The sequence below is a fragment of the Homarus americanus genome, unplaced genomic scaffold, assembly GCF_018991925.1.
Source record: "Homarus americanus isolate GMGI-L3 unplaced genomic scaffold, GMGI_Hamer_2.0 scaffold59441, whole genome shotgun sequence".
Classification (NCBI taxonomy): Eukaryota; Metazoa; Arthropoda; class Malacostraca; order Decapoda; family Nephropidae; genus Homarus; species Homarus americanus.
The window spans coordinates 151873-210000 of NW_024755046.1; the positions used below are offsets into that span (position 1 = coordinate 151873).

General features: G+C 42.5%; 1 protein-coding gene across 3 annotated transcripts; it reads left to right on the forward strand.

Moving 5' to 3' along the window:
• The first annotated feature begins 30848 nt into the window (after nt 1–30848).
• LOC121856149 (protein FAM32A-like) lies at nt 30849–47778 on the forward strand. 3 transcript variants are annotated; one of them, XM_042351463.1, is made up of 3 exons: nt 30849–31034; nt 41508–41658; nt 46785–47611. In XM_042351463.1, the coding sequence occupies exons 1-3, from the start codon at nt 30961–30963 to the stop codon at nt 46926–46928; spliced, it is 369 nt and encodes a 122-aa protein (XP_042207397.1). In that variant the 5' UTR covers nt 30849–30960; the 3' UTR covers nt 46929–47611. The 3 variants fall into 3 exon arrangements, with proteins under 3 accessions (XP_042207397.1, XP_042207398.1, XP_042207399.1); XM_042351464.1 differs by having other exon boundaries at nt 30852–31034; nt 46799–47611; XM_042351465.1 differs by lacking the exon at nt 46785–47611 and adding an exon at nt 47621–47778 and having other exon boundaries at nt 30853–31034.
• The last annotated feature ends 10350 nt before the right edge of the window (nt 47779–58128 follow it).

Here is a 58128-nt window from a genome sequence, read left to right on the forward strand (position 1 = left end):
CCGAAAATTTAAACATGATACCCGAGGCACCGACTCTATTCAGAGATAGTGAAGAAAACAAATTAAGTGAGATAGTAGTGACTAGTAACGATGTTTGTAAGCAAATAGACAAATTAAAGCCTAATAAGTCACCTGGTCCCGATGAGATATTTGCCAGAGTATTAAAGGAATGTAAGGAAGAGCTTAGTATGCCCTTAGCAAAGTTGTTTAACATGTCATTAAAAACAGGTGTAGTACCAGAATCCTGGAGGATAGCGAATGTAATACCGATTTTCAAGAAGGATAGATCAATATCCCTTCAACTACCGCCCAATCAGTCTAACATCAATAGTAGGCAAATTACTGGAAGCAATCATTTCAAACTCTATTCGAAATCACCTGGAGAAGCACCGATTGATCAATGATTCCCAGCATGGCTTCACAAGCGGACGTTCTTACCTAACTAATCTATTAACATTCTTTTCATCAGTTTTCGAATCGGTGGACGAGGGGCACAATTATGATGTGGTATATCTCGACTTTAGCAAAGCCTTCGACAGAGTCCCCTACGAAAGACTAATTAGAAAGGTAGAAGCACATGGCATCAAAGGTGACATCCTTAAATGGATTAGGGCGTGGTTACAGGACAGGAAACAGCTAGTGAGCATTAACGGCACTAAGTCCCATTGGAGCAACGTCACAAGTGGAGTTCCCCAAGGCTCAGTACTTGGACCATTATTGTTTATTATATACATAAACGACATAGATATCGGCATAGACAGCAACATAAGTAAATTTGCTGATGATACTAAAATAGGACGTGTTATCAAATCTGACGAGGACTCGGCAAAACTACAGGAGGATCTAAAAAAATTTTTCGAATGGTCTGAAAAATGGCAGATGAAATTCAACATCGACAAATGTAAAGTACCTAGTATAGGAGATGTAAACAGGGAAACCAGATACCAGATGAACAACGACATGCCATAGAGAAATCCGACTGGCAGGAGAGATTTAGGAGTAATGATATGAGAACCTTAAGCCAAGTAAACAATGTGTTTTTGCCAAACAGTTTAATAAAGTACGGGGTTCATACAAAGGAGTGCGACATAAGACTAGCGAGGTCATCCTAAAACTGTATTCTTTATTTCAGAGACCACACCTGGATTACGAAGTTCAGTTCCTGGTCACCGTATTACAGAATGGATATAGAATCCTTGGAAAGAATTCAGAGGAGAATGACAAGACTAATCCCGGGCATTAGGAACCTTGAGTATAGAGACAGGTTAGAGCATCTTAATTTGCACTCCCTTGAGAGACGTAGAGCGAGGGGCGACCTGATAGAGGTGTATAAGTGGAAGGCAGGGCTAAACAAAGGGGACATTACAAAGGTACTCAAACTATCCAACCAGGAGCGAACTCGTAACAATGGTTTTAAATGAGACAAATTTAGATTTAGGCGTGAAATAGGTAAACACTGGTTTGTTAATAGAGAAGATGAATGGGCAAGCGCCAAATATCATCATTAACCTGAATACGCTTGAATTGCTTCACATAAAATACAATAGGGTTGGGGTGTAAACGGACGAGAATCAAAGCCTCCATTCTTATGTTCTTATGTTGTTCTTATGTGTGTCTAACGACAACACAGGCGAGTGGAGGGTTGTAGGGAGAGGAACGACCAAACCGGTGGTAAAAAAAGACAAGGAACCGACAACAGTTAAGTTTACAAACTTTTTTTTTAGTCCTTTGGTAGACGAATTGGACAGTAATGTAGTCAAGGACAAGGCTGACAAGGAAGGTACGAAAACATTAGTTGTTTGGAATTATCAAGCAAGGTATCTAGATAGAGCTTTCTGTGCTAAAAACAGAAATAGAATGAGTGTGTGTTTGCCAGAAGCTGGGGTGGGGGATATAGTTGACAGGGTGGACAATATCTTGTCTGGTAATGGGAACAAACACATTATCTGCCTCAGTGTAGGAGGCAATGATACTGGCCGGTGTAGGAGTGAGGAGCTCCTTGATAAGTTCAACAAGACAGCTATCAAACGCATTTGGATGCAGAGAGAGAGAGCCCGATCATATGTGGTGTCCGGCCTAGAAGGGGAGTTGGCCATGAATAGTTGTCAAAGGCAGTTGGTGTCAATGGCCGTCTTGACAGATATTGACAGGTATTATCCGTGTAATAACTTTAGTTCATCTTTACTAATTCTTTTCAAACTTTAAGATTATAGTAATATAAAAATACAGATCAAGTTCAATAAAGGTCAATATCGCATGGAGGTGAAGGTCAGAGGTCACCAATAAAGGTCACCCCACACTAGGAGGCATCCAGGTTTATTAATTGATCCTTGTGAAATTTGGACAGATGGAAGAGATAAAATTTTTCCAGCGAGTGTTTGAGCCCAACTGACCTTATTCCATCGACTACCTAAGAATAAGGTCAAAAGGTCATCAGAAGTTACCACGTTGCTTTATCAAAACAAATTACTTATGTTTGCCAAATTTCCCCACCTGGTTGAATTTAGCTTAGAGTGGAGACTATACTTCTATTTTCGGGGGTCATAATTGTGTAAAGGTCAAGGTCACTTGTCACTAAGACAGGTCATATTTCTAATTTTCATTACTATTATATTTAATCCTATCATTATGGACATTAATTCAGATGATCGACCTGGGTCTAAATTAGTCTAAACTGATCTTTTAAAATTTTTGGTCTTAAGTGAAGAAAGGTCACAGGCTACCAAGAAAGGTGGGTTGGGTTAGGTTGGGTTGGGTTGGGTTGGGTTGGGTTGGTTGGTTGCTGGGTTGGGTTGGGTTGGGTTGGGTTGTCGATTGCTGGATTGGGTTGCTGGGTTGCTGGGTTGGGTTGCTGGGTTGTTATTGGGTTGCTGTCATTGGCTGCTGACTGTTGGGTTGGGTTGGGTTGGTTGAAGGCTGATTGGGTTGGGATTGATTGGGTTGGGTTGGGATTGTTGCTGTTGGGTTGGGTTGTTGATTGGGTTAAAGCTTGGTTGGGCTGGGATTGGATTGCTGGGTTGGGTTGGGTTGGGTTGCTGGGATTGCTGTTGCTTGGGTTGGGCTGGGTTGACTTGGTTTGGGTTGGGTTGTTGGATTGGATTGGTTGGGTTGTTGGGTTGGATTGGGTTAGTTGGGTTGATTGGGTTGGGTTGGATTGATTGGGTTGGGTTAATGAATGAATGGGTTAAATAGTTGGGTTGATTGATCATTGGGTTGGGTTGGGTTGGGTTGGATTAGATTTTGTTGGGTTAGGTTAGGTTGGATTTGCAAGGAAAAGTAAACAGGTTCTCAGTGAAAGTAGGTGTATGTATGTCAAGGATGTATGAATGTTGCCTTAGTATTTCACAATAGATGAGAGAGAGAGAGAGAGAGAGAGAGAGAGAGAGAGAGAGAGAGAGAGAGAGAGAGAGTTGACGCAACACACGGGGCAAACTGTGACATTTTGTCAGTGTACTCAACTGAGACACTACATTCTGACATTCTTCACGGTCCTGCCACACCCCACCTTTTTTATCAGCTGGAGAAGAATTCGATATATTTCCTGAGTTTAACATAACGGAAAAAGACATAATATGGCAACTGAGGTAATATATTTCAGCACATTTCAGGGTCCTTTCATATCCAAGTATACACAGCGAGGCGACAATAATATGGCAACTGGAGAAAAAAAATCAATATATTTCCTGAGTTAACATACGAAAAAACAAAACAAACATATGGCAACTGCAGGGCTGAGAGTTCCTTGATCTCCTTAGCACTAACACTCAGTCCAGCCAGGCGTTGAGTGAGCGAGACCTTGAAACTAACCCGGCAATGAGATCCGCCTCTCTCACGGGGGAGTGTGTGTGTGTGTGTGTGTGTGTGTGTCACGGTAATTGGGTGCCTAGTGAGCCCAGGATAGACCAGCAGGGGATCTTGGAGCAGCAGTGGGCGCCAGAGGGACAGCGCATAGGCCCACTGGTATGTGGACACTGGACACGTCCTGGCACCTACCAACCACTGCCCTGCTACCTTGGGGATTAACCTTGGTAGGTATGAGGCTACGGGAGTAAACCCCAAACGAAAAATCTGTGGTGGAGCCCCGCATCAGGCATACATGCTTACATACCTCCAACAAAACCCCAGTGGCGGTATAGGCGGAAGAGGTGACCACCATGGGAACCCAAAGACTACACCGGCGGATGAAGGCAATGCATGATGGATAGGCTACTAAGGCGAAACCCAACAAACTGGGCTATCGGCAGTCCATTGAAACTCTCCCTCTCCCCAGTCGTTGCAACACCTGCCCTACTGGAGTAGGAAATGGGAAAGCCAAAATGTGTGGTTGCAGTCTGCGCTCCTGCCTCACCACATAAATCAATTTACGCGCCGCCATCATCCATCTCATCATATTTCTCATCATCATCAAATCCCCTATACCCTTAAAAGTCCTGTGGCGACAGACGAGTGGGGACAGGCAAAGATAACTGCTGAGAGTCTAGTCACAACTCTGCACATGGACGGGATAGATAAGATGGTCGTTTATGCACTGGGATCTAGGCAACAGTGTAATCCGGTCCTGTCTGTGCGACTGAGCAGCCCTTTCGAAGAGCCACTCCGCTCACCCCACATGGGGAGGGGGCTAGAAAAGGTGCCTTAAACATCGCCTGCCTAAAGAACCAACCTGACTGGACAACCGCACCCAGTAAGGTCATCCTTAAGCGGTCGAAAACACGATCATAATTACAGATCAAAACAAAAATATACTATATACAACCTATTATGGTCGCAGCATGGAATGTCAGGACCTTTCTGGATACTGGCACAAATGAGCATCCTGAAAGAAGAGCCGTCCTTGTGGCAAAAGAGCTAGCTAGGTAATAACATCGACATAGCAGCCATTAGTGAGTCCCGGCTTCCAGATGAGGGCCAGTTCACAGAACGGGGGTCTGGCTATACCTTCTTCTGGAAAGGTAAGCCTGCTGCGGAGAGAAACCGCATATATAGAGTTGGCTTTGCCATCCGCCAATGCATCTTACGTAGGCTAACTGAAATGCCTATTGGGATCAACGAGCGCCTCATGATGCTTCTAGTCCCACTGAATCACTCATGTCATACCTTTTTCATCAGTGCATACGCCCCAACACTGGATGCAGTGGATGACATCAAGGAGGCCTTTTACACTGACCTTGACAGAGTGCTAACCTCTATCCCCAGAGAAGAGAAGGTTGTGCTCCTAGGTGACTTTAATGCCAGATTTGGCAGAGATGCTGGCATTTGGCAGGAAACCATAGGGAGAAAGGGATTAGGCAAGCGTAATCCCAACGGCCTACTCCTCCTTAGCAAGTGTGCTGCACACAACCTCACTATCACCAATACCCCATTCGGAGATGCTGAACAGATCCGCATTGATAGAAGTAATGATATCAGCTCATGCAAGGTGGTAATCTCCGTCTCATTGCATGTAGAATTTTTTTCCTGAGGTTGTTGGGTGTCCTGCTGTTGTGTTGTTTCGCTACACTTCAACAACGAAGGTCTCTATGCGTTGATGATGTAGATGTAAATTCGACCTTTCTGAGCGAAGCCTCTGTTTAACGGACTACAATGGAGAGGATATTCCGTTATATCGAGGGTCCATTAGATGTCAAACATTCCATATAACGGATTATATCGACAGGGAATTCCGTTATAGGGATGTTTCACTATACTTCCTACAGTGAATTCCTTGTTACTGTAATATAAAGAGAGACAGACTGTAGGTTACGTATGGACTGGTCTCGATCCTGTAGACCTTCAATTTAGTTATTATTTTTATCACCTGTAGCTATTCTGGCGAATTAATATCACCTGGGTACAGAAGGAGAGGTTAGCTGTATCTTGCTCTTGTGAGACCACACCTGGATTACGCAGTTCAGTTCTGGTCACCGTATTACAGAATGGATATAGAATCCTTGGAAAGAATTCAGAGGAGAATGACAAGACTAATCCCGGGCATTAGGAACCTTGAGTATAGAGACAGGTTAAAGCATCTTAATTTGCACTCCCTCGAGAGACGTAGAGCGAGGGGCGACCTGATAGAGGTGTATAAGTGGAAGGCAGGGGCTAAACAAAGGGGACATTACAAAGGTACTCAAATTATCCAACCAGGAGCGAACTCGTAACAATGGTTTTAAGTTAGACAAATTTAGATTTAGGCGTGAAATAGGTAAACACTGGTTTGGAAACAGAGTAGTGGATGAATGGAACAAGTTACCAAATATCATCATTAACTCGAATACGCTGAATTGCTTCAAACATAGGTTGGATGCTCATATGAGCAATAGGGGTTGGGTGTAAACGGGACTGCCCAGTATGGGCCAATAGGCCCGCTGCAGTTTCCTCCATTCTTATGTTCTTATGTTCTTATGTTAACCATTTCGCAACTGCAGAAGTTAACGCTACAATAATGGAATCAACCTAACCTAACCTAACCTAAGGGATTCTATCATATGTATCAAACTAAAACACGAGAAAAGATAGAACCAATACAGTAATTATGCAATACCTGGAGATGAGGGGAGTGAGGAGATGAGGGCGATGAAGTGAGGAGGGCGATGAGGTGAGGAGAGCGGTGAAGTGAGTAGGAAGGGGACGGTGTAGCGAGGGGGTGTGGTGAAGTGAGGAGGTGTGGTGAAGTGAGGAGGGCAATGAAGTGAGTAGAAAGTAGACGGTGTAGTGAGGGGGTGTGGTGAAGTGAGGAGGTGCGGTGAAGTGAGGAGGTGTGGTGAAGTGAGGAGGGCGGTGAAGTGAGTAGGACAGGGACGGTGTAGTGAGGGGTGTGGTGAAGTGAGGAGGTGTGGTGAAGTGAGGAGGGCGGTGAAGTGAGGAGGTGTGGTGAAGTGAGGAGGGCGGTGAAGTGAGTAGGAAGGGGACGGTGTAGCGAGGGGGTGTGGTGAGGCGAGGAGATGAGGTGAGGAGGGGACTGGGAGATTAGGTTCTGGCAGAGCAAAGCAAGCCAAGGCCAGGAGACGAACATGGCGCTGGCATATCAGTGTCAAGTACCTGTGTCAAGAACCTGAGTCAAGTAACAGTGTCAAGTACCTGAGTCAAGAACCAGTGTCAAATACTAGTCAAGTGCGGTGATCCTGAACCCCCCACGATCGACATAGTGGAAGTGACCATTTACTTGTTAGATTATAGGAATATACCATAATGTACAATATATCGTGTACGAGTCCTCTATACCCCCTCCCCCCCCCGTTGAACTCGTAAAATAAAGCTGTAACAAACATTGGTGTTGTATATACCACACTTGTACTGAGGCTGTGATTGGTATGGTAAAGTTAAGTTAGGGAGTTAGGTTAGATTATGTTAGATTAGGTTAAATCAAGTTAAATTAAAGAGTTAAGTTTGATTAGGTTTGTTTAAATCACCAATCGTCTATAAGGGAATCGTCTAAGTGGCATTTAAACGTGGAGACAGGTGATGCTCTCATTAATAAAATACAGGTGACAGCCAGGTGAGTGAACTACCCGATACTTACTGAATACTTATATTGAGGTGACCCAGTAGTAACTGAGTTAGGAGACGGCCGGGACTACGGTGTTGCAGCCAGGTGAGGCCAGGCAGGGGCAGGTGTTGTTGAAGAAGGCGTTGCTGGAGACAGAGGGGACACAGAGGGAGGCGGCATGGTAGACTGAGAGGGGGGGGCGTTGTGGTAGACGCGGCCTTCAGGGAGTCTTTCCCCCTGGGACAGACGGGCGATTGGGTCATTGCCTTGTGTCAGCATTGTGCCGGCCACCACAGTTACAACACCTGGGATCAACTTCAGAGCCCACACTGTATATGTTCTGGGTACCAAGTTCTATATGCAGGAGTGAACACAAACACCTGTAGAGTTTTCGTAGGTTCTATTTACTGGACAAACAGAGATACACAAGCGAGGTGGCTCTCCTTACTCTGTCTGGGGGGTCAACTAGCCTTTCAGGCGACATGTGGCAAGTGATACATTAGCAGCTTCCATATGTCGCCAGGCACATTAATTAAGCATGGGACATGGTAAATACATTGCCACACGCTAATAGCTAGGCTGAATAAATAATGTATAAAATTGAGCACATACATACATACATAATATACATACAGCATACATAATATACATACACCTCCCTCCCCCCCTATACGCTCATAGCAAAGTCTTGAGCGGACCTTTTCTTTTGGATCCATTCTGAGCGTCGAGGGACTTGATCACTGGGGAGGGTATGGGACTCAACACTGGTGGCGGGGTCAGTAGAAGGCGTTGTTAAGGGGCGGAGGAAACGGCGGTTCCTCCACCACACACGACCACTGGGTAACCGCACCTGGTAGTCCCGTGACCTACCGAGACCCATGACTACGCCCACTTTGTCCCAACGTAGGGAGGTCGGGTCCTGAACACGGACTTGGGTACCAACACTCAACTTGGGAAGAGGACGGGCGTGGTCGTTGTAGCGGGCGACGACATCATGAACACGTTCGGCGGCTCGGCCACTTTGAGGATGAGGTGCTTCAGGGATTTGACAGCAGCCTCAGCATGGCCGTTGGACTGCGGGTAATGGGGCGATGACAACACATGCCGGACTCCCCATTGGTCAAGGAAAACAGCAAAGTCCCGGCTTGTGAACTGGGGCCCTCCGTCGGTTCGCAGGTGCACAGGAACGCCCACGTCACGGAAGTAGTGGTGGAACTTGCTGATGGTGGCGGCAGACGTCGTGTCATTACCGCACTTGATGACAACCGGCCAACCAGAGAGACGGTCGACGATAACAAGGAAGGACTTTCCTGACACAGAGAAAAAGTCGGCCGACACAGACTCAAAGGGGCGGGTGGGGTTGTCGTCACTCATAAAGGGTTCCTGCTGCTGGCTGGGTTGTAATACTTGGCAGGGCTCACACGCACGGACAACATTGGAGATGTCGGAGTCGATGCTGGGCCAGAACACTGTCTGTCGTGCACGTCGTTTGGTGGCCTCAGCTCCACGGTGACTGTCGTGAAGGCGAGCCAAGATGTGGGGACGTGAGGCAGCAGGGACAACTACACGTGCTCCGTACAGAACAAGGTCTCCGTCGCAGTAAAGTTCATCACTGAGTTTCCAATACGGGAGCAGGGTGTTGTGAAGGTCGTAGCGGTTGCTAGGGAATCCATTCGTCACATACTCGACGAGTCGGACGTAGGAAGGGTCATCTCAGGCCACTGTTCGAAGGTCCTCCATTGCCTTGTCGTCATCTGGTGACAGGTCCGAACGAAGGGATTGGATGGCGTGTAGGGTAACCACAGTCCTGATGGAAAGAGCAAGGTCGGCGTCGAGCACATGGTCTTCTGGAGTAGGGCGGCTGACAGGAGAGCGGGATAAGGCATCAGGGATGCAGAGCTCCCTACCGGCACGCCACACTGCTGTGTAGATGTACGCCGAGAGCTTCTCCTTCAGACGCTGGAGGCGAGGGTTCTCAACGGCGTCCAGCGTGTAGTGGTTGAGGATCGGGACAAGCAGGCGATGGTCGGTCACTCGGTGAAAGTGTTGCAGGCTTATGAGGTAAAACCTGCACTTGGACATCGCCCAAACCTCAGCCAACAGCTCCAACTCAATAGTGGCGTAGCGCGTCTCGGTGTCAGAGAGGAAACGCGAGCCACACTGGACGAGCTGGAACTGTCCTCCACCATGATCCTGCAATAGGGCGTATCCCACGCCGTACAAGCGTGAGGCATCTGTCTGCAGAACCGTCGGCAAGGCTGGGTCAAACGTGGCGAGGACAGGTGGACTAGACAGGGCCTGTTTCACTTGCTGGAAGGCCTTGTCGTGGTCGGGGGTCCACAGGAATGTCCTCTTGGGGCTCATCAGGGGGCGAAGTGGTTGGGCAGCTGCGGAGATGTCCGGCGAAAACTCTGCTAACTGGTTGATGAGACCGATGAAGGACCTCAAGTAGGTGACGATAGCAGGGGTGGGGAAATCCGTGATGGAGCGGACCTTCTCCGGGTCAGCTGCAATACCATTCCCTGAGAGGGTGTACCCACAAAAGTCCACTGAAGAGCTGGCCAGAACAAACTTGTCGGCATTTAGGGTGATGCCGTGCTTCCGGCACCTGTTGAGTACCTCGTAGATACGGCAGAGGTGATCCATGTCATCCTCATCGCACACGAGTATGTCGTCGACCACTTTCACACAGTTTGCCAGACCTTGTAGAGCCATATCACCTCGAAGGCAGAGAGCGTTCCTGTAGCGGCGAATCCCATGGGGCCACAGCAATAACTGTAATGTCCATGCGGGGTAATGAAAGTTCTAAGTGGTCGGTCTTCTTCGGCAAGCTCTATCTGCCAGTATCCACACAGGGCGTCCATCGTCTTGAAGAAGCGTGCCTTCGGGTTCACACTGCGTATAGCTGCAAAGGGCGTGGGAGAAGGGTGCACAGGACGAGACACCTGGCTGTTGAGCTTGGAGAGGTCAGTGGTGATCCGAACACCACCTTTGGGTTTTGCGACGACTACCATAAGGTGACACCATGGAGACAGGTCATCGCCGGCTGGTGCAATAATTTCTTGGGCGACCATGGAGTCCAGCTCGTTTTTGACCGCATCGCGGAAGGCCAGGAGGACCAGTCGAGGGGTATAGATAGCGAAGGGCTTTGAGTCGTCCCTCAAGTGGATCCTCATGGGGGGGCCTACCATCTTCTTGAGAGGCTTGGATTCCAGAGCAGACTTGGTCACCAGAACGTCGCTGAATTCCTTCAGGAAGTACTTCCGAGCATCCGAAGGAGAGGTGTCACTGGCAAGAGGTAGGGGTAGGGCGACAGCAGGGTAGTTGCTGCTCTTTTCGTGCACCCTGTTGGCATGTTTTACCTCGAGAATAGGTTTGGGGAAGCCCTGGGAGATGATGGCCAACTCTTGACAATGTCTGTAGGACAGCAAAGGAGTCGGGACACCGTTATGCACATCAATCTAGGCTTGACACGACCTGTTGCCAAAGGTGACCTGTGCTTGGAGTGAGCCTAGGGCTGGGGCCATCTGTGAACCATCTGCCGTGAAGCGGAGATCCTTGGGGGGCGGTCCTAGATCACTTGGAGAGAGCCCCAAGCATTGCAAATGCTGGGGACCGATGACTGTAGCATCAGCGCCGGTGTCGGGCAACATCTGAAGACAGGATGACACACTGCCGTAGGTCACGATGACGCTGATGTGCTGGGACGTGAGGGGGAGTACACCTTCCTAATATGGCTCGAGCGTTGTCCAGGGTCGTCATGCTTCTGATTGGAAGACTGTGGGCGGCCCTCACTGGTGGAAGGGCGCTGAAGCTTCCGCCGACGCTGTCCCTTGGGTTTGTTGGTAGGGCAACACTTGTCGTAGTGGCCCAGACCACCGCACACATTGCACTGGACGCGTTTAGCTGGGCACCGTACTGTGAGTGACCAGTGGCCCTTATGGTCACAACTGTTGCAGGTAGACTCAGCAGCTAGACACACCTGTGTTCCGTGCTGCTTACCACAGTTGTTACAAAAGGAGCCGGGCGTGGGCGTGGTGGGCGAAGGCATTGGAGTAGACTTCTTGTCCTTCTTGTACCGGGACACAGCGCGTACAGAGCTCGGATGGCAGAGGTGGCACACCTGGCAGCCTCATAGGAGCGACATATTGTCAACACATCCTTAAGAGAAGAGGAAGAGTCGAGGGAGGTGAGGCGTTGGACAAGCTCCTCGTCCTTAACACCCATCAGGATCAACCTGCTTCAACTGGGTCTCCTCGCACTGCTGGTGGTTACCTGGGCATATATCTACCTCTTCCGAGGCTCTCTTGAGTCGTACATAAAAGGCATCAAATGTCTCGCCCTCCATCTGTCTGCAACTAAACAATTCCCTCCTGTGTAGAGCTTCGTTCCGCTGCCCTTTGATGTGCTGTTGTAGAATATCCAGTACCTCCTCTACAGATAACGAAAAGGTCGGAGGTACCTGCAACGTATGTTCCAAGACACGCTGAGTTTCCAAGGACAGGCACTTATGCAGCTGAATAAGTTGCTTTGGCTGTGACAAGCTCTGGAGATCCACCATTGTAGCATAATCAGTCCGCCGTCGCCGCCACTCACGAAAAGTTTGGAAATTCACATCAGGCTTCAAGATGGGTGGTGTTTGAGCAGCCGCTTTAGGTGGGGCTGGGGGGCGTGAAGAAAGCGTTGATGAGGTATCTGAACCAGTCGATACCGAGGCAGTGTTAGAGCCAGAGGCTTGGTTGACAGTGAGGCGAAATATCAAAGCTTCAAACTATGCACTGTCTTCCAATCTCCATTGGTGGTCTCTCTCTGCCTCAGCTTGCCTTCTTTCTTCATTCTCCACATGTCTTCTAGCTTCGTCCTGACGCCTCTCATCCCTCAAAAACTTCATTAAAGCAATTATCTCTGAAGACAATGCTGAAGATCGAGGCGAAGGGCTGCGCGATGTGGTGGGAGCTGGAGCGTCCTGTTCAGCCTGGTCATCCATCTCTGCCGAGTTGTCATCCGACTGACTCATCCAGGCGTTGGCTCCACGACTGCGTAGGGCACGAGACATAATTACTTAATCTGTGTACTATGTCTTAAATCAGTGTTGACCGGTCAGCCCGTCGTATCAACAAGATCTGAGACAAAAAAAATTAATTAAATGCACGGATAAGTAGATTATATATATAAAATATATATAAAGGGATGACTGCGGTCAGTGTGTTCATATGTGTGTTTATGTGTGCGCGCCTTGGGCAGTGTCTCACTGGGAGGGAGAGGCAGTTACCCTCTAGGCACGGCCGGAGGAGGCTGCAATGAACTCCACTCCTCACAAATGCCCTGAAGATGCCTTCCACCTTGGGAATCCCTTAGAACAAGGTCACACAGTTATGGCACTACACACACAATGCACTATACACTCACAGGAACGTGCTGACACTGCTCAAAGTTGCAATAAATTCATGGAGGAGCGGCCATTAGCGGTTGACGACAGAACAGGGGTCCATAAGCCGGTCTTGCCACAAACTTTACACTTCACTTGTATAATGATCCAGTTAATTAACACGCTGCGCCATGTATATGTTCTGGGTACCAAGTTCTATATGCAGGAGTGAACATAAACACCTGTAGAGTTTTCGTAGGTTCTATTTACTGGACAAACAGAGATACACAAGCGAGGTGGCTCTCCTAACTCTGTCTGGGGGGTCAACTAGCATTTCATATATATATATATATATATATATATATATATATATATATATATAGCAAGAATATCCTCGATTTCGAGAAGCCAAGTTATTGGCCGCGACACTAAAAGCTTTAGTGTCCTGTGTACCAGCCGAAGCTGCCCTAGTCACACCCAGTAGGTCGAGGGTCTGATTCCTTGCTGGTGAGGTCGTTGATTATATGTTCAAAGTCCGCGTGTTATATGGACTAAAAATGAAGTATATATATGTACCTCGCGTTTCATACCAGCTGGATTCGGTAAAATGCTACTGACACCACATAAGAGGCACGGGCAGTTTCCCATTGAGGTTCACGGCGCCATCAGCTCGATGAACAGGCTTTGTGTGAAATATAACAGAGTCTAGAACTGCTTTTAGTGTCCTTGTGGCCTAGCCGGTAAGCGTTCCCTAGTCACACCCAGTAGGTCGAGGGTTCGATTCCTTGCTGGTGAGGTCGTTGATTATATGTTCAAAGTCCGCGTGTTATATGGACTAAAAATGAAGTATATATATGTACCTCGCGTTTCATACCAGCTGGATTCGGTAAAATGCTACTGACACCACATAAGAGGCACGGGCAGTTTCCCATTGAGGTTCACGGCGCCATCAGCTCGATGAACAGGCTTTGTGTGAAATATAACAGAGTCTAGAACTGCTTTTAGTGTCCTTGTGGCCTAGCCGGTAAGCGTTCCCTAGTCACACCCAGTAGGTCGAGGGTTCGATTCCTTGCTGGTGAGGTCGTTGATTATATGTTCAAAGTCCGCGTGTTATATGGACTAAAAATGAAGTATATATATGTACCTCGCGTTTCATACCAGCTGGATTCGGTAAAATGCTACTGACACCACATAAGAGGCACGGGCAGTTTCCCATTGAGGTTCACGGCGCCATCAGCTCGATGAACAGGCTTTGTGTGAAATATAACAGAGCCTAGAACTGCTTTTAGTGTCCTTGTGGCCTAGCCGGTAAGCGTTCCCTAGTCACACCCAGTAGGTCGAGGGTTCGATTCCTTGCTGGTGAGGTCGTTGATTATATGTTCAAAGTCCGCGTGTTATATGGACGACTAAAAATGAAATATATATATATATATATATATATATATATATATATATATATATATATATATATATATATATATATGCTGATAACCACAAGGAAAGAAGAAAACACGAAGTTCCCAAGCGCTTTCGTGTAATTCTGTACTCACCCTGAAGATGTGAATTTTGCTTGGGAACTTCGTTTCTTTTATCAGCATATAAAGATCACGCGCACTTACAGTGATTTATATATATATATATATATATATATATATATATATATATATATATATATATATATATATATATATATATATATATATATATATAAATATATATATATAATCAACACCTCAACCCGCAAATAAATCACTGTAGGTGAGCGTGATCCAGGTATATGCTGATAACCACAAGGAAAAAGAAAACACGAAGTTCCCAAGCGCTTTCGTGTAATTCACATCTTCAGGGTGAGTAAAGATATGAATTACACGAAAGCGCTTGGGAACTTCGTGTTTTCTTTTTCCTTGTGGTCTACTCACCCCTGAAGATGTGAATTACACGAAAGCGCTTGGGAATTTCGTGTTTTAATTTTTCCTTGTGGTTATCAAGATATATATATGTATATATATATATTATAACATATATTTAACTCTTCTCAACAAATGCAAGGATGAATTATACGACTTACCCTTTGAGCAACAGTGTCTACACTGATACGGCAGGCCTTCCCACACACGACGTCAGGTCGGTCATTCCTATGTCCTTCGGTTCTTCATTTCGTAACTCCAGTGTGTGGTGCTTTCCCTCACGTCCAATGGTTAAACAAGATTTTTTACGGTTTGCAATAAAATGCAATATTACAGTATATTAATATAGATTTTCCTCCATGTATTGATACTATGACTAGTTACCAAGATACAGAGCACGATGAACATAACATGTTAATGATAGTGAAGCCTAGAAGGGTTTATATCATAACTTGTGTGTTCGTGCGTATGTTGCCCCGTGAGAGTTACTGTGGGCCTCCATGTGCCCAGATGGGATGGTCAAAGTATTACACTATAAGTGTGTCAAATGAGGAGTGGCTGATCCACATGTAATTTAAGGTTTTTGAAAATGTAGTTAAATTAAACACGATTTTTCATATAGTTATGCGAATGAAGGGAAAATAAAAGATATAGATGGGGTGTGGTGGAAGCATCATGGTCTGGCACACACACACACACACAAGCGCTGTAAATGTTGTGTGGATTCACTGGGTGGTTTGGAAGTGTTTATTTATATTCATAATTTCATAACTACAACCTATGGTAATTTTTCTTCGTGTTCATATAAAATGAAGATAATGCAGAGTATAAAATGCCATATACAATACTTATACATAATGTCATCTATACAGCCGTACTATGACTGTGTGTGTTCGTGTGTGTGTTGCCTCATGATAGTTAGAGTGGGCCTCCGTCCAGAAAGGACACTGTACTAACCTCCAACACCGACCAAGGTGGGCTAGACATTATGGTTTCTGACTGTACATCACAGAGAGTGGCTTGGCTCTGCAAGGGATGACCCGGGTGGAGCTGAGGCACTCTCTTTTTCCCTACTTAATGATTTGGAACAAATAATCAAACACCCTACACGCGTTCCTCATCGACAAGATCAACTTGCTAACATTCTTGATCTTTGTTTTACCTCTAACCCCTCACACTATTCACACTCAGTTTCTGCCCCCTTAAGGTCTTCTAATCACAAACTTATTTCTATTAAATCACACTGGGCACGACCACCTCCACCACCCCCCTCTAAACGTCAACTATGGCACTATCGGAGGGCAAGCTGGCAATCCTTGCGAGAATTCTTCACCAACTTTCCTTGGGATAAATGTTGCTTTTCCACTCGGGACGTCTCGGTATGTGCTGACAGCACTGCTGGGGTTATACAGGGCGGTATGAGTGCATTTATCCCCTCTTCTACCAAAACTTTCACATTACAATAATGGTTTGATCGCTCCTGCTCTCTTGCTTGCAGGGTGAGACATAGGGCATATCGAGCTATGAAACTATCTCCTTCTCTTATTACCCACACCTCTTTCATTACTTCTAGGAATCGTTGTAAGGCTAGTCTTTGTAGGGCCAAGCGGAATTTCATTAAAAGAAAGACGGCTGTCCTGACGAATTCTTCCTCTAGTAAATCCTTTTGGTCCTTAACTAAAAACATCTGTAACAACTTCTGCACTCCTTCTTTTCCTCCCCTCTTGTGACCTGATAACTCTATAGCCAACTCTCCTCCTGACAAAGCCAATCTCTTTGGCACCTTATTCTCCTCTAATTCCACCTTAGATGATTTCCACTCTATCCCTCCTACCCCTGCACCTCCTACTATACCTTTGCACTTTCCTATAATCTCCACTCGCAGGGTTGCCGGTGTGTTATCCAGGTTGAATGTGAGTAAGGAGCACGGACCGGACGGACTACCCCCTCGTGTTCTGAGGGAGTGTGCTGAAGCCCTGGCCTCTGTGCTTGCTCGCCTCTTTCTCCTCTGCCTCAAAACCCAAACTTTTCCTTCTTCTTGGAAGCATGCCTTGGTTCAGCCCATCCCGAAGAAGGGTGACCATTCTAATCCCTCTAACTATCGCCCCATTGCCCTAACTTCATCCCTCTCTAAGATTTTCGAAACTATCTTGAACTCCCATTTTCTCCATCACCTTGAACGCCTTTCTCTTTTGTCTGATCACCAGTATGGCTTTCGCCAGGCGATATCTACTGGTGATCTGCTCTCCTATTGCACCCATCTTTGGTCATCCTCTCTTAGGGATTATGGGGAAACTTTCGTTGTGGCCCTCGACATTGCCAAAGCATTTGACAGGGTATGGCACAAGTCTTTGCTATCTAAACTTCCCTCTTTTAGTTTCTCTCCCCCACTTTGTTTTCTCATCTCTAGCTTCCTGGAGAACCGATCCATGGCAGTTGTTGTTGAGGGATCGATCTCTCGCTCTTTCTCTACCAGTAGTGGTGTCCCACAGGGTTCTGTTCTCTCACCTACTCTCTTCCTTCTTTTTATCAATGATTTACTTCACACTAAAACTAATTCTATCCATTCTTACGCTGTTGATTCTACTTTTCACTCTTCTTCACATTTTCCCCTTCCTCCTAACTCTCAAACTAGATCTGTTTCTTGAACTGATATCATTACTTCTATCAATGCAGATCTGTGCAGCATCTCTGGATGGGTAGGTAGAAACGTGGTTAAGTTCAAAAGTAATAAAACTCAATATTTACCAATTACACTTTGTAAATTATACGATCTCCCACCAATTACATTTCAGGATACTATAATCCTGCCAAATTCTGAAATAAATATGTTAGGCCTCACCATTTCCTTCAATATGTCCTGGAAATCACACATCCTTTGTATAGCTAAAGCTGCCTCCCGAAAGTTGGGAATGCTGTACAGATGCCATAGCTACTTTACTCCTGAGCAGTTGCTCCAAGTATATAAGGGATTCATTCGTCCTAACTTGGAGTACTGCTCTCATATCTGGGGTGGCTCTTCTTCTGTCCAACTAGTAGAGAGGGTGGAATCAAAGGCATTTCGTCTTATTAACTCTCCTCCTTTAGGTGACAATCTCTCTTCCCTTTCTCTTCGCAGCAATGTTACTTCACTTTCTCTCTTTTACAGGTACTTTAACGGGCAATGTTCGGTGGATTTGGCATCCTGTGTACCGCCGGCAAGGCCGTGGGCTCGTAACACACGTCTTGCCCGCGGTGCCCACCGTTTCTTTGTGGATGTCGGTCACATGAGAATAACCCGTTATAGTACCTCCTTCTTTCCTCACACAGCCAAACTGTGGAATGCTCTGCCTTCTTCTGTGTTTCCATACTTATACAATCTGTCTCACTTTAAAAAGCTGGTTTTCCGACATCTTCGTGGTGTAGATTAACACAATATAACCTTTTTGTTCTCTATTTTCAGTTTTGTTCTGTTCTTTTTTTTCTTTTCCCCAGGCCCCGATGTGGGTCGTTTGACCTGTGCCCAGGTGGGTAAAAAAAAAACCGACATATACTCTACCTTTATCACTTCTGGCAGGGGCTGAATTTTTCTTTTTCACAGGCAGGAGCAATATGTCCAATACGCTGACGTTGTAACATCTTGAATTTTTTAACTTACACTGAAAGCTTTGATGTTTCCCTAGGCATTTCTTACATTTTAAATCAGCATTTGGTCCTTGTTTTGTGGCGTAATTCTTCCTTTTAGCTACAGTTACTTTACACACTGAGCCACTACTGCCAACTGTTTCACTACTGGCATTGGGAACAAATTATCTGCTGTTTTTCTCTGCTAATTCCATGCTTGTAGCTATCTGACATGCTTTTTCAAAAGTTAAGTTAGTGGTGTTCATTAACTTATTTTGAATTTTTTCATAATTCAGACCTATCACAAACCTGTTTCTTAGAGCTCGGTTCAAGAACTGTCCAAAGTTACAGTGAATGGATAACTTCTTCAAAGCCACTTAATGATTCATCTTTCGCTCTATCTCTTGTGCCAAATTTGTAACTTTCAGCGATCTCAAGTGGAGCCGGATCAAAATGTTGCTTCAGAATCTTGGTAATCTGAATCAGTGAGGAGTCTTTTGGTTTGTCTAGAGCAAGCAGATTGACCAGAGTAGAATAAACATTAGCTCCTACCTCTGTCAAAAAAATTGCTTTCCTTTTCTCTTCAAGTGCCTTCTTCTTCTGAGCATCACCACCGTTGTCCATTAATGCATTTGCCAGAAAGAAGAAGTCCATTCTCTCTCAATATGATGTGAAGCTCTCCTTGAATCCATCATACTCCCCTTCTCGTCTGATATATCCACTGACGCCAGCCATGGTTGTTTTCTTCACTTAAATTCTCCAGGTTCAGAGTAGCCTTCCCTTCAGTGGTCACTATCCTCTCTTCAACGACTTCACCAACACTTTGTGAATCCCGTCCTCGTCGCCAGTGTAGTATCTTACATGATTTAATGGGAGAATGAGAAGCCACATGCTGAGTCTTACTCCTGGCATTTATTGTTGTTGTTATGTACCACGTGCCTAACACATTCGTGATTACACAGGCCTAAACACATTCTAACTTTGGTAAGAAGTAACATAATATATAATGTATATATAATCAATAAAGGCAGCATATAAACATACACATATATAACAACACTAACTAAACTAAAAACATCAGAGTCTCTGATGTTTGGGCATGAAAAATTATCTAATTTCAGTAGTACTCAGAAATTCATGGCTATCCCCAGGGACAATATCATCGGATCCCATTCATACTGGCAGACTTGACACTCACTTAACAAGTGTTACGAACAATAAAGACAGTTAAAACTTTCAACATCACTCACAAAGGATCTTGTATGCTTTAACTGTAATCAGACATATCTAAGTTGACTCAAAACAATGGTGTTCTTTCTCACATTCAGATTTACTTTATAGAGAAGTTGGTTTCAGGAAGTCAGAGAAAATGGGAAAACGGAGGACTCAGGCGTCTTGAAGTGATGAGAAAACGGATGCCTTAGATGGGAGACTCAATAAAGAAGGCATAGCTACATGTTTTGTGGGCTATTGAGCGTAATATGAATCGTCTGATTTTACGTTAACTGACGCGTACGACCGTGGTCATTACAGTGGCACCAGCTCCGCCTATCAGCCGGGAGGAGGTGAGTGCCTTGTAAACAATGACATTTCTAACCACACCCGGCTAAATACAGTGTACTACTGAAGGTTTACCAACCAGGTATTGTAGTAGTTGTAGAACAGTTGTGCAAGAACAGGAGAATGGACCCAGAGGAATGTGAGTTCAGTATTGCTGGCTATGACTCATTTGCGAACCTTTCTCAAGAAACTTGCAAGAGGGGTGTGGTTATTTATGCTAGGCAAGACCTTAGAGCCAACCAGGCGAGGGTACATGAAGAGGATGTTTTTGAAGAGTCCAAGTGGTGTAAAATTAAGCTAAAGGGAAGGGACTTACTTATTGTTGGGTGTATCTACAGATCCCCAAACTGTGGCCCACTAAATCAAAGGAACCTAAGAACCTTAATAGACAACGCGGAAATGCTCAACCCTAGCCACCTCCTTATCCTGGGGGACTTTAACTATGGCGACATCGACTGGAGAAACGAGTTCATCCCAAATGACTTGAATAACCGTGCTACTCTTTTTGTAGAAACTCTGAGAGATAATTTTCTGTTCCAACATGTTAGAAACCCGACACATTACAGAGGGGAGCAAACACCCAAGCCACTAGACCTCATCATAACAAAAAAGGAGGGTATGGTGGCCAAACTGGAACACCTTGCCCCAGTTGGCACAGGTCACCATATAGTGTTGTCATTCAGATTTAACTGTTACCTAGTTCAAGATAAGGCCAGGCCAAGGTGCAAATATTACAACGGAAATTACAAAGGGATGAGGGAAGAGATGAGGGGTATCCACTGGCCTGACTCATTAAGGCACAAGAACGCAGACACTACGCTGAATATCATAACTAGTAAAGTGACCCATTTGATCGATAAATATATACCCAAGACCAAACCCAGTGCCTCTAGGAATACGAGGGGATCCCTACACATGGTCGACAAAGTTAAGAAAACCTAGAAATTCAATACGTGGGTTGGGTCAAATGATGAGCAGGACAGGAGGATGTATGCAAGAGCCAGAAACCAAGCAAAGATAGAATGTAGAAGGGCTGAAAAGGAGTTCCAGAGGCTGGTTGCAAGCGAGGTCAAGTCAAACCCAAAGGCATTTTACCGCTATGCAAAGTCGAAATTAAAAACGCGAGTAGGAGTATCAGACCTGAGGCTTGAAGATGGTAGTTTCGCGGATTCTGGCCAGGATAAAGCTGAGGCATTGAGCAGCTTCTTTTCCTCGGTGTTCACAAGAGAGAATGCAATTAACCGTCCTGCGTTTGAGGACAGACGGTTCGACACAGCACTGACCCACAATGTGTTCACAGAAGAGGGTATTAGAAATAGACTCTCAAAGCTAAAGGTCCATAAGAGTCCCGGCCCTGACATGGTGCATCCCAGAGTGCTAAGAGAGTTGTGCAACGAACTTGCCGAGCCCCTGAAGATCCTGTTTTGTAAATGCCTGGATGAACAAAAGGTCCCCAGTGAATGGAAAGTGGCTTATGTGAGTCCTATCTTCAAGAAGGGCGATCGTCATTCCACGAACAACTATAGACTGGTGAGCTGGACCGGGATAATATGTAGCGTACTTGAGAGTATTATCAGAGATGCAGCGATGGAACATCTTCTACGAAAAAACCTTGTAAAGGATTGCCAACTCGGTTTTATGCCGGGGCGCTCCTGCTTAACACAATTGCTCAAGGTATTGGATATTTGGACCCATATTCTGGAACGGGGTGGTAATATCGACAATACCTAGATTTTGCCAAGGCTTTCGACAGTGTACCCCACGAAAGGCTGAAAATCAAACTGGAAGGGTACGGAATTCGGGGAAATGTCCTAGCGTGGATAGAAGACTTTCTACATGACCGCAAACAGTGTGTGGTGATTAATGGCACGAAATCATCATCCGTACCTCTCACAAGCGGGGTATTGTACTGCGCACATCATTGTCATTCCTAAAAAACCCCTTTAATTCATATTACGCTACATAACATTCAAATCCACCGCGCTTGTAGAATCTCCGAAAACGGGAAACATTGATAAAGGATAACTCACCTACTCAATGTTACTGAATCATTTGTTGAATTGTACCCAGGTACGGTTATATAATATTAATTGTATGTATTCATAGCATTAAGGAGAACTCAAGGTATCTATAAGATGATTGGGAAAGTCCAGTTCATCCGGACTAGTGTACTTTAGGACTAAGTGTAGATCGTGGGTTGAAGGTCATACTATTTACGTCTGTGAACGTTTAGTGAACATAACTTCCACAAATATCATATGAAAATACATGAGAACAATGATCTGGAAGAAGGATATATGTATCAGAACTATGTGAGGTGTTGGCAGTGACCCAGAAACTATACTTGAAAGGAAATATCTTGTATGCATCGGTATGAACTGGTGCCTGCACTTCGGCACCTCAACTACCCTGAGAGATTGGAGCGCCTGCACTTGCCTAGCTTATACTACAGACGGGCAAGGGGGGACCTAGTTGAGGTGTATAAGCATCTCAGGGGGCACTACTCAGTTGAGTGTCCTTACTTGGAGCTGGCGGACGCTCGCCCCACAAGGGGTCACAGCTCAAGATTGAAGAAGCCGCAAGTCCAGAAAACCGTGAGGGCAAACTTTTTCGGAGTGAGGGTTGTAAACTCTCGGAACAATCTACCAGAGAGTGTTGTGACGGCACCAAGTGTGAGCTCTTTCAAGACAAGACTTGACCAACACTGGAGCGGGTTCAGGTACATTCAGGAGCCGGTGCCTGCCCAGTATTTGCCAACAGTGCGTGACAGAGACGTGACCGATCGCCCGGGCGGCTAACAAGCCGATCAGTGGCGAAGAGGATAAAAGTAAAAGTAAAAGAATTCCCGTGTGACGGATACCCACGACATGTACAGTGATCAGAGAATCTTATGTCTGTGTTCAAGTAGTGCAATGTGTGAGAGGAGAATCTCTAATTACAGTTTTAAGTGAAGTGGATATACCCACGCTCTGAACATTAGGCTTTTGTTTCCGGGTAACGTCCTTTGTGCCCGGCCTACAGGTGTGAGTTGTTGATATTGCCCAATTAATTTCCCCAAGAAATGTCAAACCCGAACCGTATTCTAGTATATAAGTTAGGATTAAACTATGTATTCATAAGACACCAGGTCACAATAAACGGGAAAGTGTTCATGTGAGAACCATAAGAAATAAAAGTAAAAATTAAAGATTGGAAACTGTAGGCCTACGTAGGTTAGGGTGTGACCGTTGCCTTCCAAAAATCAAAAAATGGTCCTACAATGATGTTCAAAGTTTTAGTGTTGTGTATTTATCTAGGAAACACCCCTGTAAATTTTCTTGGAGATCGGTGTATGTGTGAGCTAACACCGTCGGCTTTACAAAATAACAAGGAATATTATTATCTAATGAACAAATTTAGTGGAATTTCTTTTATTAGACTTATAAGATATACTAACACTAAACAACTGATCGATCATATCAATCTTAATACCCCTAAAACAATATTATAGATTAGTACGAAATACAATAATCCCAATAATTGCATTTCTAGGTTCAAGACCCATTTCTCTCAATTAACGTACAATGAAAAAAAAGAAATACTACTACCCCGCAATGCCTGGAGTGTTTGAGGAGCGCCAGCAGGAGATGGCTGACTTCTTCCGTGAATCTCTAGCCCAACCATTTACACGTGGCGACTACAAGGAGCTGGTAGAACTTTGTCTGCTGCTTGTAACTAAAGGATACCAGCCAGTGAACTTCACGACGGTCTACCCCGGCGCACTTCACAAAGCAAGGCGGATAGCTAAACTACTCTATACCCTCAAGATTGTTCTTTTGTCAGGCCAGATCAAAGAGCAGTTTCCCAAACCCGAGGTTGTGACTAAAAGTCGAATCAGAAAGTTAGAACGGTTTGCTGTGATCACAGTCGCTATGTCCCATGGTGGATTGTTTGCCCCGTTCCAGCAAGTGCGCCACTGATTGACTTGAATTTGGTCGAAACCTTGGCTGAATTTGCCCCATGTGACGCCACAATAGTTGACAAAGCACGTGTGGCACTCGGTAGACACACTTGGTACCTAACTGAGGAGTTGGCCCCACTGGCTTTGCTCTCGTCCCAAGTACAAGAAAGGACAAAAGAGGAGATGACGAAGGCCCTTCTTTGCCATGAAGGCACTGAAGTTACGAAGAGAGTGGGGCTCAATCATGAGGGCTATGGAAAGCCATATCTTCCCCCTGTCCCAGAAAGTGGCACTGCCCTGGTGGACCTAATTGGGCCTGACTCAAGCCGGTTCTTCACCATTTTAGGCATGCTCTATCACTTTCTCCACAGTCCAGCCAGTGAATGGGCGGATCATGACAACTACCTGAACATGAAACGGGTTGTGGACAAGCTTCAGGTCGTCAATGAGGCTGCAGAGCGTGGAGTAAAACTTTGCCATGACTTTCTTAATGTTGCCAGGGATGAGGAGCGATTTCAAGAAGTCCTTCAAGTAGTTGAAAATGACAGACTCCGCGTTCCGAATCAACGCAAACGATCATCTGTTTCCGAACAAAAATCATGTTTTCTTGATCTAGAGAAATAATACCTTGTGAATATATGATAAAACCGTTTAATGTACCATGAGAGAATAAGAATGATTAACTTTTTTGTGTTAGTGATAACAGCTTTTAATTAAGACAGGCAAATGATTTGTGTTAATATCCCTTATGATGGTTGTGTAATCTCATATATAGGCACGTATGCCATATAAGCAAAATCGCTATTTTTCAAATTGCTGGTGCTCACTCAAATATGCATGAATCTTCAAAAAATTTGCTCGTGGGTATTTGTTATGTCAATGTGCAACACCAAAATTATGATCAGCGTTGTAGGACAAAGTTGGGGCAACTGCCACACCCTAACGTAGGTGAGAGGCACGGTACCTCGAGCCTCAGTGGCACCAACTCTCTCATCAACACAGGTCAGTGAACTTCATCAGGCTGTATTCAGACCTAAAAAAAAAGACATATAGCAGTTATTACAGTTAAAACTTTGCCTGATGTAATAAAGTGAAATAGTAATGTGTTGGGGTGGGTGATAACGGCCCATCAGGCATTATTTCTCAGTGGCACCTAATCTCTCATCAACACAGGTTCCGGGGTTTTTTTAACTCACCAGGACGACGGCCATTACCTCGTGTTGGACCCACCATGTGAGATGACTCCTCACAGCAACCCTTAGAAATTAAGAATAGAGTTAACTTATCCCCTTAGACTTAGTGACCCCAGAATCTGGCAGCATAGTACCACAGGGCAGTGTATTGGGTCCGCTGTTATTTGTTTGTTTCATAAATGGCATGCCTGACGTTGTACACTCCTCCATACAAATGTTTGCCGATGACGCCAAGTTATTTCGGGAAATCAAGAAACAAGCGGACTGTGAAGAGTTGCAGAAGGACCTCTTTGGGCTCCAAGAATGGTCGAAGAAATGGCTGCTGAGATTCAATGTCACGAAGTGTAAGAGGATGCACCTGGGGCTTACCAACGGTAAGGAGGCGTATCATATGTCCCAACGGGATATAGAAACTGCACTATTTGAGACTGAATTTGAGAAGGACCTAGGTGTGTATGTTGACAATGAGCTGAAGTTCTTCGGCCATTGCGAGAAGAAGGTAAATCAGGCAAATAAATTATTGGGTCTTATAAGAAGGCCGTTCAGATATCTAGACGGTCCTTCCCTCGTAACGATCTTCAAGAGTGAAGTGCTTCCCCATCTGGTCCTCGAGATATGTTAGGGACTGTCAGTTGGTTGAAAATGTTCAAAGGAGGGCCACCAGACTGGTGACTACACTTCGGCACCTCAGCTACCGTGAGAGATTAGACCGCCTGAACTTGCCTAGCTTATGCTACAGACGGGCAAGGGGTGACCTAATTGAGGTGTATAAGCATCTTAGAGGGCACTACTCAGTCGAGTGTCCTCACTTGGAGCTGGCAGACGCTCGCCCCACAAGGGGTCACAGCTCAAGATTGAAGAAGCCGCAGGTCCAGAAAACTGTGAGGGCAAACTTTTTCGGAGTGAGAGTTGTGAACTCTTTGAACAATCTACCAGAAAGCGTTGTGACGGCACCGAGTGTGAGCTCTTTCAAGACAAGACTTGACCAACACTGGAGCAGGTTCAGGTACATTCAGGAGCCGGTGCATGCCCAATACTTGCCAAGAGTGCGTAACAGAGACGTGACTGATCGCCCAAACGGCTAATGCGCCGATCATTTGGTGAAGAGGATAAAAGAAAAGGAAAAGTAACAGAGACGTGACCGATCGCCCAAGCGGCTAACGAGCCGATCAGTGGTGAAGAGGATAAAAGTTGGAGTGGATTTCTCCCCTACAAACGCTGTTTGTCGCTGAGTAGCCGACCCCGCGAATTCCCCAGTGTATGCCTCGTGGTCATGGTCAACCAGCGCTGCCGAACATGACGGAGGTCAACTACTAAGCCACGCCTACCTCCGCTATATAAGACCTGACCTCGTGGTGACCTATCTCTTTTTTCTACCTACACCAACCAGCAAGCAACACCTCCTCCTCCTCCGCCGCTGCCTGGTGGCCCTCGCTCTCGCCGGCGAGCATGGCGACCCACAAGCTGTCCTCCTCTGAGCATCCTCACCAACCAGCTCTCTCTACATCACGCTTGTAACCACGCTGCCACTTCCCAGCACCAAGCTGCATTGTACATCCAATACAACATGTATACAGAGAGCACATTGTGAATTTCCTTTCTCCATCTCATCCTGAGTGAGAACCCCAAAAATCCCATTACCCTACAAATGGTGACCCCCGGAGATTCGCACTCACACAGGATGGAGGAGAAACCGATCACTCTCCCAGTCTTCAAGCAACATGGAAGACTGGCTTATCCGCACAGAAGCAGCTCTCATCGGCTCTACAACTACTGTCTCTACACCGCAGGTTAGACACCCTATCTGCGACTCTAAGCAGACAGCCACTCATCTTCCTGCCCCAAGCACCACGTCCTACCGACCTCAACACACCCGTCCTGCCTCAGACGCCGCCCCGGCCCAGCAGTACCCCCTGCCGCTCCTCCTGACGCAGCCCCTGCTCCTGACGCGGCCCCACACACCCCTCTTTTCTCCCTCAGGTACCCCCCTGCTACTGTCCTGCACCCTGCTGCTGTCGTGGACCCAGCTGCTGTCATGAGCTTTCATCCGCTTCTGCTGACTCAGCCCCTGCTCCTGACCCAGGCCCACACACCCCAGCAGGCGCATCTGACGACTCTGTACCTGCCGTGAGGGAAGCACAACATTCATCGCCTCCACACACCCTTTTTCTCCCTCTCTACTCCCACAGATTTTGTGCATCTAGACAGTTGTCTCCTCTAGCGGCCGGCTCATCCACGCCCTCGCCGTTATGGCTCACATGTGGCATGCACCGCCCGTTCTGCCTCACATGTGCCATGCAACCCTGCAGACAACAAGTCTCCTACGCCGCCTGGAGGGAAGGGGGGAGTACTGTAGTGGATTTCTCCCCTACAAACGCTGTTTGTCGCTGAGTAGCCGACCCCGCGAATTCCCCAGTGTATTCCTCGTGGTCTAGGTCAACCAGCACCGCCATACATCACGGAGGTCAACTATTAAGCCACGCCTACCTCCGCTATATAAGACCTGACCTAATGGTGACCTAGCTCTCTCTTTCGACCTACACCAACCAGCAAGCAACACTTCCTCCTCCTCCTGCCTGGCGGTCCTCGCTCCCGCCGGTGAGCATGGCGACCCAAAAGCTGGTCCTCCTCTGAGCGCCCTCACCAACCAGCTACATCATGCTTGTAACCACGCTGCCACTTCCCAGCACCAAGCTGCATTGTGCATCCAATACAACATGTATACAGAGAGCACATTGTGAGTTTCCTTTCTCCATCCCATCCCATCCCCACAAAGTAAAGTAAAAAGTATTCTCTTTCGGTAGGTCATGCTGGGCTTATATTTCGGCTTTAAAAATCTGGACATCCATAAATTCGAGAATCAGTTATTGATTAATATCAGTAGAAGGATTTGCAAATAAACATTTGAAATGCTATGTGTCATATTTTTAGTTAATTATTTTTTTTTAATTTACTGTGGATTTATTTTAATATTTGAGACAATAATTTTTGTATTACGTTTTACATTCAGTATTTAAGTAGTTTATTACTGAGATACTTTTTTACTTCTACTTGAGTGCATTGAACTTTAGATACTTTTACTTCCACTTGAGTAACATTTTGCCACTGTAACAAAACGTTTACTTGTAACAAAGTCCAATAGTTTTTACAATTCTGGCGTTTTGTAGTCTGTAATACAATTTATAAATATTGAATAAAATACTTATAAAAAACACAATAAAAGTTTCTCTTCAATTAATCCTTTACATGAATAGAATGAGCCATTATATATATATATATATATATATATATATATATATATATATATATATATATATATATATATATATATATATATATATATATATATATATATATATATATATTTCATGTAGATCCACAATGAAAACGTGGATAAGATAAATCTTGATAAAATCACACGGGAAAAGGGAAACAACGGAGCACCTTGGGAAAAAAGCTTAGAAGTATTTAAATCATCTTGTGTCACAGAAAGACTTCTGGTTGAAGCTAGTTTGATTAAGGAATTAAAATCAATAAACCTTTGTTTATGGTCAGTTCAAAACTGATAATATGTTATGTAAATTTATTTGTCAGTGGCCCAAGGTTAAAAGTGTTTTGAAAACCTTTGATCTAGATCAGGGGTCACCAAACTTTTTTCACAGTGGGCCGGATAACTGAAAGAATGACGAGCGCGGGCCGCATAATCATTCTGTTCAATACTTGCAAGCCAGAACGAAAGCCATGGAAACCATGGTAACGTCAGAGCGTAGGCGGAGCTACCACGGCGGGCCTGTTGAACTGACGTCGCGGGCCGGATTCGGCCCGCGGGCCGTAGTTTGGTGACCCCTGATCTAGATGTATGATAGTTATTTAGTGGGTCCCTTATTTTTGACCTGACCTGACTAGTCACGTCACCCCCTTCTCTTAAGCTCTTCAACGTGTGTGTTGGTGTGGGGATTAGTGGATGACATCATTATGACCTGACCTCATGTTTAATAAGGTCACCCTGTATATTTAAGCCTCTCTCTGTCCATGTAATCCAATTGCCTCTGAAGATGTCTTGAATAAAGACTAAAGCTAAGGTGCTCCGTTGTTTCCCTTTTCCCGTGTGATTTTATCAGGATATATATATATATATATATATATATATATATATATATATATATATATATATATATATATATATATATATATATATATATATATATATATATATATATATATATATATATATATATATATAATGTAGGGGTATCGAGATATTAATGTTGTCTAGCACTCAGGATGGAAGGAAACTCTAATGTGGTTTTCTTGTATAATATATAAGTTATATGATAGACAGTCTGGTGCTGGAGGTGCCGTGTGGTGAGAGGCTGCACGGTAGAAGACGTTCGGTGAGTAGCTTGTTGAAGGAGGTAGATGTGCAGGAGCTTCGTTAGAGAAGATGTTGCCTGTTGCTGGCCTCCTGGTTGAATGAAATGTTAACAGCGTGGAGCTTGCTGGAGGAGATGTTGCTTGTTCAGGAAAATGGGCAGAATGAGAGTTGGTTGGTGAGGAAGCTCAGAGAAGGACATGCTCGCTGGCGGGAGCGAGGACCGCCAGGCAGGCGGAGGAGAGGCGAGGGTCGCCAGGCAGCGGCAGAGGAGGAGGTGTTGCTTGTTCAAGAAGATTGGTCTGACTGAATCTCAAGGGAGAGACAGAGCTTATATACACCCAGCAGCGGCTATGAGTCATGGTGGGAAAACCCGAGAAGTAGCCGGTGACTAGTTCCGTTGCTAAGATACGGCGGGCATTGGAATGAGGATACGCTTGGTTGCTAGGGAAGACGGCACATTGGAATGCGATAGGCAGTTTGTAGGGGAGACGTCCACTACAATACTCCCCCTCCCCTCCAGGCGGTGTAGGAGACTTGTTGTTTGTAGAGTGGCTTAGCACATGTGAGGAAGACCGGGCGGTGCATGCCTCATGTGAGACAACGGCGATGGCGTGATGAGCCGATCGCTGAAATACAACTGTCTAGATACACACTATCTGTGGGAGAAGGGAGAAAAAGGGTGTGTGGAGGCGATGATTGTTATGCTTCCCTCACGACAGGTACAGGGTCGTCAGATGCGCCTGCTGGGGTGTGTGTGGGCCTGGGTCAGGAGCAGGGGCTGGGTCAGCAGAAGCGGGTTAGGGCTCGTGACAGCAGCTGGGTCCACGACAGAGGAGGGTGAGACCAGGTCCACAATGGTCTCACCCTCCTCTGTATATATACATCTTGATTTGTATTACTCTCTCTAGTCTGTACTCACCCCTGAAGATGTGAATTACACGAAAGCGCTTGGGAACTTCGTGTTTTCTTCTTTCCTTGTGGTTATCAGCATATATATATATATATATATATATATATATATATATATATATATATATATATATATATATATATATATATATATATATATATATTTGTGTGTGTGTGTACAAATCATTCCAAGTCCATTGACATACATATTTTGTGACTGACGGGGAGGACGACTTGGGACTTGTGGAAATGTGTCTTTGAACATGATAACTAATAACATATTGTACAATTTTTCCTGTGACTTTGATTACACTGTATAGGAAATCCGTCAACTTGATTATAGGGGGATGTATCTCCCCAGGATCTATGCTCTTGTATACAATAATAATTCATGCACAAGAAATAAATTTAAAGTAAAATATTGAGTCATAGAAATATATATCGTAGTTTTGCTATATGTTCATTTTCTATCATAATTTACCCTTAAGAGATAAAGAAAATAGTTTTCTTTCTTAGAGGCGACTGGCCAGTGGCTACTAGATGGCAGGCCAGTCGGAAGCCTCAAACTCAAAGTAAAGTAAGGGAAACGCGCGATTTCCTCCTACATACTTTCCTAAGTGTAACGTAAACAAACAAGATGGAGGACGAGGTGTACTTCGCTGCTAAAGGTTCTTTGAAGTTGAAAGGTGTTGATGATTCAGGATTGAAAAAGTGAGTTAAAGTTATATAACAGTTATTGTGGGGATACCTATGGCTGTAGGTTTTTGAGCGGATTTTAATATTTTGAACACTGTCATAACCTAAACTAACCCCCTTTGTATATCAGGAGCAGGTAAATTTTTCAAGTGGAAAACCATGGATTCTTGGTAATTATATAGGACGATAAAGGTGTAGAAAAGGGTGAGCACCAGAAGGAATTGGTTGAAAATTTTCTACACTGATATGATATTAAACACAAAAATGGAAACGACAATGCATCGAACCTAATATGTAGAACCTGACCTAACATACCCAACCTATGGGTTTGTTAGGTCAGGTTCTGTTAGGTTCTATGCATTATCGTGTTAATTTATGTGTTAAACAACTTACCTTAATATTGAGGTTGATATACATCAGCAATGGCGAGGAGGAATACGTGGAAGCGTTCACCATCATTTAGGAAAGGTCTCTTGAAAGGGATTCAGCAAGATAAACAACAAAAATTTGGACGGGAGGAGAATTGTCAAGTCGGATAGAGTAAATAAAAACATCCTAAAAAATACTTAAAATTATAATAGAAAGTTGTCGTTTCTATTAATATACTTAAAATCATCAAAACAACTGTGTAGCAAAAATCAAGAAAAGGTCCATGTGCGGTCCGACTAATTACCCAAATGTACCCAAATGTAGCCGCAATGAAGTCAAATGATGGTCGTACAAGCGTAAATCGGGCTGTGAATCACTTCTCGATTATTATTTGGTGTCATAAAGTCACAAAAAATTGGTAAACTTAATTTAATCTGAGTTGTGTTGTGTTGTGTTAGGTTAGATTAGGTACATGCACTTGATCTATTAACTCAGATTAAATTAAGTTTACCAATTTTTTGTGACTTCGTGACACCAAATACTAGTCGAGGTTAGGTTAGGTTAGGTACATGCACTCGATCTATTAACTCAAATTAAATTACGTTTTCCAATTTTTTTTTACTTTGTGACACCAAATACTAGTCGAGAAATGATTGGTAACCCGATTTATTCATGTAGGACCATTATTTGACTTCATTGTGTTCGACTGGGCTTATGCTGATATTGCAGGAGTCGTAGACCCTCAGCAATTTGGCAACATGAAAACTTCCTCCACCACTCACTGTCTTGTCAGCTTTCTCGATTACATATACCGCCATCTCGAGAAACGAAAAACGTCTGTAGCTGTCGCCTTCATTGATTTCACTAAAGCGTTAAACCTAGTCGACCACAATATAATCATCAACAAAGCTATTGACCTCGGCTTCGGAGAAGTCTTATACCATGGCTTACAGACTTCCTCAGTGACCGACGCCAAGCTGTACGCTCGAGGGGCTGTCTCCACCTTTCAGTCACTCACCTGTGGCGTCCCCAAGGCACCAAGATGGGACCACTCTGCTTCCTTATGCTCATCAATGATGCCCTAAGAGAAACCCCTGCTCGCTGGAAATATGTCGACAACTCCACCATTGGGATCAGCGTCAACAATTCTGCTCCCAACTATACCGCCCTTCAGGATTTATTGAACAGTCTCCAAAACTGGGCCACCAACAACCATGTCACCATCAACCATACGAAGACCATGGTTATGCACATCAACCTCTCCTCCGACATTGTCCCACCTCCTTCCATTACTCTAGGCCCGAACACACTCCAGGTTGTAGATTCCACGAAGCTCCTCGGCGTCACCATAGACAACAAACTAAATTGGAAACCACACACGTCAGTGAAGTTGTCAAATCCTCCAGTTTCCGTCTCCACCTCCTCCGCCGACTCAAGTCCCTCGGAGTTCCTGCACCCGAGCTCCTCAGTGTTTACACAACATTCATACTTCCCAAGCTCACCTATGCCTCCCCCACCTGGTCTTCCTCCCTAAATGCCACACAACGTAAACACCTAGAAAAAGTGCAAAAGAGGGCATGCAAGATTATTCTCTCCCTTCCTACTCCACATATCAAGAAGCGCTCAACACACTGACCCTTTCGACTCTCACTGACCATCACCACGACCTCATCTGCAAATTTGGTAAGAAGTTTCTACACCATCCTCGACACCGGCTCCTACTACCACCTGAGATCCCTAGTCCGAGAATTGCTGTTCGACACCACAACCGCATCCAGCCCATACGTGCACGAACTGATCGCTATAAGAACAGCCCAGTCCCAACCATTGTAAAAATTATCAATAACTTGTAATAAACCAGTGTATTCACTCCCAGTAAACACTACTCCTTGCACTGTCACTATGTTGAAATGAACTGTAGTTTGAGCTTTTCCCCATCTAGTTATTATATGTCTTATTTGTGTCACTTATGTTACTTGTATAGTATTTGTAATTCGAAACCCATTCCCCAAATATGTAACTGTATATTTCCAGCCTTCTGGCTGCCAAGCTCTTTCAATAAACCGTTAATTATTATTATTATTATTATTATTATTATTACATTTGGGTAATTAGTCGAACCCTCCATGTGGGATAAATGTCACCAGGGATTCGAATATTCAGTCATACATGGTTAGATACAGAAAAAAAATCCTCTATAACGTTTCCGTCGGAAGTTTATAGTTTTCGAGATAATTGAAAATTTTTATTTAGCCATTTAGTGGTAATTTTATTTTTACGTCTTGTGTGCGAATCAGCGTTAGTATTTATGTGACGTAACACCCGAGCGCCAATGAGAGTACCTTTCGATTCCCGCTCAGGGTGTGGAGGGTGTACCTTGGCTGACTAGCGGGTTATTCACCGTTGTTTTTGAGACTGAGGCAGCAGCCATAGATATTTTTAGAGCTCACGGTGTTCTTGCATCGTCAGTAAAGTGTCCACAATGTAAACCAGTGTGTCAGTCACGTTTCCTATAAATGATGGTGAACGCTTCCATGAATTCCTCCTCGCCATTGCTGATTTATATTAACCTCAATATTAAGGTAAATTGTTTAACAGATAAATTAACACGATAATGCATAGAACCTAATAGAACCTAACCTAACATACCCAACCTATGGGTGTGTTAGGTCAGGTTATATCAGGTTCATTTGTATTAGTGCACACAACTCTGTTAGAAAGTAAAAACTATGTTTTTCTATTGTATTTTTGTGTGTTTTGATGGGTTCCTACCTTGATGTCTGTCAGAAATTGCCTGTTTTTTAGTTATCGGGTGTTTTGGGTGGGGTGTTTTCCGACAAAAATCATGGCCAAGCAAATACAAAATAGACCAAAAAAAAACATGGGAAAAACATATACACCGGACCTTTTTTGGATGACCTAACCTAATCTGACCTGACCTAACCTGACCTAACCTGACCTAACCTAACCGAACTCTCACCATATGATGGAATCACTTATTTCTTACCTTATTGGCCTGGTTCTGGTTCCTTTGTAATCTCTGACGGTGTACGAACACCAATGTCTCTTCTTTCTTTTAGGAATAAGGAATGAGTTACTACAATGCCAACTATGTTGGTCTTGATGATATATACACTCGTTCTTACACTTAGGACACTTTACTGATGTTGGGAGAACACCATGAGATCTATAAATGCTATAGTTTCTTCGTTTTTTCCCCAAAGTGCTCAATCAGCTCCATATAATTGAAGTGACACCCATCACAGACTTCCATGGTCAGAAACGAATTTGAATTAAGAAATATGAGACCCAAAATCGCAATCGAATCTGATTGGGCAAAAAATACCGCAAATTAAACCACAATTCATATAAATTGGTGGCAAAAAAATACACTTTTCATTGGCCGCGTGACGTGTACAGGAACGCATGCGCATGATGATTTATGAAGGAAACACAGTGTGGGAGGTCCGGTAGGCGATAATGGCAGAAGATTAATGGAAGAAAATAGAGAAATATCTGACATGCGCTGTCTCCGTTATTATACATTTGTGACGGTAATGTACTGGAAGAAAATTATCTTAAAATTAGACGCCTTATTCGAATATGATAAAAGATTTGGGTTTGGAAAGTTGTGTGCACTAATACAAAAATACCAAAATTGGATGTTTTAAACATAAACGTAAGTTAACATTTATGGGTATGAAAAACAGACCTCACCAAACAAACCTACCTAACATTACCTAACTTCCTTACCTGGGGGCTCCGCCCCCCCGGACCCCCGGTATATTAAATAGAAAGAACTTACTGTGATATGGTGATATTTGAGGCATTTTCTGGACTTGAGATGATATGGCTGCATAGACGCTATGCACCCTGGGCGGCAGATTGATTTGCTGTGTTGGCAGGTTCCACAATAAATGGTTATCATATCAGAACTCAGTCTCCATGTAAAGGAACAATTGAAGGGTCTCGTTGTCTTTACCCCTAAATTCACAAATTATGTCCATGTAAGATCGGCAACAACCTTCACACGACATGCTGAAAAACAAGCTGCCCCAGGCGAGGAAAAGCCCCTCAGCAGATCGTGGCCTCATTACTGCCTGCAAGATAAACTAGTTAGCGCCTAGGTGCCTAATTATCTATGAAACGAACAATTTCCACAATAAATGATCATCATATCAGAACTCACTGATGAAAATATTGTAATAAAATAAACTAATAAAAATAACACGCTCATGGGTTAGTCCTTTATATTAACCGGATTGGGTTTTTTGTTGAGGAATGTGTTTTACTGATGGTTTAGACAATGTTATGACACTTTTCTTTAATGATGTTTCTCTCGCAAATGACTGGGTTAGGGTGCTGCTGGCAGTAACCCCGCGCACGGGGATAAATCAAGTAAAAAACAACTTCCAAAAATAATGGAACGCCACCCGGGGCCTAAGGGTTAAATATACCAGGGGATCCAGGATGTGCGGACCCCCCCGGTTAGGAGGTTAGGTTAGATAATTTTAAGTCATTTGCGAAGGAAGCATCATAGAAGAAAAGTGTCTTAACATTCGTCTTTTGGTAAATTTTTACTTTTAAGACATGAGTCCCTAGGGGTTGACCAATATGTTTTTCCAGTGTATTTTGATGTGTTTTAAATGAATCTGACCTTCATTTTTGGCGGAAATTTCTCGTTTTTGCCCCCCACAATTATGGGGAGAGCCTGAGAAATCGGAGTTTTTTGGGTGGGGGAAAAAACGAAGACGAGTCATCTAACGTAACAAAACCTAACCTAACCCCCGGTAGGCCTAGCTTAAGCTAACCTAAATGTTTCAGTAGTTTAAAACTTTGGGGTGCGCCATGTCCGAAAGTACAATACCTTAGTTAGAAGTGGAAGGACCAGGGATACATAAGAATTGGATAGAATGATCGTCTTTCTCGTAAAACTCAGCAATAAACTTAAAATAATTGTAGGAGCACAAATGACAACTAACCTCCACCACGGCCATTGTGAGACTGGTCAATGAAATTAAAATTGTACCCAGGATGCGTCCTTTGAAAAAATCAAATGTGATTGCTCAAAAAAAATTCCCGTGATGATATCGATACATTATTGGTCACGACTGGATGACATCAGTCAATATTTCCTTGCTGAGGCGAAGACTGAAAACTACGTGCCACTTTTATTTATTTCCGCCTGGTATATATGGGGTTCAAAATGCTCAGAATAGGGAGATCTAAATGTTTCAGTAGTTTATAACTTTTGGGCACGCTGTGTCCTAAAGTAAAATAACACCTGTACCATCTTTGTATTGTAGTGCACCGTTCTAACTCTCGGTGCTAGAAATATGTTTTTTTCTGAATGTTTAGACAATTCTAAGACATTTTTCGTCTATGACATTTTCATTGGAAATTAAGGATAACCAAGATGTTATTTTTCCAATTTTATTATCCTTTGTATGTCACAAGTCGCCCCTATTCCTTGTTTATGTCAGGCGGAGAAGCTCTTTCCTCCCTCAGTTCCTGCTCCCATGTGCTCTTTTGTTCGCTTCTTCTTCTACAGCGCATGTGTGTGGGTGGTGTGGAAGTTCTTATTGGCTAGTGGAAGTAGAGGGTGAGGGTAACGTTATTTTTGGGGAGTGCAGGGCGAGGGGAGACTTATTATTGGGGAAGAGCTCTTTGTCTTCGCCAATGAGCAATGTGTGGGTGCGTTGGGAGGGAAATTATTAATTTCAGTACCAGATTTGGCTGAACAGGTGGAAAATCTGTGCAGACATTGTCAACGCAATTATTTTAGTCTCTTGCCGAGTTCCATCAGAGAAATACTGAGGCCTTTGCATTTTAAAAAACACACGGTGTACAGTCAACCCTCACATTACGCGGTCCCGCATTCCGCGTTTCACCGTTAACGCGGTGCCCTGTCGGAACCTAACATGCTCACATTCCGTGGTGCGTTTACCCCATTACGCGGAGAGCGGCTGGCAAGCCGCGCCATTTTTGGATCCAAACCTCCCGCCATCCGCCATGTTGTGTAAGCTGCGCGAAAATGGTGCGCACAAGGTCGCCCAGTCATCAAAACATTACCAGTTCTTCACCCGCCACCCACTACAGCCGGCCCAAGTCAGTGATAGTGATAATTATAGTGAGGATATGGACTTATATGAACTTTGGGGGGTTTGACAAAGAGGCCCTGCAAGCCTCTGTGGTGGATAGTGATACAATTGATACAAGTGATACAGGTGAGGGCCAATAATCTGCCCTCTGCCTCGGAACCAACCGCCCATCCCCGTGTGCCCAGCCATCTTTTCTACTAATGTAAGTGTTAAAAAACCTAATATTATTGATATTTCTCTTAATTATTAATTGTGTGTGCATGCCATCATAAAGTTAAGATAATATTTTTACTACAACATAGTTGTGTGTCGTCAAAAAGTGGAGTTTGGGGGTCGGCCTGGACTCTATTTCAATTAATCCCATATGTTATGTTATTCACTTTACGCGTTCCTCACTTTCCGCGGTACCCTCCGGGTTACATTAACCGCGTAAAGTGAGGGTTAACTGTACAGTATTACCGAACAACATGAGTTGTCCAAACTGTAAAAATCAGTGTACGTATCGTGAAGATCACATTTGGCATTGTCATTCAAGCAGCCTGCCTGTACCTCCTCAAAGTGGCCGACTCCCACGACCACCATTTCAAATCATCGATTTAAGCATTGACGACCCAAATGAACCTGATTCTTCTTCAGATTAAGGTAAGATGCTGGGGCAGAGCCCCCTTGGTTAGGTGAGGTTTGGTTTGTTTTTGGTGATTTTCTATGTTATTTTACTCAGAAAAAGGGGTAGGTTAAGTTAGGTTATATTTCTTTTGGTTTTAGAAATATGTTTTTTCCTATGGTTTTTTTTATGACTTTTGAAGGATTTTGGGCATGTTCTCCATTTTAAATCACCTGTTTCTGAGATTTCCTCCATCCCAAAACTCCCACTTCCTAACATCTTCCCTTAAGAGTGTGGGTGGGGAGGGAGGGGGGTTTATCTCCGATGGAAATGAATGTCAAATTCGTTCAAAAATCATCAAAAACCAGAGGGAACGCATACTTCTAATACCCAATGGTGCACTACTATAAATTAACCTTAACTCTGTTTAAACCAAAGGAAAAACACATTGCTCAACAAAAAATCCATGGTTGTCCTCTTGTAAAAATTTACCCAGGAGCACTACTGTATATAAGCTAACTGAGGTGGCGGTAATTTTTGACGATGGTAATTTTTCGTTTTAGCACACGCTCGAATTTTTTCACGAGATGTTTGGCTTCTGATACATTTGGATGTACAGGTATTTTTTTTTCAGATCTAACCTTCGTTTTCATGGGAAATGCGTCAAGGTGCAAGTCATCCCTGATCAAAAACGGTTACAGTGGTCCCTCAGTTAACGAGCGACTCGGTTAACGAGTTACCTTCCATAAGATTCTTAACTTCGGTTAACGAGCAATCCCTCGATTAACGAGTTTCTTACGAGCCGACCTGAACATGTTTTCGCTTGCATTTGGCGGTCCACCAGCTGTAGTATTAGTCCACCAATACAGTAATCGGTTCTAGGGCTTAAATTCCTTACCATTTTAGCACATATCAAGGAGTTTATACTATTCCATAATTTTAAATGTTTAATATTAAATTTTTTAGTCATTTTAACAATTATTGAGCATAATTGAAGGTAATGAAGCTAGTTTTATGCGCGCCATCCAGCCTCTCAGCACACCATACAGGCGTCAGTCTTCGTGTCTTTTCAGTGGAGGTAACATCTTGCTTGAGACTCACTTCAACTAAACGCTTTTTTCTGTGTTTGCAAGCAAATTATTGGTCATTTTGAAATTTATTTTACATATTGACAATATATAATGCAGTGCAGTGTTTATTTAAAGAAATTAATCTTGAATTACACCAAGAGAACTAAAATTTTATGGGTGAAATGGCACCATGGGGTGACTTCTCTTCCACCCCAATGCCTTCTCTTCTCCACCCCCATTCTAATTCCCATCATCATCATCATCCAGGAGCCTTCTACATACACACCTCAAAGTAAGTGTACTTTTCTACCTTTTTTGTTGAATTTAGGCAATTTTCGGTGAGCTGGAACCAATTACCCAAAAACCCATTGAAACAATGGTTTCGGTTAACGAGCAACCTTCTAGAACGGATTGTGCTCGTTAACCGAGGGACCACTGTACTGTAATCAAATGTGTGGTGCCCAGGTTCAAAACTCCCTTTTGACATATATCCATGCAAATTGTAAATCAGTGTATGGAACCTTACCAAATAAATGTAAGTGCAATTATCTGCTCGTATCTGTGATCCTATCTTATTATTACAAAACGTAATGACTGATTTGTTATGACAAAGTATAACCAATAACTTAGATGGATGTTGGAAATTAATGGAATTCATTAAATCATCATTTAGCATGTATAAATCACAAGGAATGTCGGGTGGTGAAGTGAATTTCTATTTAGTAATACACCATATTCCCCTGGGTGAGTAGCCAATGTGAAGGTATCTGAACTCAATGGTAAGAATATAAGAAACACTTGTACCCTCCCCGCATGAATCATGGCAATCTGTGATATCCCTCTTGATTCCTTGTGTTGTTTGTTTGTGGTATAGGTTTTATCGATGATTTCTTGCATTGCACTGCTGTATTGTGATGTGATTGGTTGCGACATTGTCCACAGAGTCCATTGTTCCTATGTCATCCCACTACTGTGGGTCAAACCACCTGTACTTTTCAATGATCTCGCGAGGGTTTGTTCAATTACAAGATCTGCCCAAATACTGCACACTCTTGATCACTCCTCCGTATAACATGCATCCTTTTCTGAAACTCTCATGCATCAAAGGCTGTCGTGTCTCAAGCTCGAGCATTGTTTGTAGGTAGAGGTGAACAGATTTCAAATAATTGAAATGCCCTGCTGCTGCAAAAATAAGTAAGCACTCAGATATTGCCTGGAGATGCAACATTGAAGACCCAGTTCAGTCAGCCATTATCAAGTCCCTAAGCATAATGTCATAATGTGTGCAAGTGTCAATATTTCTAACAATTCTATACTTATTTAATACTCTGAATTACCTTGAAATGAACAATACAGTATAGTCTCGTTTTACGCGGTCAATTAAACCCATGGAGGTCCGCATATAACGCGAAACGCGTAAACGAAATAACAGAACATATGGGATTAATTGAAATAGAGACTGGGCCGACCGCCAGACTACCCTTTTTCCGACACAATACGTACGTTGTAGTAAAAATAACATCTTAATTTTATGATGGTATGCACACACAATTAATAGTTAAGAGAAATATCAATAATATTAAGTTTTTTAACACTTACAGTACGTTCGTAGAAGAGATGGCTGGGCACACGGGGATGGGGGATTGGTTCCGAGGCAGAGGGCAGATTATTGGCCCTCACCTGTATTACTATCCACCACAGAGGCTAGCAGGGCCTCCTTGTCAAACCCCTCAAAGTCCATATCCTCACTATTACTGACTTGAGCTGGCTGTGGTGGGTGGCAGGTGAAGAACTCGGTAATGTTTTGTTGACTGGACAAGCAAAGTTAAATAGACCAATCACAGCTCGCAGCGGAGGGGATGCGTGGCCCAATCACAGTCCGAAACGTCATCTGAGGTCAGCGGTGACGTAAGAGCGACCTAGCGCACAGCTTGTCCGCGCTGCTTCCCGCATAAATTCAGGAGTGTACCCCGTAACTAATAATTGGCGCGTCTGGACAGGTGCCGCGTAAATGACCAACCTTGTATAAAAAATCCGCGTAAACCGAGACTATACTGTACAGTACATGGAAAACAAGCAAATTTTATTGTTGTTTTTTCCTGACTGGCACCTGTCTTGAAAATGACCCAGATTTTTTTAATTTCTCATCATCAGATATATATGGACTTTTAGTATATCATTCTCCAGGACATGTAGGATTATAAACCATCAGAAATTCTTTTGTTGAAATTTTTGGGGGTTTGGGTCCTTTTATTCAAAGAATGACCCATCTAATAGGTAACTGTTAATGCATGAACAAACGAGACGGTACTCTTTTAATCACTGGGATTATGATTTATTTTAGAAAAAAGAAAAAGAAGAAAAAGGACATAGAAAAGCAGATGGAAGCCAGCATTCGAAGAGAAGCAACAACAGATTATCCAGATGAGCCTACATCTTCAACACGTACAATGACTCAAGCAGAGCATAGATTTATGGAGCGGCGGAGAAAAATGGTGAGGAAATGTGATGAAATTGAGTTTGTAGTATAGTCAGTTCTCCTATAACACAGTACAGTAGTTGTTTTTAAGAATATCACATTATAATAACCATTGAGTCAATGGGAATTAAGGGGTTAAGAGGTAGAAGGCTTGAGAACACTAACATGACTGACAAATTTTCTTTACAATTTGTTATACAGCATTATTGTTAATTTTTATGTTTTCTTTTATAATACCTGTGTTTTAGTTTGATTATATCATGAAAATGGAGAACAATTCTTTTTACACTGTTAGTCTACATTGCTAAGTGATAGAAAACATAGCCATGAAGGAGGGTGAAGAGGTCAAATGATGAAATTAGTGGAGCATGACTCTTAACATTTATATTCTAAAAATGTTATTGGTTGCTTTGATGACATCATCTGGTGTCCTGGAAAAATTTTGAGATGGTAGGTGGAGTTTCCTGGTGCCTCTCTGTTGCGCCGGAACTTCTCACCCCTCAAAAAGGTTCAACTCCCCCCACTCTCAGCCCACATTACCCACACTGTGCTACACACACCAACTCTACTCACACTGTGCTACACACACATGACAACACTACCCACACTGTGCTACACACACACGCCAACACTACCCACACTGTGCTACACACACACGCCAACACTAACCACACTGTGCTACACACACACCAACTCTACTCACACTGTGCTACACACACATGACAACACTACCCACACTGTGCTACACACACAACACACCCACACACACACACACACACACACACACACACACACACACACACACACACACACACACACACACACACACACACACACACACACACACACACACACACACACACACACACACACACACACACACACACACACACACACACACACACACACACACACACACACACACACACACACACACACACACACACACACACACACACACACACACACACACACACACACACACACACACACACACACACACACACACACACACACACACACACACACACACACACACACACACACACACACACACACACACACACACACACACACACACACACACACACACACACACACACACACACACACACACACACACACACACACACACACACACACACACACACACACACACACACACACACACACACACACACACACACACACACACACACACACACACACACACACACACACACACACACACACACACACACACACACACACACACACACACACACACACACACACACACACACACACACACACACACACACACACACACACACACACACACACACACACACACACACACACACACACACACACACACACACACACACACACACACACACACACACACACACACACACACACACACACACACACACACACACACACACACACACACACACACACACACACACACACACACACACACACACACACACACACACACACACACACACACACACACACACACACACACACACACACACACACACACACACACACACACACACACACACACACACACACACACACACACACACACACACACACACACACACACACACACACACACACACACACACACACACACACACACACACACACACACACACACACACACACACACACACACACACACACACACACACACACACACACACACACACACACACACACACACACACACACACACACACACACACACACACACACACACACACACACACACACACACACACACACACACACACACACACACACACACACACACACACACACACACACACACACACACACACACACACACCAAAATTCAGCCCATAAGAGCCCACACCGATAGATATAAGAACAGCACCATCCCATCTATTGTTAAAATAATAAACAACTCCTTATTTATGTACTGTAAATGTATTCAATGCATATTATATCATTATGTCTAAATCAAATGTAAGTCTGTATATTTTCAGCCACCGGCTGCAACTCTATTAATAAACCGTTTATTATTATTATCACACACACACACACACTCTCACTCACTCACTCACTCACTCACTCACTTACTTTTACTTCTACTTTGCTGTCACTCAGAATTGAGTATGACGATCATCCAGCTATGATATAATGAGATGGGTTATTAGGTATGTCACCTACTGTAGGTTGGTGAGTTTTGAAGTGACTAAAGAGGCCGATACGGGACCAGCAGAATCGTTCACATTCGTTGCACATGTGGAAGGCTGCATCTAGTGCGGGAGGGGCAGTGGCAGCATCTTAACAGCGTTGGCGCTTGTCTGTCTCGATTTGCAGTCAGGCTAATTCGAAAGTATTGGCACATTTTAGTGTGATGCTCCTCCAAGCATTACGATGTGGAGTAATCGACTCCCTGGTGATGGGGTCGATTTGGCACTTTTTCAGGTTTGTCTTAAGACTATCCTTATACCTCTTCAATTGCCCACTGGCTTTACGTTTACTATTCGTTAGATGATTGTAAAGAAGCTGCTTTGGCAGTCTACTGTCGTCCTTTTGGGTAACATGGCCAGTTCAGTGTAGATGTTCATGGATAATGGTAGCTTTGATGCTCCTACAGTTGGTGTCAACAAGAATACTGGCATTTGTTCTCTTGTCTTCCCATCGAACTCAGAGGATGGAATGTAGACTACGTTGGTGAAAGTTTTCAAGTACCTTGAGGTGCCTCCTGTATGTGACCCATGTTTCACTACCACATAGCAGGGTGGGGAGGACCACGGCTTGATATACGTCAGCTTTGTAGATAATTTCAGCTCCCTACAGTTGAAGACACGGTTTTGGAGTCTGCCAAGGGCTTGAGATGCACATCTGATCTGATGCTGAATCACTTCATCGATGTCCGCGGTGGTGGACAGGTGGGAGCCGAGATACCGAAAGTGGGTAACAGTAGAGAGGTGGAGAACTGTTAAGCTGGATGGATGGTGGAGGTGTGTCTGAACCAGGGGCATGTTGAAAGAGAATCTGAGTTTTATGGTCATTCACCTCAAGGCTGAAGTGTGCTTACGCATCCGCGTAGGTGTTCAGGATCTCCTGTAGGTCGTGTTTAGTGTGAGCAACAAGGGTGAGGTCATCTGCATACTGAAGCTCAGTAATGGAAGCTGCCGACACCTATGTTCTTGCCTGGAGTCGTTTATGTTGAAAAGACCCCCCCTTCACCCCTGTACTCGATGTCCACCCCGCTGCCTAAACTGGCACTGGCACTGGCACAAGTAAGGAAGGCAGCCAAGAAAATGGAAAAGATGGTTGGTGTCAGTACACATCCTTGTTTAACCCCTGTTTGGATGGGGAAGAACTCAGACCGGGTGACGTTGTGCAGGACACTGCTGTTCATGCCATTGTGGAGTTGCCTCACAATGGCGATGAATTTTGGTGGGCAGCCAAAACGGCTGAGGGTCCACCAGAGGGCTTCCTTGTTGACCGAGTCGAAGGCCTTGGTTAGGTCGACTAAAGTCACATTGAGATTCTGGGAGGAAGTTTTCCGCCTTAGGAAAAAGTCTGTTTAGGAGGACATGGGCGATAAACGTGCCAGTTACTGACAGCAGCAAGATCCCGGGGTAGTTGCCACAGTCTGACCAGTCTCCCTTGTTCTTATAAATATTGACAATGGAGGCGTCTTCAACCCCTAAGCCCTGGCTTAGGGTGCTGCTGGCAGTAACCCCCCCCCTCACTGTGGGGCTAAATCGTGAAAAATAATTCGCTCTTCCTCCCCCCTCTCCCCCCCAAAAAAGGTAAAAAATATGGTGGGAAAATAGGCGGACGTTCTGGAACGTCACCCGGGGCCTAAGGGTTAAGAGCTTGAGGGATTTCCTCCTTTTCCCGTATATTTTCCAGGAGAGAGTGGAGATGGCTGGTAAGCAGAGGTCCTCCTGCTTTATACACCTCAGCTGGGATTCCATCAGGGCCTAAGGCTTTGTTATTTTTCATTTGTTTGTTGGCAGTAGCTACCTCATCCAGGGATGGAGAAAAGCTGAGGTGGGTCAGCTCTGGATACTGAGGGACCTGCTGGGTAATCAGGACATCCACATGGTGTTTCGGTTGAGCAGTGAATGGTACAGTAAAGCCTCGAATAACGACGGTAATGTGTCCTCCAATATTGCAGTGTAAGGTGAATCAGCGTATCGCGAACCATTAATTACCATTAAAATAAATCTTCAGAATGACTTTCACACCCTTGCCTTCATCAAAGCCCTTGAAATCGTGGACTACCTCAGGCCACAAATTACGCCACACTCCATTTAGTGCAGTTTCTGGCACACTTCCACGCAAATGTGATGTTAGCTATGGAATCTTTGATGGTGTAGCTCGTCCAAAACGTTGCTGCAGTCATATTGCTGTCCTTGATCATAGCTTCAGCCATTTGCTTTGTGGTATCCTTGAGATAATATCTCTTGAACAAGGCAATAACACCTTGATCTAGTGGCTGAATAAGTGAAGTCACGTTTGGAGGGAAGAAGGTCAAGTTTACGTCCTTATTCACACTACACAGGTGTTTGGGGTGGCAATATGCGTTGTCTGAGAACCAAGGCCTGTTGCTAAGGTTTTTTTTTTTTTTTTTTTTTAAGTGGGGTGGCATGGCTGATGTACCACTCATCGAAAATATCAGAAGTCATCCACGCCTTCTTGTTTGATCGCCAAATTACAGGAAGTTTCGGGATGAGTACATTTTTCAAGGCAAAAGGTCTAGCTGAGTGGTGGATGACGAGTGGCTTCATTCATGCGGTGCCTGATGCGTTTGCCATGAGGAGAATCGTCAGTCTGTCCTTACTGACCTTGAACCCTGGTGCCTTTTCTTCCCTCTTCATTAGATAGGTTGTCTTGGGCATTCTTTTCCAATACAGCCCAGTTTCATCACAATTCCACACTTGGCAAGGAGAATAACCATTTTCTATCACTATATCCTTCATATCTTTCTTCATATCCTCGGCTGCCTCCGCGTCGGCAGATGCTGCTTCACCTGAAAGCGTCACATTTTGTAGCCCCGTTCTTTTGATAAATTTGTTCAGCCAGCCTGTAATTGCTGTGAACTTACTGTCTTTGATGGACTTCCCTTCCTTTTCAAGTATCCGAGACTGTATTTCATAGGCTTGGTTTTGCAGCATGGGGCCAGTGAGAGGAAGTTTTTGGCGCCGCATGTCTTCTACCCATAACTTCAGTGCTTCTTCCATCTCACCATACATAGCAGACTTCAGGTGGAATTTACCCTTGGCAACATCTGATGAAGCATAGGTTGCTCTGATTTCCTTCTCGCTGAGCTTTATAGTGCGGACAGAGCTCTCCGACACTCCAAATTGGCTCCCCATACTTGAAGCATTATTTCCACACTGCAGTGCTTCCAACACCTTGATTTTCTGCTCCAGTGTAATTGCTTGCCTTGATTTCTTGGCCTTTGGGGTAGTTAATGATGTAGTGGCTGGCCTCTTGGACATACTGTAGTGGCGATGGTTGATGCACATGGTAGAAGGAGTTAGTGTCACACAGTATGTCCATTCACTAGAGTGTCAGCGTGAGAACTGAGGATGCGTGAGGGTGTAAGAGTGTGGGGGGCAGTCATGTAGTGTGCCCAGAGACACGTTTGGTGGGAAACATTAGCACAAAATGTAAAACAGGACTTGCCAGATTGACTCGTGCAAAATAGGAAAAATTCGCTTTAAATTAAAACAGTCTTTAATTGTAGATGTCGCTTTAAATCAATAATCATAAATTGAATTGCTTTAAATCGACGTTCAACTGAAACAATCATATTGGTGAAAACAGTTGTTGACAACCAGACTTGAAGTCTGATTTTCAACCAAGAGAGCTCTGTTTCATATTTTTTTATTGTTTCATGTAAAGTTCTTTTAATAACCTTGTTATACACTAAAAGACTTTAGTTTTGAAGTGCAGTAGTAACATAACAACAACTGATTTTCTATAAACAGTTCCGATAAGCAGTGTTATCTTCAGCCCCCCTCCCCCCCGGAACAAATGATGCACAGCACTTCCGGTTAAGAGAGATTTCCGGCTAACCAGACAACTTTCTCAAATCCGGAAAAATTCCTTATCCCCCGAATCTATTCCGGTTACTGTAGGTTATGTATATAAGCTACTGTGCCGAGTAGCAACCCTGTACATAAGCTACTGTGCCAAGTAGCAACCCTGTACATAAGCTACTGTGCCGAGTAGCATTTATATATATTATCACGTGGCAACACTGCACGTGTTATGTGGCAACATTGCCCCGAGGCTGCCATATGGCAAGGCGCCTCAGTCTGACTGTGTGAGCCGTGCATGGCACACGCGAGTCACCACTTGTATTTCTCTCATCCATAATAAACGGACTCAGTGTTACTCAGTGTTTCCCTAGCCATCACTGCATTCTTCAGGGCACACCAGTAACCTTCAGTTACGGCAAAAAGTTTTTGAGTGTCTAAACTAGACATCCTGCCCACTTTCCCAGAACATTTCTGGGTGCTGGGGATGTTTTTTTTTAGTCTAAACTACCAGAGTCTGTAAATGCAGCTTTAATTAAGTTAGAAACTCCATTTCTTTGTTATAATAATCCAGAATAGTTAATCTAAGAGTTTGGTGAAATAAATATATTTAGAAATTGAAAATCTATATGATATGGGAGTGAATGAAACTGTGTTACAGCAAAGACTGGTATTTTCCACTCCCATGGAGCTGTGGGGGATTACCTGGTCGTGTGTAACTGACCTGACCTGACTCAATGTCAGCTGGAGGTAGGGTGGGGGATTAGTGGTCTCAGATTACTGACCTTCTGATGAAATGTCAGGTCACCCTTTCTTGGGTGGGTGATTAATGGGTCTCATGACCTGAAGATGTCTAGAATAAACACAAAACCTAAAGTATTTTTAATGTGATTGTGATGAGTATACAGTACAGTAAATGAGCAAAGTTGTATCCCTTTAACTTTACGTTGCAGAGCATTTTTAAAAATAGAGTGAGAAAGCAGAAAGGTGTGGGTGATTAGAGAGATGGAGTGGAAATGAGTGTTGCCAAGCACTCCTCAACGGGTAATATTTAACCCCTATACCCCGGGCTAGGGTGCTGCTGGCCATATCCCCCACGCAGGGGTAAATTGAGAAAAGTTAACTTTTCCAAAAATAATTGTTAACATTTTTAAATTATAAAACAATAAAAAAGAAGTACAGTTGTACCCCACTTAACGCGGTCAATTGAACCCAGAGGGTCCTGCGTTAAGTGAAATCCGCGTTAAGTGAACAACAGAACATATGGGATTAATTCCAATAGAAACCGGCCCGACCCCCAAACTCCACTTTTTGAAGGCACATACCTATGTTGTAGTAAAAATAACATCTTAATTTTATGATGGTACATGCACACAATTAATACTTAAGAGAAATAGAGAAATACAGTCGCCAAGTTAATGTCCATTCAAATAATGGACTCAACTCCCTCCCACTCTCACACTACACTGCCAGCTCTTCCCTCTCAGAGAAATTTTTGGGGGAAAACCACTAAATTTTAACAAATAATACCTCAAACTAAAGTTAGGATAATACAATTGACATTGCTGGATTCCTTGTAAGACCAGGAATATTTTGAATATAAATGTCATATATTTTGCACAAAAGATAACATAGTTACCTAGAGAAAAATTTTTATCTAAAAATTGTATGTTTAATGCAAAATATATGATGTTTATATTCAAAATGATCACCAAATTATAAGAATTCCAGCAATGTAAATTATATTCTGACCGGGTAATTTGTATGAATTTTATGAGCTAAAACAAATATCTTCAGTTAATAAAAAAAAAAATAATCTTCACGACACTATCTGTCAATCAAAGTACCCCACCTTGCCTCCCCCCCTCTTCCAACCGCGCGGTCAGTCCCAACCCCCCACCCCCCACCAATCCTCCCTTCCAGAGTTTTTAACATTTAGTATTAAATAATACCTCAGATTAAAGTTAGGATAATATAATTGACATTGCTGGATTCCTTGTAAGACCAGGAATATTTTGAATATAAATGTCATATATTTTGGACAAAAGATAACATAGTTACCTAGAGAACAATTTTTATCTAAAAATTGTATGTTTAATGCAAAATATATGTTGTTTATATTCAAAATGATCACCAAATTATAAGAATTCCAGCAATGTAAATTATATTCTGACCGGGTAATTTGTATGAATTTTATGAGCTAAAACAAATATCTTCAGTTAATAAAAAAAAAAATAATTCTTCACAGGGTAACAGATGGTCGGTCGGTCGGTCCCTCCCTCCCCCCCACCCCCCACCCCCCACCAACCGTCCCAAGGAGATGTGTGGGATAACCACTAAATTTTAATAAATAATACCTCAAACTAAAGTTAGGATAATATAATTGACATTGCTGGATTCCTTGTAAGACCAGGAATATTTTGAATATAAATGTCATATATTTTGCACAAAAGATAACATAGTTACCTAGAGAAAAAATTTTATCTAAAAATTGTATGTTTAATGCAAAATATATGATGTTTATATTCAAAATGATCACCAAATTATAAGAATTCCAGCAATGTAAATTATATTCTGGCCGGGTAATTTGTATGAATTTTATGAGCTAAAACAGGCAGTCAGGCAGGGTGGCGGGTGGGGCAAATCTAAAAATAGCGTCTCGAGCCGGACACTCACCGCGTATATGTGGAAAAATCCGTGTTAAGTGAAAGTTCAGCTCTGGCGAGGCACCGCGTATATGATAAAACGCGTTAAGTGAAACCGCGTTAGGCGGGGTAATACTGTACAGGTTGTACCTCTAGTCCGGCAATCTCGGGACCTGACCGGTGCCGGACCATGGAAATTCACCCTTTTCCTGGATAGGTAGTGACTTGTGCTTATGCTTGGAAGCACTAGCACCACTTTCTCTGCATCATGGTCTCTTTGAAGACATATTGAAGAGTTAAATGTCGTATAGTAGCTTCTCAAATTTCGCGAGTTTTTAATTCAACGTATTTTATTGGAACACACACAAAAAAAATAAATAAAAATTTTGACAGCGGAAACTTGAATTTCGACGGGTTTGAACGGCCCGCCAACTTGCAGACGACGTGCATAATCATGTAAACAGCGTCATTTATCTTATGTACAAAAGATTCATTATTGTTTATTACTGAATGTCTTTTTTATTGAATTAATGTTTATGTGTGCAAAATGAGCAATACAATTCATTAATAATACGTAGAATTTTAAAACACACGAGGAAATGACACAGCATTGTTTTCGTTGATTACAAAACCAGTGAGTGACTGGTTCTACATATAAAACTGAAGAAAATAAGACCTTAGTTGTAACTGTAGTAAAATTAATATGGTTTTAAGTAATGTTATTTAATGTTAATAAATGGAACAATAAAAGTAGCTAACGATAATGGTAAAGAAAAAAGAGAGATCGCGTACGTAAGTGCGCACACGTGAAAACATATCGTCATTACTTTACATAAGAATATGAAAGAAACACTTATTTACTGTTCATATATATTTGAATTAATGTTTCTGAATTTGTTTTTATTGAATTTTTGTTTGTGTGTGCAAAATTAACAATACAATCTATTAATAATATGTGGAATATGAAAACACACGATGAGACGACGGCTGCCGGCATTGTTTATGTTAAAGCTTACAAAACCAGTGACTGATTGGTTCTACATATAAAACTGAAGAAAATAAGACCCTGATTGTAGCTGTAGTAAAATTAATGTAAAAAAATTAATATGGTCGTTTGAAGTACCTGTAACATTATTTAATGTTAATAAATGGAACAATATAAGTAGCTAACCATTAATGGTAAAAAAAAAAGTGAGACTGCGCGTATGTAAGTGCGCACATGTGAAAATATATTGTCATTACTCAACATAAGAATATGAAAGCAACACTTATTTACTGCTCATATATATTGAAGGGTTAAATGTTGTACTCTGTATAGACAAGCAGAGAGAGAGAGAGAGAGAGAGCAGCCGAACTGCCAGATGTAAACAAATCTTAATTTCCTGCGGCTTTGTTGTTGTTTTCTTTTATGGGGATTAGCCCACCCGGGCATAGGTCACTGACCCACATTCGGGCCTGAGGGGCAAAAATTTAATACTCCTGTAATAATAATAATAATTCAGATAAGTTAAAAAAAAAAATAAGCTGCCTATCTACCTATTGGACAAACTAAAATTGTTCCGGACCACAGAATGCCGGACTAGAGAGGTACAACCTGTAATAAAAACTTTATCTTGACCATCTAGAAACTTCCCTGGGGCAGCAGTGGCGAGGGACATCAGGGGACAGTGTTGTTTTGATGGCTGACACTTGTGGTCACTACGCACTTAGTGGCAATTTTCTGCTTGCCTTTGTGTCCGGGATGGCCAATAATGCATATATTTACTGATCATAATACTTATTTCCTATAAATAATTCATTTAGAATATTTTATTTGCATTATTTTTCATAAAAAGTGCTCGGCAACACACACACAGTCTGTCGCCACGCTGTCTGGCTGTCTTTGTGTTTGGTAGAGCAAGTACAGTATAGTCTGGATTTGCGTGGTTTTTGTTTACGCGTTTGGTCATTTAAGCGGCACCTTGCCAGAATGAAATGTTTTAATTATGCGGTAAATTTCATCATTTACGCAGGTGAAGTATAATTTGTTTACAGTCAACCCTCACTTTACGCGGTCCCACATTCCACGTTTACGCGGTACCCTGCCGGAACCCGGGATGCTCACATTCCGCGGTGCGTGTACCCCTTTACGTGGGTGAAGTATAATTTTTTTATTTAGCTCATAAAATTCATTCAAATTATCCGGCCAGACTATAATTTACATTGCTGGAATTCTTACAATTTGATGATCATTTTGAATATAAGCATCATAGATTTTGCATTAGACATACAAATTTTAGATATAATGCAAGTATTTTGTTTACTCAGAGCAAATATGTTATCTTTTGTGCAAAATATATGAAGTGTATATTCAAAATATTCCTGGTCTTGCAAGGAATCCAGCAATGTCAATTATATTATCCTAACTTTAGTCTGAGGTATTATTTATTACTAAAAAGGTAAATATTCTGGTTTCTCCCAAACATTTATATGGTAGGGAGGGTTGGTGGGGGGAGGGAGGGAGGGACCGACCGACCATCTGGTGCGGTTGGAAGAGGGGGGGAGGCAAGGTGGGGTACTTTGATTGACAGATAGTGTTGTGAAGAATATTTTTTTTTTTTTATTAACTGAAGATATTTGTTTTAGCTCATAAAATTCATACAAATTGCCCGGCCAGAATATAATTTACATTGCTGGAATTCTTATAAGATTGTGATTATTTTAAATATAAACATCATAAAATTTGCATTAGACATACAAATTTTAGATCTAATTTAAGAATTTTATTACAAAGAGCAAAAGTTTTATCTTTTGTGCAAAATATGACATTTATATTCAAAATATTCCTTGTCTTGCAAGGAATTCAGCAATGTCAATTTTATTATCCTAACTTTAGTCTGAGGTATTATTTATCACTAAAAATGTAGGCCTACTGTTTTCACCCAAACATTTCTCAGAGAGGGAGGAGCCAGCGAGCGTGGGAAGAGGGGGTTGAGTCCATTATTTGAATGGATATTAACCGGGCAACTGTATTTCTCTTAAATATTAATTGTGTGTGCATACCATCATAAAATTAAGATGTTATTTTTACTACAACGTAGGTATTGTGTCGGAAAACGTGGAGTTTGGGGGTCGGCCCAGTCTCTGTTTCAATTAATCCCATATGTTCTGTTATTTCATTTGGGCGTTTCTCGTTTTACGCGGACCTCCACTGGTTCAATTGACCGCGTAAATGCAGACTATACTGTAATGCATATAAATAATTAATGGAATAAAAAATCCACAAATAAATACAGTGATCCCTCAGTTAACGAACTCAGTTCCAGGGGGTCATTCGTTAACCGAAAATTTTGTAAACCAAAACCATTGTTTCAATGGGATATTGGGGAATTGGTTCCAGCTCACATAAAAGTATATACAAAGTAAAGCCAAAAACTCATAAAGTCAGAAACACTCCTAAAATTCCCCTAAATCACCCTTAAATCAATATATATACAGTGGGGTATGCTATAACGAACGGATCCTACTATGAATATTCCTATAACGAACGGTTTTACCTATAAAATTGAGAATGCTATAACGAACGAAACTCCTACAACGAACATTATTAAAAAAAAAATTTTTTTTTTTTTTACTAATTTATTGTTTCTGTACTACAAGTATTAACGATATTCTTTATTTCAGGGGTTTAGATGCATATTTATGCACTTTTTTACAATTTTTACAATTTTATATTATATTTTTCAGTGTTAAGTGGTTGTATTTGGGGGGCCTGGAACGGATTAATCCTATAACGAACGAATGCTATAACGAACAAGGTTCTAGAACCAATTAGATTCGTTATAGCATACCCCTTGTATATATATATATATATATATATATATATATATATATATATATATATATATATATATATATATATATATATATATATATATATATATATATATATATATATATATATATATATATATATATATATATATATATATATATATATATATATATATATATATATATATATATATATATATATATATATATATCTGATTTTACCCAGCTTGCGCTTTCATAGCGTTTTCGCATATACGCGGTGCCTTGCCAAGCTGAACTTTCACTTAGCGGCATTTTTCATCATATCTGGCGGTGAGTGTCCGGCTCGAGAGCTATTTTTAGATTCGCACCACCCCCCACCCGCCACCCTGCCTGACTGCCTGTTTTAGCTCATAAAATTCATACAAATTACCCAGCCAGAATATAATTTACATTGCTGGAATTCTTATAATTTGGTGATCATTTTGAATATAAACAACATATATTTTGCATTAAACATACAATTTTTAGATAAAAATTGTTCTCTAGGTAATTATGTTATCTTTTGTCCAAAATATATGACATTTATATTCAAAATATTCCTGGTCTTACAAGGAATCCAGCAATGTCAATTATATTATCCTAACTTTAGTTTGAGGTATTATTTATTAAAATTTAGTGGTTATCCCACACATCTCCTTGGGACGGTTGGTGGGGGGTGGGGGTGGGGGGGAGGGAGGGACCGACCGACCGACCATCTGTTACCCCGTGAAGAATTATTTTTTTTTTTATTAACTGAAGATATTTGTTTTAGCTCATAAAATTCATACAAATTACCTGGTCAGAATATAATTTACATTGCTGGAATTCTTATAATTTGGTGATCATTTTGAATATAAACAACATATATTTTGCATTAAACATACAATTTTTAGATAAAAATTGTTCTCTAGGTAACTATGTTATCTTTTGTCCAAAATATATGACATTTATATTCAAAATATTCCTGGTCTTACAAGGAATCCAGCAATGTCAATTATATTATCCTAACTTTAATCTGAGGTATTATTTAATACTAAATGTTATAAACTCTGGAAGGGAGGATTGGTGGGGGGTGGGGGGAGGGTTGGGACTGACCACGCGGTTGGAAGAGGGGGGGAAGGCAAGGTGGGGTACTTTGATTGACAGATAGTGTCGAAGAATATTTTTTTTATTTATTAACTGAAGATATTTGTTTTAGCTCATAAAATTCATACAAATTATCCGGCCAGAATATAATTTACATTGCTGGAATTCTTACAATTTGCTGATCATTTTGAATATAAACATCATAGATTTTGCATTAGACATACAAATTTTTGATGTAAAGTTTATTCTGAGTAAATATGTTATCTTTTGTGAAAAATATATGACATTTATATTCAAAATATTCCTGGTCTTACAAGGAATCCAGCAATGTCAATTATATTATCCTAACTTTAGTTTAGGGTTATCCACACATCTCCTTGGGGCCCGGTTGGTGGGGGTGGGGGGGAGGACCGACCGTCCATCCTGACCAACCGGCTGTGTAGTGTGAGAGGGAGGAGTTGAGTCCATTATTTGGGAATGGACGTGCTTGGCGACTGTATTTCTCTCTTCTCTTAAAGTAATTGTGTGCATGTACCATCATAAAATTAAGATATTGTTTTACTAACATAGGTATGTGCCTTCAAAAAGTGGAGTTTGGGGTCGGGCGGTTTCTGTGGAATTAATCCCTTATGTTCTGTTGTTCATACTTGCTTGGATTTCACTTAGCAGGACCTCTGAGTTCAATTGACGCGTTAAGTGAGGTACAACTAACCCATATATAATATACTCATTCACACTATTTTATAATTGCAGTCATGTACTGAATATTCTGTAAAAAAAATAAATGTTAAATGAATTATTTATGGTGCATTAGGGTACTGGTCACTTCAGACACAAAGACGGGCTATAAATAGCCTTCTTTGATGATGAAAGATTTTATCAATTATTTGTTTATTTATTTAAAAGTCATTTACTGAATATTCTATGTAAAAAATAAATTTTAAATTAATTATTTATAGGAGATAAGTATTATGATCAGTAAATATATGGTATTACTGGCCACTTCAGACACAAAGACGGGATAAAAATAGCCCATCTCCCCCTCTTACAGCTGCCAATGGGAAGCGTCTTGGTAATTAAATTTGATGTTTATTTTCATTGTTTGTCTAATTTATCATGTATCAAAGTAATATTACTAAAAATTGTGTAGGTAGTAGGCAGCTACCAAACAGGTAGATACTACCACCTGGGAAGATATTGGAAGCATAATGTGTTGTCTAATGGTAGACCCTGCTGCCATATGGCATCACGAAAATTGTGATCAAGTCCCAGGTTCAGCGCTGACCTGACTTTCTGCCTCATTTACACACAATTGCAGTTTCAATTGTTCCTCTAACTTTGACAACACAACATACATACAGTATATTATTTCTCACTTTTGATCTTTTTTTTTACTTTTTGTATTTATTTATGGTTAGTTACTTAAAATAAGGCCAATTCACTTCAAGTAATGGCATCAAATGTTACCAGCTGGTGTAGTGTAAACACTAGTGACGTCACTTAAGCGTCTGTATTTAACTGTCAGTAGTTTCAAGAATTAATGCAGTCATTTACTGAATATTCCTTGTAAAAAAATAAATTTTAAATTAATTATTTATAGGAGAAGTATTATTATCAGTAAATATACCGATATGCATTACTGACCACCTCCACGGCTAAAAATAGCCCAATCTCGCGGTCACTTTTCCTTTCTTGTCTCCTCACTGGCAAATGGGGGGGGCGTGGGGAGGGGTGTGTGATGATAGCTGTGTTTATTACAGGGGTATATTTTTCTTTTACGGTATGTTAGACAGGTTTATAATACATTTTTATTATTTTAATATACCGGTAATCTTAATTTGAATCCAGCTTGCCAAACGTAAGTTTCAGTATAAAATAATTAGTGGTAGGACCTTGTGAGTGGCTTACGATGTTTCCACCACCAGTCTTGACACACTAAACCACAATATTTAAGAGGTAAGAATTTTATATTTGGCGATTAAGACGACCCCTTAACTTTGGGCAGATTTTTTTATGTTCAAATTCCGTCTTATAAGCTGAGATATACGGTATCTGTCAATCAAAGTACCCCAACTTGCCTCCCCCCCTCTTCCAACCGCGCCAGATGGTCGGTCGGTCGATCCCAATTCCTCCCCCCCACCCCCCACCTTCCCTCCCTACCAGAGAAATGTTGGGTGAAAAAACTAGATTTTAACTTTTAGTAATAAATAATACCTCAGACTAAACTTAGGATAATATAATTGACATTTCTGGATTCCTTGCAGGTCAGGAAATATTTTGAATGTAAACGTCATATATTTTGCACTAAAGATAAAATACTTGCTTTGTGTAAACCAAATTATTACATTGGATCTAAAATTTGTATGTCTAATGCAAAATCCATGATGTTTATATTCAAAATGATCATCATATTGTAAGAATTCCAGCAATGTAAATTATATTCTGGCCGGGTAATTTGTATGAATTTTATGAGCTAAATAAAAAATAAAAAATATATACTTCACCGCGCATATATGAGTAGATGCACCGCGGAAAGTGAAAGTCCGGTTCTGGCAAGGTACTGCGTAAATGAGAAATCGCGGAAAGTGAAACCGTGTAAAGCGGGGTAATACTATGTAAGCGTCATATATTTTGCTGAAGATATAAAAAATGTAGTACATTAGTGTACAATACTGTAGTACATTTTTTAAGTTTTTCAACTGTATTTTTGGGTAGATTTACATATATTTCTTCATTTATTTTCATCCATTTATATGCATACACCATACTAAAAGAAACGTAAAATAAATTAGTGCAAAGCTGGAGTGCACATGTACTAATTTGATTACGGTACTAAATTTGTTATGTCTAATGTGAATTACAACATGTTTATATTCAAATAAATCAGTATCT

Coding starts and splice junctions, on each gene's coding strand:
- LOC121856149 (XM_042351463.1), top strand. CDS start 30,961: ATGGAGGACGAGGTGTACTTCGCTGCTAAAGGTTCTTTGAAGTTGAAA. Junction 31,035..41,507: donor GATGATTCAGGATTGAAAAA/GTGAGTTAAAGT, acceptor GATTTATTTTAG/AAAAAAGAAAAAGAAGAAAA. Junction 41,659..46,784: donor TGGAGCGGCGGAGAAAAATG/GTGAGGAAATGT, acceptor TGTATTTCATAG/GCTTGGTTTTGCAGCATGGG.